The following is a 72089-nucleotide window of genomic DNA, read 5'->3' as shown; positions in this document are numbered from 1 at the left end:
ATGGTAATCTGTCTCCAATTATCTTGTATTATAAAGGGGACTAGCATAAGGAATAATTGAGGACCACAGTGCTATAAAAATAATTGCATACACTTATTCAACCTGTCTCTTACTCTTTCTCATATATGCCTATTCTATTAATGCCTGTCCTGGAGCGGGTAGATAGGGTGGAAACACTCCTAGATTGGTTGGCATGGAAACTAACCCCAGAGCATGCTGGGAGCAGGCAGGCAGTCCTTGGACCCAGCTGTGTGGCAGGTGTGACAACACCCCTCCCCCCCTGAAAAATCACTGTGGAACTAAGGAATGTCTAATTGGACTAGACGTAGAATAATAGAAATATAATTGAGTTGTAAGTATACTATTGTTCCTTCTCTTCAAAATAAAAAAAGCACTAAAATACCTTATGACAAGATGGACTTTAAATCAGTGTTTCTTGGCACCTCAAAATCTGCCTTATGAAATTATTCCTTTAAAGAAAGACTAACCAGGGCCTATGATCCACTGTAATAAATACTTTTAGGGATGTCTGCTCATCTTACACCAGTACCCTTTCCCTGGAAACTTCCTTTCCCCATAGAGTGTTGAATTTACAGGCAGCTTGTTTGGACTGCAAGATACCCGGACTGGATTAGAACTGAATGCCCGATTTAGACGGACAGTCAGATTCTTTGTCCATCTGGCACTGGGAATTGGAAGTGATGATTTTTTAAAAATTATTTACCAGATGTTAATGAACAGATTCTGAAGCATGCAGTTCTAGCACGGGAGAGAGATGAGGTGGAGCAGACATGAGTTTGCTATTGTTTTTGAATTGCTTGGAGTTCAAGTCTTGCGTCCCACATGGGCCAGCTGTGGGGTCTTGCACAAGCTGAAGTGCATCCCTGAGACTTTGTTTCCTTTAAACTAGGTTTTTGGTTTTCTTTTTTTTTGTCAGTCTTTCCCCCCCCCCCACCAGCCCAGTTTTTTTCAAATATAACTGACATATGTAGCATTGTGTAAGTTTAAGGTATACAACAGGTTGACTGGATACTTTTATATATTGCAAAAGCATTACCACCCTACCATTAGCTAACACCTCCATCCCATCATATAATCACCATTTCTTTTTTGTGGTGAGACCATTTAAGATCTACTCTTTAACAACATTCAAGTACACGATAAGATATTGCTAGCTGTAATCACCATGCTGTACATTAGATCCCCAGAAATTATTCATCATAAAACTGGAAGTTTGTACCCTTTGACCAATATGTCCCCATGGAAATGATTTTTATTCATTCTGGACTATTTGCTTAAACTGTGCCATGCTGAGGTATGCCAGAGATTAGTCTGATGGGTTTTACTGTTAATTATCCACAAGTTTATCTACCCCTGCCCTCAACTCATGAACTAGTTGGTAGCAAGAATTTAGTTTCCTTCCCCTGAATTCATCTGAACCCACTGGACTGTAATCTCTGACATAACTGAACTAACTAAATGTACTGTGAGAGCCATGAGCCATCCTGGGGGTTTGATCATCCCCCCCTGGAAAACGGAGTGCTCCAGATTTCACAGAAAAGTCACGAGAATTGTGAAGAAATGGTTTAAGCGAGGGTGGTGTTTACTGATTACGTAGTCAGGATCCTGGCAGGACTCAGTTGTCACACTTAATGCATAATTTGGGAACTTACTAAAGGGACTATTCACAAAGGGCGCAGTGTAGGGAAACCACGGGGATAGTGAGACACCCTGTAGGTAGTGGGTTGTTGTTACCACTCCCATGCTCAAGCAGGGAAGGGCAGGGAATGGTTCTGGGGACAAAGAGAACAAAGAAAGCCAGAGCTTTGGGGCAGAGAGGTAAAGTGTGAGAGCTCCTGCGGAGATGGGAACACTGAAGGAAAGCATGAAGCCAGCCCTGGGTAACTAACTCCATGGGCAGGGAACCTGACCTCACTCTCTGAAGTTCTCCTCCCCACTAATCTCCTTCTGTCGTTCCCCATTGGCCAAACCCAGCTGGAAGTCAGAGGACAAGAGAGCTGATCGATGCCGTCCGTGCAATTTGGACTTCTGGGCAGTGGAGCAGAGTAGAGAAGGTCACGGTGTGGATCAGGATCAGGGGGGAGCAAAGGGGGAGCTACAGCTCAGTGACCTCTCTTTCCACCCACTTTATGTCAGGCTCTCATCTCCTCCTAACTAGGCATTTGCTGTAACCTCTTATCAGGTTTGATCATGTGACTCTCCAGCTGTTTCTGTCCTGATCTGGGCCTGATTTTCCACCCCTCCGCACACACTTGCATCCTGAACCCCTAGACTGAACTACTTGTGGTTTTTCTTCATGCCTCTTTATATCTGTAGGTGCCCTATTCTCTGGCAAGAATGCCCTTTGCATTTCTTGACTCCCTGTCAAAATTCTGTTCAGTCTTTACAAATGAAAGTTCGCTTTTCTCTGAAATTTTCTGGTCCGATCCCAGGAGGGTTAGACACTTTCTTTTCTGCCCTCCCAGATGACCCTGGACCTTCCTGTGGTCACACGTGTTGCAGAATACTGCTAACACTGGTTCACGTCCCTTCCTCTGCTGTGGGTCCTTGAGGGCCCCTGTGTCTGTTGCACTGCATTTGGTATCCTTAGCACTCCCCGTAGCGGGTGGTGCAGACTTGACATTCAGTAACTGCTTCGTAAACGAACATGTTTTCTGCTTTCCGTAATGCCCATCTTCCATTATCCTTCCAGTATCCACACACCCTCCGGAGTTATTATTCAAAACACAAATTCATTGTGATCCTCTCCTTCCTAGACCTCTCCAGTGTTTCCTACAGAGCACAAGCTCTCTAACCTGTCTCCATTTCCGTCTCAACCACCACTCCTCCCTGGCTCCCTTCCCACACCCTCATCCCCATTCCAAGCCCCGTGGAACTGCTTAGAGCTCCCTAGCAAGCCATTTTGTCACATTTGCATTTGTTCCTCCTTCTGCCTGGCATGCCTTCTCTACTTTCCGACACTCTTCGACTCTTGTCTCCCCACCCCCACCCCAGCTTTTCTCCACCAGTATACTTGGCGAAGTCATATTTTTGAAAGACTTACCTTATATGGCATTTCCTCTGTGCAATTTTCATTGAAAGCTCTCCTTGCAATGCAACAGTTAGCTCCTTTTATTTTTTCCACCTCTCTGAAATTCCCTACACATTGTGCCAAAGTGATTTGTTTATTTCTGGGTCGCTATCATCTTTCTTCTCTCCAGAATCTGACACAGAGCCTGGCACATGCAGGATGACTGATCATTGTGTCTTGAGTGAACATACGACAAATGAATGAATCAATCAAACCTGAGTCTGGTGGTCCCCCGGAGTTGCAGTTGCAGGAATGGTTTCCTCTTCCTCTGGCTATTTTTAAATTTTTTTTTCAACGTTTATTTATTTTTGGGACAGAGAGAGACAGAGCATGAACAGGGGAGGGGCAGAGAGAGAGGGAGACACAGAATCGGAAACAGGCTCCAGGCTCTGAGCCATCAGCCCAGAGCCCGACGCGGGGCTCGAACTCACGGAGCGCGAGATCGTGACCTGGCTGAAGTCGGACGCTTAACCGACTGCGCCACCCAGGCGCCCCCTTCTGGCTATTTTTATACAACACGCGAGGTCCTGCTTGTCCTTGGCACATAGGGGCAGACCAAGTCACATCTGACACGGCCAACGGGGTGTAAGTGGAAGTGTATAACACTGGAGAACAATGTCCTTAAAGGGAACGGGAGCGTCCGTCTTCACTCCTCTCTCCTTTCTGTGGGCTCTTTTGTGACTGTATGGTCTGCCATCCCAATAGCCATCTTGGTGCACAGGTTGGAAGTTGCATCCTAAGAATGGTGGAAGGACAAACTGGGGGGCGGGGGGGAGCCTGGGTCTCTGATGGTTGTAAAGCTGCTATATCAGCCATAGATGATCTATGCAGACTTTTTTTTTTTTTTTTTTTCTTCAACATTTATTTATTTTTGGGACAGAGAGAGACAGAGCATGAACGGGGGAGGGGCAGAGAGAGAGGGAGACACAGAATCGGAAACAGGCTCCAGGCTCTGAGCCATCAGCCCAGAGCCTGACGCGGGGCTCGAACTCCCGGACCGCGAGATCGTGACCTGGCTGAAGTCGGACGCTCAACCAACTGCGCCACCCAGGCGCCCCTATGCAGACTTTTAAGTAAGGGAGAAATCAAATTCTGCGTTGTTCAAGCCCTTGTTACTTTAGGCTTTCTGCCATTCGCAACCGAACTAAATTGTAATTAACATTTTTCCTAAATCATTTCTGCTGGCTGAGCCAGAGTCATATGTCATGAAAAGAATTGGCACATCACATCGTCCTTCGCTGTACCTACTATTCTTGTTTCACTTTTCTTTTGTGACTTTTCTTTTTTTTTTTAATTTTTAGTATTAAAGAGAGAGAGCAAGCTTGCACGAGCAGGGGGGTAGGAGCACAGAGAGACGGAGAGAGAGACTCTTAAGCTCAGTGCAGAGTCCAATGTGGGGCTCGATCCCACAACCCTGGGATCATGACTTGAGCCAAATTCAAGTGTCAGACACTTAACCAACTGAGCCACCCAGTCACCTCTTTTGTGACCTTTCAAATCAGCTTTTGTGGAGGCATATTAAAGAGCCTAAATGTAGGTAAGCAAGGACATCACCCTTTTTTTTGTATATAGACGTATGCTTTATTGAATTTCAGAATTTCATCTTACTACGACAGCTGACTTTGAGTTGACAGAGTCTGTGTCTCAGCAGTACCAGAAATCCTCAACAGAGTCAAATCTGTACTGCCAAGGAATGTTTTATTTTGATTTTGGTGAAAAATGCTGCCTTCATTGTGAGAGACTAATTTACATTTGCCTCTTTATCTCAGTGATATTTACCACTGCTTTCAGTCAGTGCCCGTAGCTCTCTGCCCAGCACCTCCTGATCTGGCTTTTAGATCAAAAGCATCCAAGGCATTGTAGCCCCTTCTTGCTTTTCAGTATTACTTTAATTTTGTTTTTGGTTTTGTTTTTTTGTCTTGGTTCACTTCTCAACAGGCAAAGGGTGGACAGCAGTTTAGGAAAAGAGAATCATTATCCACCCCATCTGGCAAAGTTCAGTTTACTGTGTGAATTGGGATTTTTGTATTAGAAAAGCTGTGGAGATTTTTGATTAGATGGATTTTTCAGGGAGTTTTCCATGAGGAGTCAGCAGCCTGTGGTTATGTTCTGCACTTATTAAAAGATGGAGTTGTAAAATTGATGTGTATGTAATCTCTTCAGGTTTCCATGGCAACAGTGGTAGCAATTCAGTGAGTAGCTTTTCCATTCTTCCTTCAAGACCTTCAGGCTGTAAGATTGTTTCAGGGAAACAAACAAACAAACAAACCCTTTTCTTCCTTTAAACTATAATACATGCATTTAAACTCATTGAATGAGATACTTATGAAGCTGGGAATACACAGAAGATGTGAGTTCAAGAAGCAAGTAGTTTCGATATTAACAAGCTTTGTGACCTCGGGCAAGTCAATTACCCTTTGTAAGCCTTGATTTTTCTCATCTATAATATATGAAGAGAAATATGCCTACATTGCAGGATTGTGAGAGGACTAAATAAAAGGGTGTACCTGAATTGTTTAGCACAATTTTTGGCTTCTGGTAACTATTGGTCATCATCTTAATGAGTATTTAGCCAGTTGGGATATAATATTAGGTTGTAAGTCTTCAATATGAACATAACTGGCATGGTCCTTTTAATAGCAGCAGGAACACTGAAGATATCTCTTCTTTCATTCTTGATATTGAAAACGTATATTTCCTCAATTTTTTCTTACCAAGGATTTATCTGTGTCTTTATATTTAAAGTGCATCATTTGCAAACAGCATGTATTTGGGTTTTTCTAATCCCATAAGATAAGCAAGCTCTGTCTTGGACTGAAATGTTTAGTCTATTTACATTTAATATAATTTTTTTAAGTTTATTAGTTATTTATTTTGAGAGAAAGAGAGCACGAGCAGGGGAGGGGCAGAGAGAGGGAGAATCTGAAGTAGGCTTCATACCGTCAGCATGGAACCCTATGAGGGACTCAAACTCAGACCTTCAAGATCATGACCTGAACTGAAACCAAGAATCAGACAACTTAACTAACTAAGCCGCTCTGGCGCCCCATGATATGGTTGAGTGTAAATCTGTTTTCTGTTTGTCCCCTCTTCCTTTTTCCCTTTATTCCTTCTTTCCTGCCTTATTATGAGTTAATAAAATATTACTTATTATGGTATTCTATCTCTACTGGATTTTGAACTAAAACTTTTTGTATTCTTATTTGTTTTAGTGGTTGCTCTAGGGATTACCATATTCACCTTTATTCCATTACCTCCCATCTCATCTTTGTGATATTGGTGTTGTACATTTTAGTGTCTATATTTGTTACATTGTTACAAAGTCACATGGTTATTATTTTGCTTTACATAGTCAAGTATCTTTTAAAGAATTTAATTAAAAGTAGTCTTTATATTTAACCATATATTTAGTATCTTTGGTGTGTTATATTCCTTCCTATAAATCTGGTGTCATTTCTGTTCACCCTGGATAATTTCTTTGGTTCTTCTGGTTGTGAGTTTCCAAGGACTTTATTCTCTCAGCTTTCGTTTATCTGGATATGTCTTTATTTTGCCTTCATTTCTGAAGACTATTTCTATTACACATAGAATTCTATCCTGACCAATTTTTCTTTAAGCACTTGAAAGTTTTATTCTTTGGGTTTACATTGCTTTGAGTAAGTCAGTAGTCATTCTTAAAATGTATGTAATTTATCTTTTTTCCCCTCTGGCTGCTTTTATCTTTGGGCTTCAGCAGCTTGATTATGATGTGCCTTGTTTTGATTTTCTTTGCATTTACCTGTTTGAGGATCACTAAGTTGATTATGTCTGTTGATTGATGTTTTTAATTAAATATGGAACATTTTTGACCAATACTTATTCAAACATTTTTATCTACCCTATTCACTCTTTCCTCTCCTTCTGAAGCTCTAAGTACATTTGTTGCTTAGATAGCTGGATACTGGCCCTGAAGTCATTGAGCCCCTATTCATTTCTTAAAACTTTATGATCTTCGTGTTTTAGTTTGGATAAATTCTATTGATTTGCCTCCTAGTTTATTGACCCTTTCTTGTTGATGGTCCAATATGTTTTAATCCCATCAAATGATTATTTTAGTCGGCTTTAGAGAGATGTAGTTAACATACAATAAACTTCACCAATTTTAGAATTTACCAAGTCTATGGGTGGTGACAAATATATTTAGACACGTAATGAGGATATGGAACATTTCAACCACTCCAACATGTTCTCTCTTACCCCTTTGCAGTCAATTTTCTCTTACCACTCCTAGCTCCTGGTAACTACTGACCTGTTTATGTTACTATAATTTTGCCTTAAAAGAAAAAAAAAAAAACATGTAAATGGAACTAAGCAGAAAATAGTCTTTTGTGTTTGACATCTTTATTTATTTATTTTTATTTTTTTTTATTTTTATTTTTGTGTGTGTGTGTGTGTGTGTGTTTTGTGTTTGACATCTTTAACTCAGTATATGCTTTTGGTATTCATCTATGTTCTGGCATGTGTCAGTGGTTATAACTGAGTAATATGTGTATGAACCTGCCAGTTTTTCTCTTCACCAGTTGATGGGTATTTAGTTTCTAGTTTGGTCCCTATTATTTCCTCAGGTTAGAGTATAGATATCTCTGTCAGTTTTGTTTTGTTTTAAATTTGAGCCATTCTTGTGGGTATGGAGTAGTATTTCACTGTGATTTTAACTTGCATTTCTTTGGATTTTAATGTTTATTTATATTTGAGAGAGAGGGGGCGGGGGGAATGGCAGAGAGAGAGAGGGAGACAGAGAATCTGAAGCAGGCTCCAGGCTCTGAGCTGTCAGCACAGGGCCTGAAGTGGGGCTCGAACTCATGAACCATGAGATCATGACCTGAGCTGAAGTCGGATGCTTAACTGACTGAGCCACCCAGGCACCCGTATTTCAAGTTAATTTTTGCAAATCATGTGGAGTAAGCGTCAGGTTTATTTTTCTAATAGGGATATTAATTGTACCAGTCAGTTCTGAAGAAGACTGTCCTTACCCTATTGAATTATTTTGGCCCCTGGGTAAAAGTCAGAATGTCTCATTTTCCCTTTCACTCTTTTGTGTCTCCCTGCTTCTCTTTCTCTCAACCCTCATTTCTCTCCATCCGTCCATCCCCTCATCCATCCATCTATCTGACTGTCTCCTCTCTTGGTTAGAAGAACTTTAAGACTTTATATCACAATGCTCAACTCTCATAGGTAGAAAACCCTTGACTTTGTTATATTTCTGTAACCAGTAGAGGGAATGTAACTTGCAACTTCTAATTTCTATCATGTATTTTGAAAAGTCCAGAGAATTTTATCAGGTGGTATCTTAAGTCCCAAACCAATAGTTTCCCCCATAAAATTCATCAAGCAACATTTTTTTTAAAAATGACAATATCAGGCTGTGACTTAAAAGGCAAATAGAACGAAGCCAGGGCTATTTTTTAATTTAATGCAAAATAACGCCAGTTGAATTTCGAGTTATGGCATGATCTGAGATGGGAAAGTCCATACAAAAGCCATCCAGTTTTAGAGTTACTTTTTGAAAAAGTACTCCTGAAACAGTTTGAAAAATTGCTGTGAAAATCGTTTTGACAATTTGAAGAGCCATCATTGGGAGAAAAAAAAAAAGCATTGCTATATTTCACTCGCATTCAGTTTTTTTATGGTGCTTTACTGCCCTTAATTACAGTATTAGACACTTTCAACTTTAAATATCGAAAAGGGGAGGAGGAAAGGAGCCATCTGGAGTTTGTTTCTGTTAGAAGCAAAATTTCTAAAATTTTTTTTTTCAACGTTTATTTATTTTTGGGACAGAGAGAGACAGAGCATGAACGGGAGAGGGGCGGAGAGAGAGGGAGACACAGAATCGGAAACAGGCTCCAGGCTCCGAGCCATCAGCCCAGAGCCCGACGCGGGGCTCGAACTCACGGACCGCGAGATCGTGACCTGGCTGAAGTCGGACGCTTAACCGACTGCGCCACCCAGGCGCCCCAGAAGCAAAATTTCTAGTTGTGCTTTTGCTACATCTTTATTGCTCATTCAACGTTTTTCTGTTTCCTTTTATTTTCAGAGACACTTACAGTTTGACAAACACTTTCATACCCATAATCTCATTTGGTCCTCATTAATTTATTCACTTGACAAATATTTATTGAGTGTCCTTACTGTGTTGGGCACCAACAATGATGAAAGAGATTGGTTTTAAATTTTGTCTATTTGCTCATGTTGCCCAAATTTATATCTCCAGTCTTTATAGCTTCCTTTAAGCTAACTGATTCAACATTTCTACCTGGATTTCTTTTTTTTTTTTTTTTTTTTTTAACTTTTTTTTTTCAACGTTTTTATTTATTTTTGGGACAGAGAGAGACAGAGCATGAACGGGGGAGGGACAGAGAGAGAGGGAGACACAGAATCGGAAACAGGCTCCAGGCTCCGAGCCATCAGCCCAGAGCCCGACGCGGGGCTCGAACTCACGGACCGTGAGATCGTGACCTGGCTGAAGTCGGATGCTTAACCGACTGCGCCACCCAGGCGCCCCTCTACCTGGATTTCTAATATGTATCTCAAAATTAACTAATATGTCAAACCCAAACTTACCCTTGCCTCCACCCTTCTCATATAAATCCTCTCCTCCCCTAAGCTCTCTATCTCTGTGCCAGTTGTTCAAGTCAAAACCTTGGAAATGCTCTTGATTCTGCTCTCTCCCTACTCCCTGCTTGCCCCTATACATTGAGTCTGTCAGGAAATTGTGTAGCCTCTACCTCTAAAATGTGTCTGGAATTGAAGCCCATCCCGCGACTGCCGTTGCTGCCACCATTCAAAACACTTTTATTTCTGGGGCACCTGGGTGGCTCAGTTGGTTGAGTGTTGGACTCTTGATTTCAGCTCAGGTGGTGATCCCAAGGTCGTGGGATTGAGCCCCATATCAGGTTCTGCACTGAGTGTGGAGCCTGCTTGGGATTCTCTCTCCCTCTGCCCCTCCCCTGCTCTCTCTCTCTCTCTCTTTCAAACAACAACAACAACAACAACAACAACAAACACCTTTATTTCTTATCTGGATCATTGCTATAAATAACTTCCACAGTCACATTGCTTCCATTAAGCCCTTCTTAAATCTCTTCTCCACACAGCCATCACAGTGAGCCAAACAAAACAGAAGTTACTCCTTCACCCCAAACTAGCCCATCTTCCTATCGCGCTCAGTATAGAATCACAAGCCATGACCATAAATCACGTGCACCTCCAGGAGCTGGGCTCCTTTTCCACCTCCTCCCCTCAGGCCCCTCACTCACTCTTCTCCAGCCGCCCTGCCCTTGCTGTTTCTGGAAAAACCACATGAGGCCCTTGCCCTTCATGCTCCTACTTCCTGGAATACACGAGCTCCAAGTTTCTGCACATCTCGCCCTTCCCTTTCTTCAGGCCTCTCTTAAAATGTTATCTCCTCGGGGGAGACAGGCAACAAATACATTTGAAAGCAGAGTTGGAGGAACGGATTTGGGACTGGATGATGTGACAGGAAGTGGCCAGGTGGTTGGAAGAAGATACTTCGGATAGGATATCTCTCTGAGGAGGTGACGTTTAAACCAGGACCTGAATAACAGTAAGAAGCCAGCCTTGAAGCAGCATCATTATTTCTTCACTTTATGAATCAGGAAACCAAGGCTGAGAGACTGTGCGTTTTTGCCTCAGTTGAATACTGGAAGTAAATTTATAATCCCGAACTCTGACCACAATTTGTCGTCCTTCCTGTGAAATTTCAAAGCCTTTCCCAACTAAAGCGGCTAAAATGTAACACAAACGAAAAACAACAAGAACATGCAACCCATCTCTCTGCTAACTTGAGGGCGAGAATCCCCACCCAGGCCAGCCAGATTGGCAGCCGGCCACATGGAGACAGTTGGAAAACATATGTATTTATTTTTTTCTGTTTCCTTTTATATTCAATCTTTGCATTTCAGGCTAGGGAGCATGCAGCTCAGCCCTAAAAGAAAAAGAAAGTCCCTGATTGTTCTCACTCAGACAGCCACTTCTTAAAAGTCATTTCGCTCAATTCCACAAACCAGTCCCAGAGGAGTGATCTCCTTTGGCTGCACAGTACTGAGCTTGTCTTCATGTCTCTGGAATGCTCCAGGATTTCTTTTTTAAATGGTCACGTCATGCTGGTTGTTTTCAGGTCCTCAGAGCTCTCTCAGGCTTTTTCTCAAACACAGACACACGGTGCAAGGCCACGTCCTCCGGTTTTAGCCCTGCTTCCTGTAGCAGATGGTAATCCTGCGTCTGAGACACTGAGGCTCCCTTTTGCTTTGCTAATAGCCCATGAGCCTTTGGGAAAACTTGATTGATAACATCTTTGGAAAAAAGTAAAAGAAAAACCTACTGGGATGACCTGTTCTGGTAATGGCTTGAGACCTAGCTTGGAACGTACCCAGCAGCGAAAACTTTGAAGGGCAGAAGCAAAAATTCAAACATTTTCTGACCCCAGTGCTTAGTAATTTGCCACCTCACTGTCCTGTGTTTTCTTTCTCTAGTGTTCATTTTTTATATACGTGACTTGACTAATTTCTAGGCTCGTTTCCAATGACGTAATGTAGAAAAGGAGTGGGGAGAGAATAAAGCAAAGAAGGCACAATTCCTACAGTGAGAAATGAGTTTCACAATGAACTTAGGGAAAGGACATTCTTCTCTTTCCCTTTTTTATTCTGTATTTTGGGTGGGGGAGAGGTTCAAAGAAGAAGAAAGATTGTCGGTTGATGCTAATAAGATTAGCTTAAGGTATTATTTAAAAAGAAAAGGGATTATTGAGGGGTCTGCCTGTGAGGAACAGAGATGAACATGTTAGCATCAGAAGAATAGGAAATGGTTAAGGAGGAAGCCCAACTAAGGGCACCTCTATGCACAAAAGCAAGAGAGGAGTGGTGAGCAGACACTCAACATTTCGGGGTCTCTGGTGCTGGTGAGAAAGAAAATTGACAGGGGAGCTGAAGTCACACAGATTGAGCACATAGAAATTGGGGGTGGGGGGACGGACCACTACCTGAAACATCAGAGCAAGAATACGAAACTCCGATTGGCTTTTCTGATGGGGGTGGGAGGCTGCAGGTGGGCCTTTTGGCATGCTGGAAATAATGGCGCTCTGTACGCTTGATGGAAATAATTTAGCGAAAGCACATGATTGCTACACGCAATTAGAACTTGGAATAAAACATGATTGCTGTTTTCATGTTTGCATATGTAGGATTATATTATAATTAAATGGAATAGTAACAAGAGGTGTGTGTAAATTATCTTCCTGGCTTGTGTGAAAAGATAGAAAGAAGCACGAGTGGACCTAGAGCAGTGGGGAAAGCTCTGTCTATGGACTATTTGTTCCAGGAAATCCTACCACCTTGCTAGGAAGCTAAAGCTATTAGGGAGTTGGCCTCAAGTAAGACAACTGCCGGGATCCTGGCTTTGAATCATCAAAGGACCAGACTTTCACAGGTTAGGGAGAAGCATGAGCTCCTATGACTAGGTTGAGGGAATTTTTAGAAGGAGATTATCCTGTCTGTGTCAGACTGTGCCTTGTCTAAAGCAGCGTTCCCCATGAGAGGTCTGTTCCTATTGGCATATAGATTTGATCAAGGAGACACTTCTCACCTACATCCCTACCAGCTAATGATGTCCTACGACTGGCATTTCTTCTCTTGCTGTCTCTATCTCTTTGCTTAAAGCTAAAGATTAATTGGCTGACTCTTCTTCATTAAATGTTAGCTCTTCATTATTAACCTAAGTAATTTGGGTCTCAGGCTGTGAGAATGAGAATTCGACATCCAGAATAGATAGATTTGTAATTAACAATTGGTGCATGGTGATAGATCCCAGATAAGGGACCAAGGAGGAAGAACATGGTTTGGGGAGCTGACATGTTGAGTTAGAGGTACCAACAGAACATCCAACTTGCACTGTTCAGAAGATGGTTGTATGCACATTCCTAGAGCTCAAGATGTGAATGGATTAGGGATAGACATTTAGGTATCATCAGACATGTGGGTGATGAAACCAAGCCATAGGAGTGAATGAAATAACAACATAGGATGAATGGAGACAGTGAGAAGCTGGTCAAGGGTGGTTCATGGTGGAATACCAATTTTAAAGGTGAGTAGAGGCAGGCAGTCTCAGAAAGAGAAGAAGAAACCGGAGATGTAGTAGGAAAAGCAAGAGAGGCTGGTATCAGGAAAGCTATGAGAGAAGTTTTGACATATAGAGCGAGTGACGGTGTCAGTGCTACAAATATGTCAACATAGTAAGGCTGAAAACACTGAAATTCAAATGCATGAGATTTCAAAGCGGTAAGTGGGAACACAGTGCAGGTCCAATAGGTATGTGTCTAATCTTTTAAAATGACTCAACCCAGTATGATTCTTTCCAACAAAAAGAAATTGGGCCAGTCTGTTTATTTACTTTTCACCCACCATCTCCTGTGACTATCTGTTTGGCTAGAGCCTGCTGTTTTTCTGTTGGGATCCCTGGTCATGGATCCCAGCTCTCCCTGGGAGTACCAGTAACACCCTTTCCATGTAGTCTAGGAAGGACCTTTCTGGACCGTTCTGGTTTCCACCTCCTTGGACAGGGAGAAAATGGGATCGTCAACTGGCAGAGGGGTTGGGCAGCATGTTCAGTGGGGCTAGAGGAGCCTGTGGGGACTGACCAACGGTGTGGCAAGAGCAGGTTTCCAAGAGAATACAGGGTCACATCCTTCATCCTGAAAGGCAGAAGGACACATGTGGGATAGGAAGGGAGAAATGTGCCCAATGTGCCGCTACCATATGTTGTTGGCCTGGTCAGGGACACTCACCGATCTCCTTGTCCTCTTCCTAGAGTGGGTTCGGAGTGGAGGAGTAAATTCTGAGCAGCAGATCCAAAAACAGCAGATGGAATATGGCTATCAAATAACATATTAAAAATTGCTTCAGGGGCATCTGGGTGGCTCAGTCGGTTAAGTGTCTGACTCTTGATCTCAGCTCAGGTCTCGGTCTCATGGTTGTGAATTCAAGCCTCACTTGGGGCTCCATGCTGGGCGTGGGGCCTACTTAAAAAAAAAAAAAGAAAAGAAAAGAAAAGAAAAGAAAAGAAAAGAATTACACCAGAATTTATACATCTGCTTGAACATTATTCCCAGCTCTAGTCATCTCCTCCCCTTATAAGGGGGATGCTTGTTCCAGGGATGCAATTATTACTCTGAATGCCTTTGGGGCTCTTCATCTCTTTTAAAGGTCCCCTTTATCTCCTTCCATATTAATTTTCTTTTGCTGCAAAACATAATGCCATGAACTTGCTGGCTTAAAAGCAACACCCGTTGATTAGCTCACTATTTTGTAAGTCAGAAGTCCTTGTGAGGTTTGGCTGTGTGCTTATCTGGAGGCTTAGGGAAAGCATCAGCTCCCAAACTCATTCAGGCTGTTTAAGAATCCTGTTTAGGGTGGTGAGGTGGCTCCGTGGGTTGAGCCTCCAACTTGGGCTGTGGTCATGATTCCACGGTTCGTGGGTTCCAGCCCTGTGTCAGGCTCTGTGCTGACAGCTCAGAGCCTTAGAGCCTGCTTCAGATTCTGTGTCTCCCTCCCTCTGCCCCTTCCCCACTTTCTCTCTCTCCAAAAAAAAAAAAAAAAAAAAAAAAAAAAGAGTCGAGTTCAGTGCTGGCTGCCAGCTGGGGACCATTCTCAAATTCTAGAGGCCGTGCTCATTTCTCATCACGTGGTCCCTCCATCTTCATGAGCAGTAGGGTGTCCAGTCATTCTTAGGTGGGAATTTTAAGGGATCATGTAATTAGACCTCGCTCACCTAAGTGACCTCTCTTTTAAGGTCAAACCTTAATTATATCTTCAAGATCCCTTTTGCCATGCAATGTGACATTTGATGTCCCATCATATCCACAGAGAAGGGTCTTATACAAAAGTGAGAGTCTTTAGGGGTCATTCTTAGAATTCTGCTTACCACACTTTCACAGCCAATGTTCTTTTTATAGGCCGCCAGGAGTGAATCAACTCTTCTGGACGTGCACAAAAGTCATTTTATGATTTGAATACACAGAAATAGGTGCATTTCGTTTGCATGACCCATAAACAAGATCTAAAAGTAATTTCAACGTGGAAGTTTTCTTATTTCATGTTTGATTAGGCTACTGAAAAGGGAATGCTTTTTATGGGAACTGATGTGTTGGAAGAAAAAAAAAAAAAGAAAAATATTTGAACGGAAGCACAGTGCATAAGTACGTGAAGCCCAGAATTCCCTTCTCAGTTTTAGATAAACTGGTCTCCTGGGTCCCACATGTATTCACTAGCAATGGAATTTGTGTCTTAATTTCCCCTCCCCTCCCACCTGCAAGTGACACTGGGCCAGAGGAGTAAAATTCTTGTCTAGCTCAGCAGTTCTAAAGGGGAGCAAAGCCTCCTGGGCACTATTTGGAGAGATAGCAAGAGGCAGGCTTTTGCATTTCTGTGGAGTTTAGACAGACCGTGCATCTATTACAGGTGGGTGGTCTAAATGATCTGTAGCCAGTTTAACTCCTTGGGGTCTTGGGTCCTGGAATATGACTAATATTTTTAAATCAACTCAGTTCTGGATGGTTTTCTGGAGACAAAACATTTAGAATCAGAAGTGATTTTATTAAAACAAGGAGAAGCAGTTCCCCAAGGGGAACTTAGCTTCCTTACCTCGGACTTCCTTTTTCTGCCTTTCTTTAACCAAAAAATTAAATAAATAAACACATGAATACACAAATAAGCAAACAAACAAATAAATGCCTACTCGTTTTAACTAGTATGTAAGCAACGAAGCTCTCGAGCTTTGTAATGTGCTGTAGTGAGAGGCAGGGAAGGCTTCCACCTACCAAACCTACAGGATTAAGTAATGAAGACAAATTAGGAAAATAACCCTGGACTTCAGGATCAGTGTTACATAAACATGCCAAATTCTATGCTAAAAAAGAAGAAGCAGAATATATCTGTCAGAGATGAAAACCATCTCAAAGAATGAGGTGATACAACCCCACATTAATTTTTAAATTTGTAAGGCTAGGATTTGTAAGACATGTGTTAGGTGGCAGAAAGGAAGAAATAACACCGGATTAAAATGAATGCTCCTTCCCTTTTGGGATGAGCACTGGGTGTTGTATGGAAACCAATTTGACAATAAATTTCATATATTGAAAAAAAAAAAAGAAAAAAATTAAAAAAAAAATGAATGCTCCTTCAAGAGACTAGCTGGGTATAATAATGGGAATACTTTTATAAAATCTGTATATATAATATATATATATATATTATACACACACACACACACACATATTCATTTTTCAGATTGTTCATTATTTGTGTCTGCCTGACGTTCCCTCACTACCATCATGCACTTTATGTAACCTGGCATTTTCTTTTTTTAAATTTTTTTTTCAACGTTTTTTATTTATTTTTGGGACACAGAGAGACAGAGCATGAACGGGGGAGGGGCAGAGAGAGAGGGAGACACAGAATCGGAAACAGGCTCCAGGCTCCGAGCCTGACGCGGGGCTCGAACTCACGGACCGCGAGATCGTGACCTGAGCTGAAGTCGGACGCTTAACCAACTGCGCCACCCAGGCGCCCCAACCTGGCATTTTCTATTTTAATTTTATCAATGTGCTGGCCTTAAAATATTTTGTCCAAACCTATATGGAAACAAATGATTACATTAAATATTTGATGAAATTATTTAAATATTAAACTTACTAAACTCTTCCTCTTGCCATCTCTTTCCTTTCCTTTCCTTTTTTTTTTTTTTTTTTTTTTTTATGGTCCAGGATAAATATTTCCAAGTTTAAGATATCATCCTCTCAGTAACGGAACTTCAAGCAAAACCCGGTAGGTGGAGAATTTGATCTTTGATCATGTGTCTTTGAAACATGAGTGTTAGTTTATAATGTGTATTTAAAAATGACTCCAGAATCTTTTGTGACCTGAAGGTTTAGCTATCAACAAGAGTGAGGAGGGAAGATAGTATAATGTAAAGATTGAGAATATGGGCTTCTAAGTCAGCCAGACCCATTTACAAATTCTGGTCCTGCCTCTTCATATCCATGTGTCCTTGAACAAATTACTTAACCATTATGAGCCTGTTTCCTCAACTAAAAATTGGGTATAATAATAAATTCTAAATATGATACTATGTAAAACTAAAGCAAACACTCAAGTATTAGCTATTATTATTTTTCCCACTCTGAGGACTTCAAGCACAATTACTTTAAAGTTAGGCTTTTAAAACTTCGTGATTTACCAAAAAAAAATCCCAGAAGAACTGGATCATTATGATCTAGTAGATGAAGCCTCTTCTCTGTGAACCCCATTAACTTCAACCCTGAACTTGAACCTTTGCCTCAAGGGTCTAGAAAGAATTTCATCCTTTGTTGCTCTTCTAAATATTCCTTTCACCCACTCCCTTTTTTTCCCTTTAACCACCCACCAGTTCGTCAACATAACATTGACAGTCTTCTCTGTTTGTCTTGGCTGATTGATTTTCCTGAGTACCATTAGAGGCATTAGCCTTCACCTGTCTTTGCTGGGTTATTTGGTTTGTAATGGCCTGGAATGCTCTTACACTTACCCTTTTGGAAGAGGTTAAGTTAGAACTCAGGCCTTGCCCATAAATGATCCCGTTAGTTACAACGTCTTGCCTTGATATACAACCCTAGCAAATAGGAAGTGACAAAATGGCACTAAATTCCTTTCTGTATGGGCATAAAAATTCGTTGTCTCAATTCAGGAAGCTGAAAGAAGAAGGACAACATTTTGTGTTTTTATAGGTATAACATGTGTAGGTTATTATGTAGAAGGCTGGGAAAACAGAGCACAGATTTTTTGGTGGCATGTTTCTTTTTATATAAAAGTGCATTCTTGGATATCCTAGAACAGGGGTTGGCAAACCATGATCCATGGGCCAAAATGGCTCTCTTTGTGTTTTGATGTTAATTGAACACAGGCTGGTTCATTTACATACTATCTATGACTGCTTTTATGCTACAACAGCGAAAGTTAGTCGTTAAAACAGAGTCCGTGTGGACCACAAAGCTTGAGATATTTGTTCTCTGGCCCCTTATAGAAGAAGCGTGCCAACTCGTGTGTTTAAAGTAGAGCGAAGCTTCTGCAAAGTCTCTGTGGGCTTGCCAGGTGTGTTTTACCTAGCTGGTAAGGATACAGAAGCCATAGTACAATTTCCTGGGACAGTCCTGGCCAGGGTCATTTCTCTGTTGCCCTCATAATGTATACATGAGGGAATTTATACTGATTTGATAGTGTATTTTGTTCTTTGGTTTAACAAATATATCCCCCACGGGTATGGATGCCAGGGTTCTCTAGGAACACAGAAGAACAGACAGAGGCTACAGTTATCACTGTGTTGAATCAATATGACCATCATCAGTCCTGAGGACTTCTAGGTATTTTTAAAATACCCGCATCCTGCAGTTTAGCTCCTCATGTTGGAACATATATGAGAATTTTCATGTTTTTCGGCCACAGAGAAAGCAAGAGAATTTACATCAGTGACTAGTTCCCCAGCCTCCCTCTTTGCCGATGCCTAAGGCTGTAAAAACATGTTTACCAGAAGTATTCTTCACACAAACAAGATTCTTGACATGAATAGGACCTAAAACGTTATTATCTTATACAGGATAACCTGATAAGAGAGCACTTTGAGAGAGTATATTTATTCCCTAGCATTTTTTAGTGATTGTGGGATTTATGGTGACAGGTAAAGGAAAGTCTGTTAAACTAAACCAGACAGCCTAAGAAGAGAAGCAGAGATAATGGAAGAGTATTATGAAAGGAAAGATAATGTCTCCAAAAAAATTTTTATTTTCCATGGCTTCTCATTCATGAACACACAAACAATTTAAATATGGCATGGAATAGATGAGGCAGAAAAGAAATCTTGAGTCTGTGAAAGCAACCTGGAAATGTGTGAAGATGATGTATTGCCTGGAAATTAATCTTTGACTACACAGCTAAGTGCACAGTTATTTCAGGCATAAAATTCCTGCCTTACTAATTAATTAGTTTTCTTCTATTAAATGTCCCACCTACTCCAAAGAATTCCCCTGCTGCCATCAGGAGAACAAATTGGAACTATTTTATGAACTCGCAAGCTACAAGAGTAGAAAGTTCTACAACTTTGAAAAAAACAACAGCTTGATAAAGGGAGTTGGTTTGAGTATATAATTTTAGATTATGACTCTTATCCCATCTGGGAAAATGTGGGACTTAGGGAATCAGTGCAACCAGTTCTGAGGCAAGAATACAAGAATTTGTGTTTTATACACAAAGAGAACCAAAAGCCAGCAACATTATCCAGCTGGGTAAAGGGAGAAAGAATCCAGATAGAGGACCACTGCAGGGCAAAAGTGGAGACCAGCCATGAGCAGAAATGTAAAGCGACAGATGGGATTTGGTAGAGATGCGTTTGGGGCAGATGAAGGTTGGGAACTGTGCTATTGGCACTTCTATAAAGTATCTGTAGCCACAGCTGGGGTTAACTTGGAATTGTTCATATTATATCAGTCAAGGTCCAGTCAAGGGTCAGAAACCACAACCACTTATTTCAGGAGAAAAGAATTAATATGAAGAATTGACTAGATATTGAAGAACCTAAAAGGCAAAAAATGAACATCAATTCTCAGAAAGGTGGCAACTGACAAGAACAGCTACTACCCCCTGGGTCTGGAGGAGCAAAGGGAAGGATTGGAGAATGGGTCCCACGGACTGAAAACCAACCACTGAGGAGGGTGCCATGCTAGTTTGCTTGGGCTGCCATGAAAAAATAGCACAGACTGGGTGGCCTAAACAACAGGAATTTATTTTCTCAGTTCTGGACACTGGACATCCAGGATCGAGGTGCCAGCAGAGTCATTTTCTAATGAGGGTTGTCTTCCTGGCTGGCTGATGGCTACCTTCTTGCTGTGTGCTCACGTGGCCATTCCTGAGAGCATGCTAGTGGAGAGAGAGAGAGATTAGGATTCAGACCCCAACCTTATGACCTTGTTTAACCTTAATTATCTCCTAAAAGCCTAGTCTCTGAATGCAGTCACAATGGGGGTCAGGGCATCAACATATGTGCTTTGAGTGGACACAGTTCAGCCCATCGTAGGGGTGCCAGCTGGCCTGGCACTCGTGTATGTGAAGTGAGGAGTGAGGAGGCTGGTCTATGAGTGCTGAAAACCAGCAAACTGCTCCCGGAGAGAACTGCCAATGCCAGGGTGGAAGAAGCAGAGCTGTGTAACACAGAAAGGGACGGCATCCTTCCTCCTCAAGTCTTCTAGTCTCCCTCCAGAATCCCCTGGCAAAGCAGAATGGGGTGTGCAGAGCCCCCATCTCCATCAGCACAAAGCAGAGTATAAAAGGAGAAATTGCCACTGAGAGGCAAGAGCTAAATGAGAAGTTCAGTAGAACTGTGACAGAGATTGCTTGTTGCTTATTTTTAACCTCTCTTCTTCCTTTCATTTCTAGTTCTATTACTAGAACTAGAATTATTAGGAAGGCAAAACTCAGCTAAAGGATGTTTCTCAGCCTTCCTTGCAGCTAGATATGGTCATAGTCATGCGACCATATGTTAACTAATATATGAAAGTGAAAATTTTATGTGGGGGCTTCCAAGAAGTGTTTTGTTTTTATTTATTTTTTATTTTTTTGCTCCTTCTTCCATCCTGCTCAGAATGTAGATATGATGGCTGGTGCTCTATCAGCCATATTGGACATGAGGACAAGAAGCACTCTCAAGGGGGCACCTGGTAGGCTCAGTCAATTAAGCATCTCTTGATTTCAGCTCAAGTCATGATCTCCCAGATTCTGAGATCTAGCCTTGCATCAGGCTCCATGCTGACAGTGCAGAGCTTGCTTGGGATTCTCTTTGCCTCTCCCTCTGTGTGCGTGCATGTACTCTCTCTTGTTACCCCTCTCTCAAAATAAATAAATAAACATTTAACAAAACAAACAAGAACTACTCTCAAGGATGGCAGAGGAGCTGTGGACTCTGCAGAGTAACCATGCTCATCCTGGATTGCTAACTTCCAGATTCCTTTTATGTATATGAGAGAGATTAACTCCTATCTTGTTTAAGCTGTTACAGCTTTTCTCGTATATGCAGCCCAAACTAATCCTAAGGCAGATGACTCTAGGCTAGCTTGGACAGGTAGATCTATCTTGCTTAAAAGATGGTCATCCCTCTTCAAACTAAAGTTTGAAATTACCCTCATGGTACTTTAATTTGTTTGAATGTTTATTTTTGAGAGAGAGAGAGCACGAGCAAGGGAGGGACAGAGAGAGAGGGAAACGCAGAATCCGAAGCAAGGGCCAGGCTCTGAGCTGTCAGTACAGAGCCTGATGCAAGGCTCAAACTCACAAACTCTGAGATCATGACCTGAGCCAAAGTCAGATGCTTAACCCAACTGAGCGACCCAGGTGCCCCATCATCATGGTACTTTAAATTTTAGTTGGCTTTGTTATTAAAAGAATTACTAAAAAATCTCTTTATTTAGAATTTAGTTAGATCAGAAATACTTCTATGAGGATTAAGGGAGCATAACAGTCCATAGCTTACAATAGATTTGTTCAGTCAGATTATTTTTTCCAATGCTAAGCTAAGATCAATTGCTAAGATTTGAAGTATTTTATAGAAATTGTTTGGGTGCCTTATAAAAATGATACTAATCCTCACATCTGAAGATTTGCGTGACTTAGGAAAATTGCTACTAATTCTTACAACAAACCCAAGAAAAGATGTTCTTATCCCCATTTTACATATAAGGAAACTGAGGCCCAGGAAAGCTAAGTATATAGCTGAGGATCTGCTGTGAGTAATGGTGCTTGGGATTTGAAACACCCTTTCTCTATACAACTCTGGCACCGACTAGACTAGTTAGAATTCAATTATATTATGAATTACATAGACTTGGTGAATGAATATGGGATACTAACCACTATTTATATCATTTATATGGAAAGATAAATTTTAAACCACCAGTTGGGGAGTGCTCGTTATTATTAGTGGCAAAAACATCACCAAAATATTTTTAGTAGAATTTACAGAATATCTGGTTAGTTGTTGAGCAAGAGATGCAGGATGTACAACTAGAATTTTGAAATCTAAATCAAGCAGGGATCTTTCCATTGCAAGTGTAATGGAAAAATGCTTTAAATGTGTATCCCTAAGCTAAGGTATAACCAAATCTCCCTTTAGCTGAATTCACCTAACTCAGGCTGGTCTCCCACACAGGCAGTGTGCAGTCGACCCCTGTGGTTCCCACTGTCACCACTGCTCCTCTGAGCCTCAGCTCACGCTTCCATGTGGCTCGGGCTTTTGAGCTCTCCACCCTGAGACTTTTGGTTTGGGACTTTGCCCCTGGCCTTGGTGGCTCTTTGGCAGGCCTGGAGGCACTCAACTTGCAGCCACCTTCAACATCCAACATCTTGGGAGATGTGGAAATCTTTGAATCTCATCTGTGCTCCATGCTGGCTTGAAGAAATCAGAGGGGACCGTGGGAGGTATCCATTCACTGGCCTAGGCTCTCTCTGCTTAAATACACGGAGCCGTCTTGTCCACTTTGCTGTCACTCTCCTGAATTGGTGTGAGATGGACTTTGAGTTAGTCCCTTTAGCACCACAGATGGGAAGTGGGGAACAAAACCCTTTAGCTGGGAGATTTTCAAACTTGCCTGAGAGTCTTGGTCTGCCCCACCCCAGCAGGGCTTTCAAGGTTGGGGGAGTGGAAGGTAGAGAAGAGGTTGAAGAGCAGGCTGGGAAGTCTCCTCACCAGCATCTCAGAGCTGATTTCTCTCTCCAGCCTTTTTCCTGCCCAGGAAGTGATCTTGTCCCCCTCCTGGGGTAGGGGTGGGGCTGGGGGTGGGGACACAAGAAACTGCTGTCAATCCCTGTCCTACATTATTTCCTTCAGGACTTTATGTTCTACCCTAGGCTCTGGCTTACTCTTCCATCAAACCCTTTTAGAAATCCAAACAAAACCACTTCTTTCTCGTACTCTTAGCTCTCACAAATCAAAAATGCTTGGGTTTTAGACTATTAAGCCTCCATGACTTAAAAAAAAAAAAAATCACTGAGTCAGTGGAAGTCTTTGTCTGTGTTTGCCCTCCATCCATGCAGCCATAGCTGCTCTGGACCCAGCACATGGAGAGCCACAGGGCAACAGGGATAATTTTCAGAAAGGAAAACCTCTCCTTAAAATCTTTGTGTATTATCTAATTACATATATAACAGAAACCAGCTTAAGCTAGGTTAAAGAGAAAAGAAAGGAATTTATTGGCAGAAATCCCCGTTGATTCTTGTACCTTGTCAACTCTTGCTCGTTCTTCCTGTCTCCCTGGATATAATCATTAGGGAGCCCCAGAGCTTTTTCCATTCTCTGTCTGTGCTCCCTGGAGGATTTCTCTCAGACTCAGACATCTCAAGTCCCACTATACACATATGACTCCCAAATTCATGTCTGTAATTCAATGCTCTGATTTCAGCTCCATATTCATACAGCCAACTATCTACTGGATGTTATCCTTGTGGCCAACTAAAACCACTCTCAAATGTGGCATGTCCAAAACCAAAGTCCTGAGTTTCCTTAATCCTCTTCTTTCTCCATGCCCATTAATGACTGTCCCTTCAGTTATCAGACCAAAACCTTACAGCGTTCCCTTCCCCCTCATTAATTCACGACCATTACCAAACATTTGCAAATTCTGTGGTCACTCCTGTAGGAACACATCCAGAATCTGCTAGCTCCTCTGTTAATATGTTGGTCCACATCATCATCATATCCACCAAAGTATTGCAACTGCCTTCCAATTGGTCTCCCTTGTCCATCTAGAGTTTATTTACAGTCATCAGGGTGAGCATTCTAAAATGTGATTCCTTTCAGTTAATTACTGTGATTGAAGCTCTTTAATTGCCTCCCATCTTGCTCAGAGTAAAATCCAAAATTGTCATCATCACTTTCAAGCGTCCCATGACCTGAGCCCTGGTCACTGCTCTGACTTATCCCTGGCCCCTTTGTACTCCAGGAAATTCACCTCCTATTTCACAAACACAACAAACAGGCCTTTTGCACTTGCTGTTTCTTCTACCTGGTACGCTTTTTCTTCAGACATTTCTATGACTTACTCACTCACTCCCCTTGGGTATCTACTCAAATGTCATCTTATAAATATACCTTTCATCTGAATTCTTTGTTTTTTTTTTAAGTAGGCTCCACACACAAATGCAGAACTTGAACTCATGATCCTGAGGTCAAGTCCTGAGCTGAGATCAAGAGTCGGACACTTACCAACTGAGCCTCCCAGGCACCCCTCATCTGCATTCTTTATAAGATACCAATTTCTTCCCTTGACAGGACATTCCCTATTTTCCTAATCCTGTTTTATTAATTTTCCATTTGTTATATTTGTTCATTGTCGGTCTTCTCACCTCTCCCACGATGCCCACCAGAATGTCAGCTTTATGAGGGTGGGAACTTCGTTTTATAGTAATGTCATAGTAGTCTCATATTTTTAACATAAGAACTTATCTTGTATTTACTAGATGCTCAACAAATATTTCTTAAAATAAATAAGAGAAGAAACACACAAACAAATTAGGGTATATCAATTAGAAACATTGCTTCATGATAGATCACCCCAAACCCTGACTTACAATGATAAAAAAAAAATTACTTATACATCTATGAGTCAGATGGATGGGTCTACTGATCTGGGCAAGGTTTGGCTAAACTTGGCTGGGTTTGCTCATAAATTTGTGATTAGCCTAGTGGGTCAAATGAGGACTGGCAGGTCTAGGATATCTTCAATGCCTCATTCACATGTCCAGTGGTTGAGTGGCTCTTGGCTGGCACAAAGGCTGTGAGTGGGTAACATGTCTATTTGCCTTGAAGGCTACACTGAGCTTGTTCTCATAGGAAGCAGGAGAGAAGAAAGAGAGACAGACAGACAAACAGACTGAGGAAGTGTGGAGACTTCTATGTAATTTTTACCACACTCCACTGTTTAATGCAAGTCAGAAGGCCATCCCAGACTCAGGACGGGTTAACTTATTCCACCACTGAGAGGAGCTGAAATCCCAAGAGTGTGGCAAGAGTACCGGACAGGGGGAGGGGTGAGAATTGCTGCTATTTACACAAATCATTCTGCCACATAGAGTGTCTTGTGGAATCCAAGGAAGACTTTAACAACCAGACCTAGGAAGACTTAACATTCACCTATGGAACTTATGGAACTTCTGTCTACATTCTGACATTAAAGTAACTCTGTTTCCAATTCCCAGACTCTGAATCTTGCAGTTCAGATTTTAGATTCCCAGGAGAAATAATTGGCCTAACTTGGATCAGGAGTTCCTCTTGGCCCTTCCTTGTCCCAATTCAGACTGACTAGAAGGAAGGATTAAATTTAGACCCTGTAGATCAAGGGGCAATTCCCAAAGAGGTGGAAATTATCAGGGAAATTAAAGGAGAATCCAAAAAAGATGTATCACAACATCTAAATTCAAGTTTTGAAATCCTAAAATTTTAAAGTTATTGCCTTTAAAATATTCAGATATCCAAGAAATACATGGAAGAGATTTCGGGAACTGTAGCACATATGAATCTGTAAGAGGCACTGAAAATATTTAAATAAATTGAATTAACAAGTAACCAAGGATGGTTCTAGGCTAATATAGTGTAAAAATTATAGTATTATTCTATATTTCTCTTACTTTCATTTGGATCTATGTGATATCTTTCTCACACTTTGTTGAATTTTCCTTCAGTATTGAACTTGGCTGTTGGCCTCTCTGTGAATTTATGAGACAAAGAAATGAAGAAAACAATAATGAAAGATATTAAGTGTCTTAATTTTATATTGCTGGTGTAACAAATTTAAGTGCCTTAAAATATTTATTTTCTTACAGTCCTGGAGGTCAGAAGTCCAAAATGGGTTTCAGTGGGCTAAAGTCAAGATGTTGCCAGGATCATATTCCTTCTTGAGGCTCTAAGGGAGAATCCATTTCTTTGCCTTTTTCCAGCTTCTAGAAACCATCTGCATTCCTTGGCTGATGGCCCCTTATTCAAATCACTCCAACCTCCGCTTCTCTGGTCATCACACACATCTCCTTCTCTGACTCTAATTCTCTTATTCCATCATTCTTTCATTTATAAGGACACTTGTGATTACATTGGACTCACCAAGATAATCTCTCCATCTCAAGGTTTTCAACTTAATTACATTTGCAAAGCCCCTTTTGCCATATGAGGTAACATATTTACATGTCCTGGGGATTTGAACCTGGATATCTTTGGGGGGCCGTTAGTCTTCCTACCACATGAGGTAAATATAAAAACTAGACCAAACCATCTTTGGTCATGTAGATTCCACATTTTTCCAAATGTAGGAGGTTCTCACTCTTTATAGAACATTGGAATCTTCGACAAGTAGGGTTCTGCCTATACATATTTAACTGATTGATTTGCCTCCTCATACCCTCAGATAGAAGACTAAACTCGAATTTGTGAATTTGATATCATTATGCTATTGCAGAAATAATAACATTTCCAAGTATGTATTCATCATTCAGTAATGGTTGTTAAACCGCTCTGAACTGTGTGGTTCATAAATTATCCTACAGCATTGGCAGGCAGAACTGCCACTGTTGTCGAGTCTTTAAGACACTTTCATTTTTGGCAGGGTGGTTTTGCTCTAGCTTTCTTCATTCATCACTGAGAATCATAATTCTTCATAAAATCCTTAACCCTCCATCTGAATCCTCCCAAGAGATCAACTCTACACAAGCTCCTGGTCAGTGCCGCTGGGCCTCTGTTTCTAGGTCATTATGGCACTCTGTGGGCCCTCAATAATCTTGCAGACAGTTTGTCTGGCTTGAGAATATACATTGCAATTTAATTTATATTAAACTGGCCTCCAGGTACTAATGTGGTGCTTAGAGGAATCTTGCTAAACTAGTTGACTTTTCACAGAATACCTGCCTTATACAGAGTCATGCATTGCAGAGTATCTGGAGAAATTGTTTAGTCCTCCCCAGAGGACTTTGTCCTGCTTTTAAAAATCCATCAGTCCTTTAAAGGACAACTAGAGTCTCACTCTTGGAAACGTTTCTGTCAAATACACATTCACCTAATAGGAGTACTTGGCAAGGTTCAAGTTCTAATGATTCTGGTCTCCCAAATTCTAGTGTGTGTGTGTGTGTGTGTGTGTGTGTGTGTGTGTGTGTGTGTGCACGTGTGTGTGTGTGTGTGTGTGTGTGTGTGTGTGTGTGGTTTCCCCATACCACCAAGCAATTTTCAGACAGCAGCTAGGTGTCCTATATTCAACTCAATTCTGCCACTCTCTACCTGGAAAGTGCCAGATCCCTCAGGTTAAGGGCTCCATTCTAGAAGACTGACCCCCTCCCCTGACTTCATGCCAGTGCAAGTTATCACCTGTGCTTCTGACTTACTGGCTATAGATAGAAGGTTTCCATAACACCCTTCTTGGGTTCAATTAATTCCTAGGGCAGCTCACAGGACTCAGAGAAACATTTTACTTACTAGATCACCAATTTATTATAAAAAGAAATAACTTAGGAACAGCCAGATGGAAAAGAAGCATAGGGCAAATCATGGGGAAAGAGTACAGAGCTCCATGCCCTTTCCAAGTACACCACTCTCCCCAAATTTACTTGTGTTTACCATTCCAGATCGCTCTGAACCCCCATCCTTTTGAGTTTTTATGGAAGCCTCATCACACAGACACAACTGATTAAATCATTAGCCACCGGTGACTGAACTCAATCTCTAGCCCCTTTCTCCTCTCCCTGGAGTTGGGGAAGAGGCTTTGAGACTGAAAATTCCAACCCTCTGATCACACAGTTTGTGCTTTTGGTGACCAGACCTCTCCTTAGGGGATCTAGGAAGATTCCCAAAGTTACTCATTAACATAACAAAAGGCGCCTTCAAAGCTCTTGTCACTTAGGAAATTTCAAGGATTTTAGTAGCTCTATGCAAGAACTGGGATGAAAATCAAATATATATATTTCTAATTTATAAATCACAATATCACAAGTGTCCAAAGGGAGTGCTTCTCAATCACATTTGATGGTTATGGAGCCAAAAGGTGATATTACAGTTGGGTCCTGGGAAGATGCTGAGGGCAAGGCCAGGAGAGCAAGTCCAAAGGAAGTTCAATCATCAAGGGGGTTAAGCAAACCATGGACGATAAGATGGCCTGTGAAAAATCAGGGGATTAAGGACACAGGAAACTAGAAATGAGGAGAAGCTGGCAGGAATGGACAATGAGAGATGATGAATGGACTCTGGAGACAAAGTGCATATTCTTAGTTAGGTTCACTTTTAATAAGCCTATAAGGTTAAGCTATACTCTTTTAAAGAGACTCACATATGCACCACAGCATTGCTTATCATGACAAAAACAAACAAATAAAAAATGGCTGGTTAAATAAATTATAATCTCTGCGATGGACTCTTCCTCTTGGTAAAAGAATAAAGATTTGTATGTGTGGAGATGGAAAGGCCTCCAAGATATACTATTAAGTGGGAAAAAACAAGGTATAGAGTATGTAATGCAGATAAATGCCTTTTTTTTCCTATGAAAACTATGTAAAAAAATACTAGAGGTGGGCACTTCAGGGAGTGATTCTGGGGGTGGAGAAAGAGACTTTCTTGTGTCTTTCTATACTATTTGAACTTTGTGATCATGTATCTATATTTCTTTTGTTGTTTTTAAATATCAGCAATGGTGATCTAGGATAGGATTGTGGATCTTTTTTTTTTGTTTCTTGTTTGTACCTCTGTGCTATTTTTTTAACCCAATAAATATTTTTAGGAAGAAATTATATAAAGGAGCACAGTAAGACAGACATCTCTAAACAGAATTATTCTCCTCCTTTTCTCCACTTTCAAAGCATAATTACCTCTCCTTTGGGACTTACTTCCTATATTCCATTTTTTTTTTCACACAACTAGTAAATTCAGGTTCATGACTTGAATTTAGGACTTTCTGACTCTAAAATCTTGAATATATTTCATATCAATTCTAAGTGAAACCCAATGGAATGTTCAAGTTCAAGCCTAACTTGCCTTGTAAATTGCTACCTGGTCTTCTTACCCAGGGAAATTCATTCATGGAAGAGAATATTTGTACTCATAAAGTTATTTATTTGTTTTATGTTGTCTTTTCTTCATAACTAGATTCTAATCTGTGAACAGGATTATATCTTCCTTTTCTTTATAAAGTGAATAGCTCCTCATCTATAAATTTGCAGAGTAAACACTCAAACCTATGCTGAAAAAATGAAATGAGGTGCATGCACATGTAAACAGTAAGTGTCGTAAGGTACCAATTATATGATTACTCATAGTTTACATCTCTGAAGGGCTGCCTGGATCCCTGTTGAGAAGGGTAGGATCAATGAGCATTGTCTACTGTGGGACTGCCCTGGTTTACAAACCTGTTTGTCTTCATGTAATTTAGCCCTTCTTTTCATTCTCCAAGCATCCTGGTTCAGACAATAAATCAAATGATCATCCTAACTATGGGTGTAGGAAAGAGAAGTAGCAGTGTATGTGCAATGTATTTGTCATCCTGTGCTAACTCTTTTACTTCTATAAATATAAGAATTCAAGGGACAGGGTCAACTTCTAGGGAGAAGAGTCTATACACTAGTCATGAGCCATCTGGGCTCTAGTGATGCAGCAGAGATGATAGCAAAGTCTAGCTATACGAGTTGGAGTAGAATAGAAATCCATAGTATCCATCACAGATACAAAGATCTTGGGCAAAAAGCTGTTAAGATAAATGACCTTCCCTGAAGATGAGATTAGGAGTCACTCCAGAACTGGCCAGGATCTCAGCCTACAGATTCCAATCTCTGGGATTCCAGCTGAGAAGTTCTGGGAAGAAAAGTTGCAGAAATGGAGCATTTATTCTCTAGGGTTTGGGTAGCTGAAGAGATTCAGAACATAGAAGCTTCTAGAACATCAGCAGATATGCTATGACTCAGTCATTAGGACTAGAGAGGTAACAAGAGTTCACTGATCATTTGCACTCAGATATTCATGGAGAGAACCAACAAGCAACGATTCTGTTTACTATCTCTTCCATAAACCATGGGTAATGAGATCAGTGATTGTTTGCGATGCTGGCTAGCACTGAACATACAAACTGTCCATTGAGTTTCCCTTAGAGTTGATACGCAGGATAGTATAAAGGGGAAGAACTTTGGATCTGGGGGAGAGACAGACATAGGTCTGAGTCTCAAATCTGCCACTTCTTAGCTGTGAGATGCTAGACAAATAACCCAACCTCAAAGCCTCAACATCTTCATCTGGGAAATGGGGAAAATAACAATGGTGACCAAAAAGTGCTGTTGTGAAGTTTCAATAAGACAGCAGAGAGCCTGGCACATAGCAAGTGCCCAATAGATGCCAGTTATGTCACTTATATTAAAGACAATAGTTTCCTTCTGTATTCAGATTGACCAGTGTAGTGTCTTATCTCTACATGACTGGCCCAGACCTGCTGTCCCCCTCTACTGCATGTGATGTCCCCCTCTACTGCAAGCATGTGGTGTCCTTGGACGTAGCAGCTTCCTTTGTGATCTAAGGCTCTGGTCAGTGGAGAAGAGCTCAGCACTGCCACACAGCTGGGAAGTGTCCTGGGTATGCATCTAAAGCTGGGAACTGGCCTCAGGGAGAATTGTTTTGGAGATAAAGAAGTTGCTATTTTGGCTTACTCACAGCAAGGATTCACTGATGGCACAAAAAGAGTGTTTTTTGTCCACTCCTATCGAAGATACATTCCAGCTGTTTTCGGCTGAACTGCCCTTGTTCCCCACCCTTAGATAATCCAAATATTTCTCTTAGGTATATCCTTTCTTCTTAAAAAGGAGGAAAAAAATAAGAAAAGGAAAAGGTGTTTTCACTCTAGTAAAGAGGACGGGAGAGGTAACTCACCACTCATTTACATCAGTTTTTTCCTCTTTTTCTCTCCCTATACCTCAAAGCTCTGGAAGATATACATGATAAAAGCACCCTGTCAACCACGGACACATCCCACAGCCATTTCCCCCTTGTGACAGCTCATAAAATGCTGCATAATAGTTCCTGTGTGAGTATGAGAAAATACTGAAACAACGTCAAGAGAATCAAGCAAAAGGCAACTGGTCCCCTGGATCCGTCTTCATTGGGTCCCACTGGACAACTTTTTGCCGGATGAACTGTAGAGGCTGGTAATACCACAGGTGAGTGGTACCGAGTTAGCAGGTAGGCGCAGGGCAGAGTTTATTTGGTGGCTGCAGCCATTCAGAACTCCATCTCCCCCATTCCCCAGTAAGCTAGAGATTTTCTGTCAGGAATATTTTTTCTTTAGCTTTGAGAATTCAGAGAATGATCAAGAAAAATGCAAACTCGGCGTGCTCTCAGCTTCATTTCCCATCCTCTTCTCTGCTCTCCAAGGTAGTGAGGCTGAACCTGCCTGCAGGCTGATTCTTAGACTCTCATGTTAGTTGGCTTCTGGCTTTTGAGCATTGCAAGATACTGGCCAGAGGCTATAGTGTGGGGTTAGGAGTAGGGGTGCAGGAGGAAGGGTACACACAGGACAGCTCTCTGCTTTGAATGGCTTCTCCAGCAGTGACTGCTTCTTTCCTTTGGCTCGGTTCCCACTGGACAGGTCAGCTGTGGTACCAGCTACTGTCTGGTGACCTTGGCTCTGGGTTCTTGGGACCTCCATTTACATCCCTTTGTCTCTCTGCTGTTGTTTATCTCTGCTTGGCTTCACTATCTCTTGTTTGGCTTCCAGCTCTTCTATCACCCCTGTAACTATCTCCCAGCATGGATTTCTCTTTAAAAAAAAAAAATAGTGGTTTCCTTGTTGGACCCTGACTATTACAAGTAGATGGGTGGGAAGAAAGCAAGTATATTTAAATACTTTTCAACCAACAAATACAGGGAACATTTGTTACTACATTACCTTGGAAACAAGCTGACTTGCTTAACACAAACATTTGGAAGCCACTCATAATTAGACCTTTACCGTCTCAGCAATGTAAAATAGTTTTGAAATCTGAAAGTCAAGGAAAATGTATTAGATATGCAACAGAGAAAGATGGAAGGGCTCCCAGTATTCCCTTTCACCCCATCTTGCAGAGCTCATGTTCACTGCCTGTATTACTTCTTCCCCTTTGGCTCCCTGTGCAGAAAAAGAGCAGAGGCATGGGTAGATGTGAGCAAAGCATTCTCTGGAACTTCTTGGGTTCTTTTGTTCCTTTGCCTCAAGGGCTGAGTGAGTGAGACAGATTTATTTGTGCCAGGAAAACTGTATGTTGTGGTAAGCAACTGCCTCTTTTTTCTTGGCTCCATTAGGCCCTCATTCTATTGGAGTCTGAGGGTTGAGTAAAAATGCAAAAACATACTTTCTATTATGATCTGCAGTTTTTCAGAGGAGAACCCTCATAAATGTTCAATACAGCTTTTATATATGAGATGCATAAAGTGCGGTAAATATACACACAGTCATTTGTGTTTTTGCTGCTCTGAAAAGCATGCTTTAAAAACTAGAATTTCAAAGTAGCCTACTCGAGGACATTTAATTCCACCTGGGACGTGGGTGGCGCGAGACCCAGGGGCAGCTCAGGCACTGTATTGACTTTGTGCACCTTTAGCCACAAGGCAGGAATTCACAGCAAACCAGCTTCTTAGTATAGTTCCAATAAAATCAGAAGCATCCAGTCCAGTTATAAAACAAGGCTTTCATTTATAGAAGGAAAGTGTTATATAGAGTGATATTCAACTGCTGAAGAAGCCATCTTGATTCATTTGATAGCAACAGCCTGTTGGAATTTTCTGGGCGCTTTACAGGTCCCTAAACCTTCTAAATGAACAAAACTGACATGAGTTGTGTTACTTACCTATACTTAACAAAAATGAGCTTATCCCCAACTGTACTTTAAAAAAGGTAGAAAGATGTATTTCAAAGAGTCATTTATGGATTTAAAAAGATTATTTCCCATACCAGAGCCTAAGAGGCACAGAATACCATACAATTCAAACAAGGGCTTTTGTAGTAATTCCACTGCTTAGAATTCTTCAGCTAGCACGATGCTTATGTGACAAGATGATTTGTTGAGACATTATTTTTCAGATGTTCCTCTTTTCTCTAGTTTCGAGCAGCGAGGCAGTTTTCGGTGTTCTCTTGACCCAGGAGATGTCCCTGTCTCTTGTCAGCAGCCTTACCTCATTAAGGGGATTATGTTGGGAGTGTGCAAGGGGAAGAGTTGGATAAGTGTATGCTCCTTCTCACTGGTGTATCTACTACTAAGTAAAGCAGAGGAGGGACAATGCAATTCCCATGACATACTTTCCAGAACTGAAATGCACAATAGCAGCTTACTGAATGAAGAAAGTAAGGTCAAGAGAAGCTAAGTAGCTTCCTCACGGTCACACAGTTAGTAAGTGCTATAACAGAACTTGAAATCTTATAACAAATACAAAACAAATATGAAATAATAAGGGTTAACTGTGATTGTGAGCATCATTCTTAATTATATATTATATAATTACATTATTAATATTATATATTATTATATATTAATAATATATATATATATATATATTAACCCTGTGACCCCCAGTTCTATCCCTAAAACTCAATTTTCTTCATGTATTCTGTGAACATAACAACACTCCTTGGGATGTGGAGAGTTGATATCTGCAGATCAGAAAGTCATGATCATTGCTTAAAGTACACCACCAACCTTATTCCATTTTCTTTTCCTTATTTCCCATAAACAAATAATACAAGCTACCAAAACATTTTTCTAAGCTACCATTTAAACCTATCACTGTCCTCTCTCCTTTACCTATCCCCCCCTAGCTTGCCCCCAGTTCTCCACTCCTTTCCCCACCCCACCCCCAACACATAATTCCTGGTAGGTTGGCTGGAGGTTGAAACAGTCTCGTATTACATGGCTTCTGTCTTCAACAGTCCTGAACTCTTTTTTTTTTCTTTAAATCTATATTTATTTAAAAAAAAAATTTTTTTTTCAACGTTTATTTATTTTTGGGACAGAGAGAGACAGAGCATGAACAGGGGAGGGGCAGAGAGAGAGGGAGACACAGAATCGGAAACAGGCTCCAGGCTCTGAGCTGTCAGCCCAGAGCCCGACGCGGGGCTCGAACTCACGGACCGTGAGATCGTGACCTGGCTGAAGTCGGACGCTCAACTGACTGCGCCACCCAGGCGCCCCTAAATCTATATTTAAATGTTTATTTTGAGAGAGAGAGAGAGCGAGAGAGCGAGCAGGGGAGGTGCAGAGAGATAGAGGGAGAGAGAGAATCCCAAGCAGGCTTGCCCTGTCAGCAAGGAGTCTGAATCAGGCTCAATCTCACAAACTGTGAAATCATGACCTGAGCAGGGCACTTAACCAACTGATTCGGGCGCTTGACCAACTGAGCCAGCCAGGTGCCCCAACAATCCTGAATTCTTATTGTCATTTGGGAGTTTGTTTGTTCATTTATACGAACAATTGAGAATAATTCACATGCCATAAAGTCTATTCTTTTAAAGTGTATAATTCAGAGGTTTTTTAGTATATTTAGTGTTGTGTAATCATAACCACTAATTTTAGAATATTTTCATTACCACAAAAGAAACCCTGTACAATCCCATATTTTATAGATATTATGAAAAATATCTGAGAACTGATTATTGCAATTACACGTGGATATCAGGTAATCTACAGAACAAATACCTTTTTAAAACAAACTTTTTTTTTAAATACTTTGTAGAGCTGTTTGTTTACTTGGCAAAACAGCCTAGAATAGAAAGTTCACGTTCATGTCCTATGTCCCAACAATCCTATCTCTAGCTTTTTGTGAAATAGAAATGTAAGACTATGTGAACTAGAAGATAGGTATGAGAAAGTTCATAGCAGCATTATTTATAACAGCCTTAAACTAAAAACAGCCAAATGCCCATCAACAAATAGAGTGGATAAATTAATTATGGTGTATTCATAAAATTGAATGCCTTATCAGGGCACCTGGGTAGCTCAGTGGGTTAAGCATCTGACTTCAGCTCAGGTCAAGATCTCACAGTTCGTGAGTTCAAGCCCTGCATTGGGCTTTGTGCTGATAGCTTAGAGCCTGGAGCCTGCTTCAGATTCTGTGTCTCCCTCTCTCTCTGCCCCTCCCCTGCTCGTGCTCTGTCTCTCTGTCTCTCAAAAACAAGTGAATATTTAAAAAAAATTTTTTTTAAATTGAATGTCCTATAGCAATAAAAATTACAAACTATAACCATATGCAATAGCACATAAAAATTAAAAATTTCACAAAAACAGTATTGGACCAAATGGCTGCTGTATTATCCCTTTGATATGAAGTCCCTCCAAAAGGAAAAAAAGAAACTATAGTGTACTGACTTATATATAATACTATGTAGAGTACAAGTATAATGAAAAACAAGGGAGCGACTACTATATATGTTAGTACAGTGATTACCTTTGGGGTGGGATGAGGGGGTTGTGTTTGGCATGGGATGCTAGTAGGGTTCTATTTCTTCATCTGGTTAGTGCCTATAGAGGTATGTGCATCATGCTATTTTATTAGGCTTTTACATTTGTTTATAAAATGTTTACATTTTATGTACTTTTTAGTTTGCATATCAAATAATAATAATAAAGGCAGCATGGGGAATCTAGCTGGTTAACCTATACACCTGAGATGAGGAGAAGGTATTGAGCAACCTCATAGCCTCACAAAGCCAAAGCCACCAAGAAAGGAGTAAATCTCAGGCCTGTGGTTTTCAAGCTAGGCTCCAACCCCTGCAGAGCTCTGTGAGGATGCCTGAAGAGCTCTGTGGAGATGCCCCCAGGACTGCCTTGGTCAACAAATGGAGGCAACTTCTAGATTTCCATACTCGTTTATTTATTTATTTTTTTTAATTTTTTTTTTTCAACGTTTATTTATTTTTGGGACAGAGAGAGACAGAGCATGAACAGGGGAGGGGCAGAGAGAGAGGGAGACACAGAATCAGAAACAGGCTCCAGGCTCTGAGCCATCAGCCCAGAGCCCGATGCGGGGCTCGAACTCACGGGCCGCGAGATCGTGACCTGGCTGAAGTCGGACGCTTAACCGACTGCGCCACCCAGGCGCCCCTCCATCCTCGTTTAAAAAGCAACTTTACTTATATCTGTTTTATACCCTTTGGTATATAATTTCCATTGAAAGGGGAGTTCTAGTCTTGAACCCCACTGCTGCAGTGTCTATTAACATTTTAAATGTGCATACTCTTTTGAGGAATTCTATTTTGAGGAATCCATTATACGGAAATATTGTAAAATGTACAAAGATACACGTATGAGGGTGTTCTCCATGATATTTCAAAAAAATAAAAAAAAAAAACAACAGAAGTGTTAATTAATTAAATATATTATTGTGGGGCGCCTGGGTGGCGCAGTCGGTTAAGCGTCCGACTTCAGCCAGGTCACGATCTCGCGGTCCGTGAGTTCGAGCCCCGCGTCGGGCTCTGGGCTGATGGCTCGGAGCCTGGAGCCTGTTTCCGATTCTGTGTCTCCCTCTCTCTCTGCCCCTCCCCCGTTCATGCTCTGTCTCTCTCTGTCCCAAAATAAATAAATTAAAAAAAAAAAAACTTTGAAAAATAAATATATTATTGTATGTTCATATATGGTGGGCGATTAAACCATTACAGTAGAATGCAGCATATCCAGATGAGTGCTTCTTGATCTTCTATCAGCCAGTGACTCCTCTTTGTAATGAATATTTTGTAATTCCCCCTTTACTATTGCAAAACAAAATGCACAGATAATATACCCTTAGGTAATTAGTTTTTTAGAAACCAATATTGCATTTAACTAAAATATGAGGTAGAAATGAAGGAAAAGCAATTATATCTGAGATGTATTTATTCTATGTGTCCACTTGATTGGGGCACAGAGTGCCCAGATATTTATTTGGTCAGTCACTATTCTGTGTGTGTGTGTCTGTGAGGGTATTTTCAGATGAGATTAACATTGTTTAAATTTTTGTTAAGTTTATTTGTTTATTTTGAGAGAGAGACAGAGCACATGAGCAAGGGAGGGGCAGAGAGAGAGAGAGGGAGAGAGAGAGAATCCCAAGAAGGCTCCACACTGCCAGCACAGAGCCTGATGTGGGGCTCAGACCCACGAACTGTGAGATCGTGAACTGAGCCAAAGTCAAGAGCCAAGTCAAGACCGGATGTTTAACCTGCTGAGCCACCCTGGCGCCCCTGGAGAGGACTAACATTTAAATCAGCAGACTAAATAGAGCAAATTGTCCTTCCTGTGGTGGGTGAGCTTCACTCCATCAGTTGGAGGCCTGAATAGAATAAATAGGCTGATTCTTTTTTTTTTTTTAATTTTTTTTTTTAACATTTATTTATTTCTGAGACAGAGAGAGAGACAGAGCATGAACGGGGGAGGGGCAGAGAGAGAGGGAGACACAGAATCGGAAGCAGGCTCCAGGCTCCGAGCCATCAGCCCAGAGCCCGACGCGGGGCTCGAACTCACGGACCGCAAGATCGTGACCTGGCTGAAGTCGGATGCCCAACCGACTGCGCCACCCAGGCGCCCCATAAATAGGCTGATTCTCACTAGGTAAGAAGCAATTCCTCCTGCCTCACTGCCTTCAAACTGGGACATGTTGTTGTTGTTATTCTTGTTGCTCTTGTTGTTTTTCCCACCTTTGGACTTGAATTGAAATGTCAGCTCTTCCTAGGTCCCAGCCCTGCTGGCCTTCAGACAAGAACTACGCCATTTTGGCTTTTTTGGGTTGCCAAGTCACTCTTGGGACTTGTCAGCGTCTATAACCACGTGAGTCAATTCCTTACAATAAATCTCTTTACATTAATCAGGAGAACCCTGATGAATACAATATCTTATTTAATTATGTAAATGTTCAGGCACAATGAAATTACCAGGTAAAAGAGTGCTATCTGATGCTTTGAAGCAATAGCTACAAATGCAGACAAGTCGCATAGATATGATTCCAAACAAAAGAAATGCAAAGTTCTCTCCCTTTATAGTAATCTTATTTTTTTGAAAATTCAGAAAACATTATGTATATTAAAATGGTGGTTTGGGGGGCCTGGGTGGTGCAGTCGGTTAAGCGTCCGACTTCAGCCAGGTCACGATCTCGCGGTCCGTGAGTTCGAGCCCCGCGTCAGGCTCTGGGCTGATGGCTCAGAGCCTGGAGCCTGTTTCCGATTCTGTGTCTCCCTCTCTCTCTGCCCCTTCCCCGTTCATGCTCTGTCTCTCTCTGTCCCAAAAATAAATAAACGTTGATAAAATGGTGGTTTGTGTTCACTTGAATAACAACGTAAGGTCCTTGCCTCAAATAATTCTAAATTCACAAACTGTGTGTGAGATCATGACCTGAGCAGATGTCAGATACTTAACCGACTGAGCCACCCAGGTGCTCCCGTTTATTCTAGTTTAATAACTATAACCATTTAGGAAATCTCTCTGCCATAAGCAAGGGCCAAGCAGCTTGTAAGCAGACATACCGAGGTCTTTTTTTCTCGGCTAATGCCTACTCAGAGAACTATGTAATTAGAATTACGCTTTGGTGAAGAGCCATTGTTTTGTATTTTTATTTGTGTGTGTAGAAGGGAAAGAATCTCCGACTCACTGGGGAGGGCACATTGTCCCAACCGTGGGGAAGAAAATAAAACTCTGACTTTTTTTTTTTTTAATTTTTGAAAATTAATTCGCTCATTGTTGAGAGAGACAGAGCATGAGCAGGGGAGGGGCAGAGAGAGAGGGAGACACAGAATCTGAAGCAGGATCATGAAGGCTCTGAGCTGTCAGCACAGAGTACGATGCGGGGCCTGAACTTACAAACCACGAGATCATGACCAGAGCTGAAGTCGGAGGCTTAACTGACTGAGCCACCCAGACGCTTCAAAACTCTGGCTTTTAAAAGCTGGCCATAACTGAAGCAAAAGGCAGCTGGCATTGTCAACGGAAGAGCACCCGGCGTCCCTGTGGTGTAACCATAGCTGCCATCGCTGGGGCATCCTAGCAGGAAACACGTGTGAAAATGATCACCTTTCTTAGGAATTTGTAGGTATAAAAATCAACTCACCGTACTCGTAAACTAGTAGAAATGCAGGATAGGCTCATTCAAAATTGGGGCGATCGTGCAGCATCATTTGGAACAGAGAAACTTTTAAACTGGCAAAGGGACACACATGCAGTGCTGAGGCCACTGTTCTCTTTGAGTTTGGGAACTAATAGATTTTTCCTCCATGGTTCATTTCCTGCTTATCTGTATATTGCAGCACGTACCTCCCCCTATCAAAACGTGGCTTCAAAACCAACACCTGCAGGGGGCGTTTTGCAATCAAAGCTATAAGTACAAGGTGATGCTGAAAAGCAAATATATATTCTGGGGACCTTGATTTGCTTTCAATTTTCCATGCTTTGGTGCATGAATGACGTTGGGTTATTTAAAATCATTTCCAAGGAGTCTTTTAAAAATATTTAAGCTACGGAGTTCAAAGTGCATATACAATTTAATTCTGCTAAAATAAACCATAGCCATGTGAACTTGAAAAGATCTAGACTTTTATTTTGATGTTGATTATTTATTAAGAAGTCAAACAGTCATCTATTTAATCAAAGGGCATTTGCTTCAAATTGCTTCCATCCATTGTCCTTACCATGAAAGACTGATTGTGCTTTGAACTAGGCTCCTTTTTTTTATGGGAGAGATAAAGAAAAATTCTTATAAAAGAACATGCACATCAAAGAATCAGCTCCCTAAAACATTTTCCTTTTATACATGTTGGCTACATGCCTACATCTGTTCATAAATTGATATGCAATCTTTTTTTGTGTACATTTGCCATTACTGAATGTTACCTCCTTCAAAGATGAAAATACCAATAGATTGGAAAGTAAACTTAAGATGAGAAATAGCATAGAAAAGTCTGTGGCTTGTGGCTATTTGTTGTCTTGTGTCTTTGCATTAGGTCTATCATAACCTTCTGTTTAATCTGAGATTGAGTCTTTAATAATTTATTAGCAAATAAAAATATGATGAGAAGTGGCCAAAACCAAGATATGAGAATGTACCAGAAATCTGGCATTGACTATAATATTTACTAAAAACACCTAATTTTCTGGCTAGGCCCAATTAGATCCCAGATCCTCATCTTAGGTAGCAGTTGAGATAAAAGAAAAAAATTGTCCACAAACGACATGAAGGAATGCAAAACAGAGGAATCTTGATTATTTTTTCCCCTTCCAAACAACCCAGGGGAAGGAGAATTTTGCAAATGGAGACTGAAATAAGAAATGGAGGAGGGGGTGGGAAAGCCTTGACCGAGGTTCCTCGTAACAGACAAGGGTCAGTGAACTTTAGGCACGAGAGCATCTAAAATTAAAAATCAAGTGTTTCATTTCCCTCTCTTGGAATTTTCCCCATCACCACCAAATCTTTCATATGTCAGATGCTTACAACACTGTGATAGTGCCACTTTGGGGAATGAAGTGAGATCTTCAGATTGGGGCCATCGATGCCAAGAGAGAATTAAGGTTGCCAGAAGTGGTAAGATCACTAAAGGAAACAGATCACTTAAGCAGGAGTAGGAATTCAAAACAAAAGGAGACATTTGTGCAAACAGTCTGGTCTGGGGATCCTCAGAAACACCAGCAGAGGACACATATAGAGGATGGAATTATATTTCTCATATCATCATTCAGTAGGACTGCTGAGGGTCACAGTTGACTGACAGTTTCCAGCCGCCTCACCTAGAGCCACATGGCACTCACACCCAAGCCACGCTTCCCAGGCTGCTCCCGTCCAATGACTAAGCCAGTGACCAAGCAAGGTATCCTAACTAAGCCAATGACTTGAGCTGGGCCATGCCTCCCTCCTGCGGGACTCCTTAAAGGCAGTCTTCCCTGGGGCCCTCCACCAGCCCCTCTGAGGCTTTCTCTGAACTACACTGTCGTCTGAGCCTCTTCCCACCCAATCCTTCCCTACCTCTCTCCTTCTGCAGGAGTTACCTGCACTGCAATCTGAAGGTTCTCCATACCTACCCCTGCTCCCTTCCCTTCCTCCCTCCTCCCCCCAGGAAACCTCTTGCTTGGCTAACACAACTTAGTGTGTACTTCTTGAAGGACCTAGACTAACATAGGTGGTACCAAGTGTTGGGTCTGGGAAAACAGACATTAAGACAGGGCTTGGGGGGTGCCTGGGTGGCTCAGTTGGTTAAGCGTCCAACTTTGACTCAGGTCATGATCTCACAGTTCATGGGCTCGAGCCCCGCGTTGGGCTCAGTGCTGACATCTCAGAGCCTGGAGCCTTCTTCAGATTCTGTCTCCCTTGCTCTCTGCCCCTCCCCCACTCATGATCTGTCTCTCTATGTCTCAAAAATAAATAAAACATTAAAAAAAAAAAAGACGGGCTTGGGACTGGCACCCTCACTGGCTAGCTGGCACAAAGGACTCTATCCTGAATAGACTGTGGGGGCCGTGATAGAGTCTCTGGCATGAGGTGAGAGCCCAGTTGCTGAAGGTTTCCCCAATGGTGGTGACCTTAGAAAATGTCCCATTAGAGAGAAATGCAGTGATTCTGACATGTGAAAGATATCAGGGAGTAATGCCTACAAGGAGTGGAATTGCCTTATTTTTAACAAGCCATATTGATGTCCTTTGATGGGATAATGAGAAATTGAGGGCAGTTAACAAACCATTAAAGGCTAAGTGTGTGAGCCAGAGGGCCCTGACAGCTTAAGAAAAGATCTTTATCTTCTAAAATGGAAGAGTAAAAACAGCCCAGGAGCAGAAAGAAGCTATGACAGAGTCACAGAGCTCCAGCGATGTTTAAATGCTCAGACCAGACAGGTCTTTCGTGCTAAGGTCAGGGCCTTGGCTGGGAACCCCTGGGACCCTGAACACTCAGGGCTTTCAGAGGTGGCTACCCTTCCCTAGTAGGGAGCTATCCCCCCTCCTGCCTGTGATTGCTAGTGCAGAGACATTTCCCCTGCGAGGAAACAGGTGCTCCCGCTCAGGAGCTACTCCTGCCTCCTCTCCTGGCTACCAGAGTGATGAGCAGGGCTAAATAAATCTTCATGTGAACTGGACAGGGATGTACAGGGCCTGATAAGAGAAAGGAGGAAATTACACCCTAAAAGAATTATAAGAATTCACCAGCATGTACCATTAAGAATGAGTGGATTACCCCTTGAATTAGATCGAGAGGGTGCTTGATCAAGAGGGTTGGAACAAAAGAATGGTTAAGTGAGAATTCATTGATTTGGGGGGCTCTGGTGAGGCCGCAGAGGATCAGGTAAACTCACGGTTAGGGTGGCTCTTAGAAGACTAGAGATGGCTTATGCCGGGTCAAGTGGAGAGGCCAGAGTTATTCTGGCCAGCAGAAAAGGGGAGCAAAACAGGAGGAAGAAGCTGCTGGAAGGGAGCGTGCTGGCGTGGATGTGTCGTGGAAGGCCAAAAGGTTTTGAGTTTGAGCGCGGCATCTTCACATCTATCTAATCTATCTACTCACACCAAGACCACACTTCTCCGGGTCACTCCCGGGCTGGAACTCAGTGTGGGTACCTGAGCTGAACCCGCCCAGCATGAGGCTCCTCTACCACACAGAGCCCAGACTTTCTCAGAACTGCACTGCGATTTAGGGTCCCCTAGCCAATCCTTCCTTTTCTGCTCTCATTTCATAGATCCCAGACCTGCACTGTGGACTGAAGTCTCTCCCTACCATTTCTTTATTTTATTTTATTTATTTATTTTGAGGAACAGTGAGAGTGAGCACAGGGGAGGGGCAGAGAGAGAGAGAGAGAGAGAGAGAGAGAGAGAATAGGAAGGGGACTCCAGGCTGTCAGCACAGAGCCTGACTCGGGGCTGGGGCTGGAACTCATGAACCGTGAGATCATGACCTGAGCCAGAATCAAGAGTCAGACTCTTAACCAACTGAGCCACCCAGGTGCCTCTCTCCCTACCCATTTCTGCTGCCTTCTCCACGTTCACAAGCATTTCCACCACCAAATCTCTTGTGTGTCTAATCTCACTTCGGACTGCTTCTTAGAGGACGTGAACTGCCGAAGCGCACAACTCAGCTACATGTGACACGTTTTACTGGCGCCTTTATTTCCCGAGCATGCACCACACCTCCCTGTCTCCTTGTGTGTCCAGCAGTTTTTGTTGAAATCTGGACATTTCATATAATATATTAGTGCAACTCTGGATTCTCATTTTTCCGCTCATGAAGATTGTTGTTGTTACGGTTTTGCTTATTTCTTTGTTTCGTGCTTTCCCGGGCAAGATCTGTGAAATCGGTCTCCTCTCTGGTCTGTGAATGCTGATGTCTCCGCTTCATGGGTTTTTTGTTTGTTTGTTTTGTTTTTAAAAATCTTCTGGTTTTTATTTTTAACCTTGCTTCTGTGAAGTCACCCCTGTGTCTGCATTGCTTTGGTTAGACAGAGGGTGGATCGAGGTCGTACTCAACCACTTCAAGCCCGTAAGGCTTCTGTTCTCTGCCGATAAATGTATATGAGAGTACAGGGGGCGACATTCAAAGCTCATGCCATGTTCAAGTATGCCCAGGCTTCTGCCCTTTGCTGGGCCCTTTTATGTTCAGCTTCAGTGTGAGCGAGGCATTGTAACTGGTTTGGGTTTTCTCCATTAGAAGCGGCACGCGCGCGCACGCGCGCACACACACACACACACACACACACACACAACCACACAAGAAATATGCCTTCTCCCACAATGACTACAAACTCAGGATGGCAGAGCTGTGAGCCTTTCCTACTCAACTAGGGCTGTGTTGTCACTCTTACCAATAACACTGCTGGGTGCAGGCTTTTCCCACCACACCGCATTGAGGAAGCCCCTTCCCCCCGTCGGGGAGAAGCTGCTGGTCCTTAGGACCTGCCCTGCCCTGGAAAGCCTCCTTGTCCACCGAGCTGGAGGAGGGATGGGGGCGGCCAAGCCCAGAGAGCACCACAGATTCCCATGTTCCTACTTGGGAAGTTAAGCAGATTTTCAAATATAAATGCTCTCGGATTGTTGCGTGCTTTTGTTCATTTTCAGACTGTTAAAAGGTGATTTTTTTTGTTTGCTGTTTTTTCCAGCTTTATAGTTGCTTTTCAGGTAGTAGATTTGCCAGTCTCCTCACTTGGCTATAACTGGGAATTTCATCTCTAAAACAGTTTATATATATATATATATATATATATATATATATATATATATATATATATATATTTGAGAAAGAGAGAGAGTGTGAGTGGGGGAGGTGCAGAGAGAGAGAGAGAGAGAGAGGAGGACAGAGGATCTGATGATGCCGGCTCTGCATGGACAACACAGAGCCGGATGAAGGGCTCGATCTCACAAACTGCAAGATCATGACCTGAGCTGAAGTCAGATGCTCAACTGACTGAGCCACCCAGGCACCCCTACAGCTTTTTTTCTAAAGTTTTTATTTAAATTCCAGTTAGTTAACATACAATGGAATATTAGTTTCAAGGGTAGGATTTAGTGATTCATCATTTCCATACGACACCCGGTGCTCATCACAAGTGCACTCCTTAATCCCAACCACCTATTTAACCCATCCCTCCACCCCCTCTCTCCTCTGGTAACCATCAGTTTGTTCTCTACAGGTAAGAGTTGGTTTCTTGGCTTGCCTCTCTCTCTCTTTTTCCCCCTATGCTTGTTTTGTTTCTTAAATTCCACATATGAATGGAATCATATGGTATTTGCCTTTCTCTGACTTATTTCACTTAGCATGATACTCTTTAGCCCCATCCGTGTTGTTGCAAATGGCAATACTTCATTCTTTTTTATGGCTGAGTAATAATCCATTGTATATATATACCATATCTTCGTTATCCATTCATCAGTCGGTGGACATTTGGGCTCTCTCCATAATTTGACTACTGTATACAGCGCTGCTATAAACATTGAGGTGCATGTATCCCTTTGAATCAGTATTTTTACAAATTAGTAATTCTACAAATTTGAAGGGGCACATGCAGCCTGGTGTTTATAGCAGCATTATCAACGATAGTCAAGTTATGGAAAGAGCCCAACTATCTACAATAGCTTCTTTGTTCTCATTTCTGACTCTAGCCTTTCTCCCCTCCAACTCCACACTGAAGAGTATGTGATCATGCTAACATATAAATATGATTGTATCTCTCTCATAATTTAAATCCTTTCATGGCTTTCCATTTTCCTTGGATTAAGCTCCTTATAAGACGCATAATCTGGGTTCTGCTTGCTTTTCTAGCTTTCCTTTTACTACTTCTCCCAATAAGCCTTTGTTCTCATTGGACTAGACATTGCTCATGCCACACTTTTATCTACCCATGGGACTCAACATATGTCTTTCTCCCTGCAATACTCACAACCTACCTCAGACTCCTTCCTTCTCTGCCTCACCCCTCCCAGCCCCGGGTTTTACTTTCCTGACTCTCGTTCACTCTTCAGATTTCAGTTTAGGTATCATTTCCTTCCAGGATCACCCTTACTACATTCGCTCCTCTCAACTCCAGCTTGGTGCCTTTGATCTGGGCTCCCATCACCTGTTACATCTTTCCGTATTCTAGACCTGATCACACTGTTGATGTCATTGCTGTTTAATTGTCTCTTCCACTAGAATGTAAAGTCCACAGGGGCAGAGACTAGGGCTGTGTGTTCATGGCTGTGGTCCTAGCACTGAGGCCAATGCCACTTCTACTGCAAAATACTTGTTGAATGAGAACAAATGACTAAAGGCCTGCTTAAATCAGGAGTCAGCAACCTTTTTCTGTAAAGGGCCTGATAGGAAATATTTTAGGCTTCATGGACCAGAAAGTCTCTTTTGTGACCACTCACTCTGATTTCTTAGCAGCCATGGAAAATATAACAAATGGGCACGGATTGGTTCCAGTTCAACTTTATAGAACCTGGAGGCTGTCCCATGGGTTGTGCTTTACAAATCTCTGAATTAAGTGAATGAGTGATAGGTGGTTATGAAGTGAGTCAATGAATTAACTAAACTCTAATTTGTAGTTCTTTTGCAAATAATTAAAGCCCACCGTTTTCTCTACCTTTGGTCTAACCAAGAAAAATAAGGAATTAGCATTTCACACATAACAATTCCCCCTCAGGAACAAAATTTATGTCGTTTTATATTTTAATACAGAACTGTCTCAGGGAGTGTTGGTTTCTTCTTTGTCTCTCTTCCCTTAATCTTTATTTTCTTATTTCTTCTTATTTCACATAATCCAAGGCACAAGGTTAAGCAAAGAAATCAAGATGGTAATTAACATGGTTAAATGACAATTTACATAGTGTACTGAGCATAACTGTAGAGAACAGTGAAGAAATACGTAGGGGCACCTGGGTGTCTCAGCTGGTTGAGCATCTGATTTTGGCTCAGATTGTGATCCCAAGGTTGTGGGATCAAGCCCTGCATCAGACTCCATGCTGAGTGTGCAGCCTGTTTGAGTGTTCTCTCTCTCTCTCTCTCTCTCTCTCTCTCTCTCTCTCTCAAATTAAAAAAAATAAAGGGGGTGCCTGGTTGGCTGAGTCGGTTGAGGGACTGACCCTTGATTTCGGATGGAGCCCTGTGTCAGGCTTTTTGCTGGATGTGGAGCCTGCTTAAGATTCTGTCTCCTTCTCCCTCATCCCCTCCCCATCTTGTGTGCTCTCTGTCTCTCTCTCTCAAAAAAATGCAAATTAGGAATATCATTGAAAGATGACAATTTGATGTTTTGAAGTTTCATCTGTTTGGCATTATACCTTGCTTCCCTTTATCTACTTAATAATACCATGCTGGGGCGCCTGGGTGGCTCAGTCGGTTGAGCATCCGACTTTGCTCAGGTCACGATCTCACGGTCCGTGAGTTCGAGCCCCGCATCAGGCTCTGTGCTGACAGCTCAGAGCCTGGAGCCTGCTTCAGATTCTGGGTCTCCCTCTCTCTCTGGCCCTCCCCCCATTCATGCTCTGTCTCTCTCTGTCTCAAAAATAAATAAATGTTAAAAATTTTTTTTTTTAAAATAATACCATGCTTTACATTATACACTTACTTTTTTAGCAGTGTAGTCAATTAATTAAATAAGAATTGGTCCATTAATAGATTTTACTTGTTCTTTAAGAATCACTGTGTTCTGGGGGCACCTGGGTGGCTCAGTCAGTTAAGCATCTGACTCTTGGTCTCAGCTCAGGTTATGATCTCACAGTTTGTGGGTTTGTATGTTGAGTCAGGCTCTGCACTGGCAGTGTGGAGCCTGCTTGGGATTCTCTCTCCCTCTCTTTCTGCCTCTCCCATGCACAGGTGCACTCTCTCTCTCTCACACAATGAATACATAAACTTAAAAACAACAACAACAAAAAGAATCACTGTGTTCTGTTTTATGACTTTACATGTATAATTATGAAGAAAACCTACTTTAATTAGGAAATATTTTTAAAATTATTAGCAATTACATTATTATTACTAGCAATAATATTACATTATTACTATATATATACATATATATATATGAGAATAGAATACTAGAATTAATCAGTAACATCTGAATACACAATGGTTTGTGAACTTTAAAAATTAGCACTCTCTGAATTCACTTCCAGGAGGATGTGTCTTTATCACTTAAGAAATAAGACATCTCGGGGCGCCTGGGTGGCGCAGTCGGTTAAGCGTCCGACTTCAGCCAGGTCACGATCTCGCGGTCCGTGAGTTCAAGCCCCGCGTCGGGCTCTGGGCTGATGGCTCAGAGCCTGGAGCCTGTTTCCGATTCTGTGTCTCCCTCTCTCTCTGCCCCTCCCCCGTTCATGCTCTGTCTCTCTCTGTCCCAAAAATAAATAAAAAACGTTGAAAAAAAATTAAAAAAAAGAAATAAGACATCTCATTCAAGATTTTTATTAGAATTTTTTTATGAAAGAAAAATTGTTCTCAACTACTTCCTAAAATTTCTCAAAGTATTCACTCGTAGCCTTTTCCACTAACAAAGCATACAGTGAGAATTCATATAACAGAGATTTCTTTATTGATATAGAGAAAAACCTGATGTTATATTTCTGAAGTCACCTTCTACTCTTAGGGAATTTTGAGGAAAAAGATTCCAGGGACAAGCAGAAATGACCTGGATCATCTTGCCTCTAGCAATCATGGGAAAAAGCCAGCCATCTTACATATTTACATCAGGTAGTTCAAGATCAACAGATTCACAATAGGTGGCTGAATTGATAATTTGTTTTATCTTAGTGGTTCATTTAATTGTAATCATTAACGCTTAGTGAAAGACTGTTCTAAAAACTCAGCAATTAGTCCTGGGAAATTGCATAAACAAAAAGCTATTTATCTCAGCATGGAATTCAATAAATACCACATTAAGCATAAGAGTTTCCAGTTAAAAGAGGAACCACATGTCTATACCTTCACACAATGATCTCTGAGAACCAAGTGGAATTGCATCTGTGTAAACTCAGGAACATATAATGCATTGCAAGCAGACTCCTTCTTCTAAGTGAGTTTGCACACATTGAGATAATGTTCCTTATCTCACAATGGCATTTCTGAAATCTCTATTTTAGTAGATGTCACTAAAAAAAAGAGGTGGGGAGTCAATGGTCAAATGCATTGGGATATTTTGTATTAAACATTATACAGCAGTTGGCTTTATTTCCTACGGGACTTCTCTGATCTTTGAGTATGCTAAAATGTACATTCGACTGGGAGAGGTGCATGGTATATATTTTGCGAACTTATAACTGTGGAGCTCCATTTTCCTCTAAATATCTATTAGTGTGATGAGGAATCATTCCTTTTAAAAATGACGTTGGAAGTCCCTTTTATAACATGACTTTTTTTTTTTTAATTTTTTTTTTTCAACGTTTTTATTTATTTTTGGGACAGAGAGAGACAGAGCATGAACGGCGGAGGGGCAGAGAGAGAGGGAGACACAGAATCGGAAACAGGCTCCAGGCTCTGAGCCATCAGCCCAGAGCCCGACGCGGGGCTCGAACTCACGGATCGCGAGATCGTGACCTGGCTGAAGTCGGACGCTTAACCGACTGCGCCACCCAGGCGCCCCTATAACATGACTTTTTAAATGAACTAGTTATAACCACTTATATGTTCTATTTTCTTACTTTTTGTAGCACCTTTAAAAAGTAATTTCGAACTTAAAGTTGTAAAAATAGTACAAAGAAATTTTATTTGCCCTTTACCCAGATTTCTTAGTTTGCCACATTGTTTTTTTATTCTTTCTGTTTCTCTCTCTCTTCTTTTCTTCACCCTGATCTTCATCTATGTAGCTAACTACTTAACCTACCTACCCACTTATCAACTGTTTTCTCATGAAGCATTTGAGTGTAGTATTTTTTACCCCAGTGCCCAGCACAGTGTCTGAAACATCAGAGAGAATCATGAAATGATTGATGATTAGTGAATGATGCCTTTCAGAATTTTACCTAAACAAAGCTCAGTTATAAAAGGCCATCTTGGAATACCATTTAAATGTGAAGTCTTGGGGCACCTGGGTGGCTCAGTCGGTTAAGCATCTGACTTTGGCTTAGGTCACGATCTTGTGGTTTGTGAGTTTGAGCCCTGTGTCAGGCTCTGTGCTGACAGCTGAGAGCCTGGAGGCTGCTTCGGATTCTGTGTTTCCCTCTTTCTCTCTGCCCCTTCCCCACTCACACTTTGTCTCTCTCTCAAAAAATAATAGACATAAAAAAATTGAAATGTGAAGTCTTTATCTATTATGAAAAGCCAGTGAATCAATTTTAGAAGTCAGAAATATCACCTTACTATTTCTTTTTTTTTTAACGTTGATCTATTTTGAGAGAGAGCGTGTGCACACGCTCACACAGGGGTGGGGGAGGGGCAGAGAGAGAATCACAAGCAGACTCTGTGCTGTCAGCGCAGAACTGGACTTGGGGCTCAATCTTACAAACTGTGAGATCATGACCTGAACTGAGATCATGACCTGAGCCAAAATCAGGAGTTGGACGCTTAACTGACTGAGGCACCCAGGCGTCCATCATCTTACTATTTCTTCACAATTGCAGCATTTGAAAGTTTCCTAACCAAGAATAAGAACAAACGCCTGACTATGTTTTCTTTTTCTGAATTATGAATGAGCTCCTGTGATGAACGAAAGCCAGATACCTTGCCTTCTATTCCAGTCCAGGACGGATATGTCCAGCCCTGTGGTTTCAAGGCAGCTGGTACACTTACTTAATGACTAAATTAAACCTACACAATCCACTGAGAGACACTGACTTCTGTTAGCTGGGTCTTTTCTGTGATTCTTTCCTCTCTGTAGAACTCTCTCAACTTTCTCTTTCAGTTTTATTTCTCCATCCAGAATAAATTTTCTCTAGTATTAGTATATTTAAAGCTCAGAGAGACTTGCTTATTGGTACCAAGAAAAGCCCCCTGTAACATGGTTACAATTGGGACTTAAAACAAACCTCTTTGTAATCAGTCTGGAGAACAACAAGAATGGTGAGTGTGCAAAGTAGAGGTTAATAGAAAAATAAAATGTGATTTTTAAATTAAATTAAATTACATTTTCTTTTAGTTTTTTTTAGAGAGAGAGAGCACAAGCAGGGGAGAGGGGCAGAGAGAGAGAGAGAGAGAGAGAGAGAGAGAGAGAGAATCTTAAGCAGGCTCCACACTCCGAATAGAACCTGACCCAGGGCTTGATCCCACGACCCAGGGCTTAATCCCACGACCCTGGGATCATGACCTGAGCCAAAATCAAGAGTCACACACTCAACCAACTGAGCCCCCCAGGCGCCCCTAAAATGTGATTTATTTGATTTTAACAATGCTAAATGCTTCTATTTATATGAGGGGCCTAAAGTAGTCAAATTCATTGACACAAAAAATGTTGAGGGGAAGAGGAAATTAGGTGTAATTATTTAATGGGTAGAGTTTCTGTTTGGAAAGAAGAAAAAGTTCTGGAGATGGATAGTGGTAATGACTGCACATAAATGGGATTGTGCTTAATGCCAATGAACTGTACCCTTAAAATGGTTAAAATGGTAAAATTTTATGTAAATTTTAACACAAGTTTTTAAAAAGAAAACTAAATGAGGGGCGCCTGGGTGGCTCGGTTGGTTAAGCCCCGACCTTGGCTCAGGGCATGATCTCACAGTGTGTGAGTTCGAGCCCCATGTCGGGCTTTGTGCTAACAGCTCAGAGCCTGGAGTCTGCTTTAGATTCTGTGTTTCCCTCTCTCTCTGCCCTTCCCTCTCTCATGCTCTGTCTCTGTCTTTCTCTCTCTCAAAAATAAATAAACAATAGGGGCGCCTGGGTGGCGCAGTCGGTTAAGCGTCCGACTTCAGCCAGGTCACGATCTCACGGTCCGTGAGTTCGAGCCCCGCGTCAGGCTCTGGGCTGATGGCTCAGAGCCTGGGGCCTGTTTCCAATTCTGTGTCTCCCTCTCTCTCTGCCCCTCCCCCGTTCATGCTCTGTCTCTCTCTGTCCCAAAAATAAAATAAAATAAAAAAAAAACGTTGAAAAAAAATAATAAATAAATAAACAATAAACAATAAAAATAAATGCTACTGAAAATAATAATTTTTTGCCTATAGTTATATAAACATCCTTCTGGTTTTTGAATCCATGCAATTAATGTTATCTTTTGCTTACATAAAATCAAATTTTAGAACATTTATGTTTTTCTTTCATACAGTATATTTACTTGGTAATTTTTCTGCTTCCAAAAGAGATTTGATGGAGGCTGTGGGAGGTGAGCATCATTGGGACCTTTCAAGTGTGTGGTGACTGGCTCATACATGGGAAAAACAAACCAGCCTGGGAAGACTAGAAAGGCCGAGATTGGGAGGTGGATGAGACTCTCACCAAGAGCTAGACGAGGAACGTATTTCCCCTAGAGTAGGTATGAGAAAAGACCTGGAGTCACATAAAATGAGGGACTCCAACAGCAGCAGTTCCTGTGTGGAGTGAACATGATTTGTAATTGCTTTGAGATAATGAACTCTTTCCTCATTTAGATTTTCATTTTAAAAGCTTCTTTATGGGGCGCCTGGGTGGCTCAGTCAGTTAAGTGCCCGACTCTTGACGTTGGCTCAGGTCATGGCTCATGAGTCTGAGCCCCCTGTCGGGTTCTGTGCTGACCGTGCGGAGCCTGCTTGGGATTCTCTCTCTCCCTCTCTGTCTACCCCTCGCCGGCTCTCTCTCCCTCTCTTTCTCTCTCTCTCTCTCTCTCAAAATAAGTAAATATTTTTAAAAAATAAATCTTCTTTGTGATGTGAGTTTTTAATTTGTCTTTTGTTTATGTTCCTTTCCTCTTTTCCACTTAGATCTAATATCTGTGCACAGGTCCAGTATCAGTACTTGTCTGATGATTGCTCATCTTGGAGGAGTGCTAATTTCCTACTAGAGAATATTGTGGGGAAGAAGGAGGAGGCCCAAGATGGGCAGTCCAAAGCTCTTTTAGGTTTATCACAAATGCCATCTTATCTGTTTGTTTGTTTCTTTTGCCCTGGGAAATGTCTCTCTCAGTTTTTGGTGTTCAAGGGCAAAGACCTCTGGCCAAAGTTTTTTGTGTATGATCTGCCCATTGTCACCTTCCCTCTTTCTCTTACCCAATTTCACAACATCTAGCCCCATAGACTGAAAATTAGAATTTAGACACATGGAAATACAATATGAGTACATCTTCTTCAGCTGCAGCCACTTTCTCTGTTATTCTCACTCTGTGCAAAGGATCAAGATGTGTCTTTCAGCACTGTGACACTAGATTTTATGAAAACCCTCAAGATTTTAGGGAAATCTATTTTTAGTTTGAGGTATACAGAGGTCTGGGTCAGTTCTAGTCTCCTTTCTAGTCTTAGGTCAACTTTATTTTTTTTTAATTAATTAATTTATTTTGATGGGGCGGGGGGTATGGAGAGGAGCAGAGACAGATAGAGGGAGAGAGAGAATCCCAAGCAGGCTCTGAGCTGTCAGTGCGGAGCCCGATGCAGGGCTTGAACCCACGAACTGTGAGATCATGACCTGAGCTGAAATCAAGAGTTGGACACTTAACTAAGCTACCCAGGCACCTGAGGCCAACTTTCATAGCGTTCCACAGATAATGCAGTAGGCATGCATGTTGTGGCTACCTCCTTATTACATTGTCAACCAAGTTTTATCTCTTATCTTTTCATTTTTAGACAACATTCCAGGATAGCAAAAATTTAAGATGTTACCTGAAGGAATTTCTGGAGCCCTACTCTAAACCCAATACTGAAGATGTCACAGAAGGGAGAAAGAAAATGGTGGATCTAAGAAAATATTGGAAAAACTGAAAAGTCCCTGGAGAGACAGAAGTTGGCTCCGTTCTGAGTCCTAGCTGAAGTAAGAGCCTCGGAAGGGAAGAGGCGATGGAAGATAGCATGGGTATAGAAAGAGAGCATTGATTGGCTCTTGCCTTCTCCGTCTAAACTTGAGGCAGCAGATTAGAAGCCCAGATCAGTGAGATTAATGCAAGGGTGATCTTTGAGCTGAGGAGAGATGGGGAGGAATAAAATGAGTGCAAACAACTAAACAGGGCCTGGGCTTCCCCACCTTCCCTCCTTCTCTAGCACTGCACACTCCAAGGACAGCTGGTTACAACTGAGGGAGACAATTCTTGGAAAAGGGGTGGCAAATGGAGAGGCCAGATTGCAAAGTTATTCATCCTTCTTTTATTATGCATTCCCTTTAAGACTGGAGACAAGACTAGACTTTCTCTATCATTGACCCCGTTCAACACAGCATTAGAGTTTTAGGGAAATAGGGCAATGAAATAAATGAGTTTAAAGGTTAGAAGGGAAGAAAGGAAAGTCATTATTTGAAAATGAAAAGATCAATCTACATTTTAAAAAGTTGAATAAACTGGGAAGCTGATTGAATAAGAGAGTGTAGATAGTATCCTTAGCTCATACTATTTCTTTATACAGGCAACAACCAACTAGAAAATGCATTAGAAATCCAGGCATCATCCAGAAGAGTATTAAAAAATCTGTAAGTAGATATTTATACATCATAAGTTTTAAAATATTTTTCTTTGTCATTCCCTTTCTATTTTACAGTTGTCATATAATGTGGTTATAATGGTTAACAAAATAGGGTTCATAATTTCCTGTATATCAAACAGGATTATTATTGGACTAGAGGAGAAATGGACATCACCCAGAAATGAAAATAATCCAACAAAAATCCACAAAGCTTTTATGGAGAACTTTTAAAAATATTATTATAGGTCATAAAATAAAACCCAAATAGAAAACCATACGATGTTCACTGATGGACAAAATATTGTAATAATGTCAATTATCCCCAAATTGTTCTATAAATTCAATATGATTTTACTAAAAATCCAAGAGTATTTTTGATACTATCATCAAATCTATTCCAAAATGTATATGGAAAAATGAAAGTCCACAGATAAAATGCTGTAGTGACCTATATTATAATGGGAAGCAGACCCTCACTGCTTTCACACTTAACCTATCTGAATAACCTATCCTTGATTCCCATTTTATTCCTTGAGGGTTTGCAACCACTTATGGTACCGATTACTATATAAACCAGCCTTCTTAGTTGCCAACAAGAAAATGCCTTCTAACTATTTTAAGCAGCAAGGGGTTTATTAAATGGTATGTGCAGTTTACAGAATCATTGGGAGGACTGATGGAACAGTCTAAGCTGGGCATCCACATCTGTCTGGAGCACCTCCTTCGGCTCAACACTCATACAGACTCTCTTTCCCATTCTCAAACTTTGAAGCAACAGCAAGCCCGTACTTAATGTAACTATCCTCACACAAGCAAGATGAACTCAACCTCCCTGGAAAATCTCAGCATTGTTAAAACAGCAAGGTGCTACCTTATTCCCATTAAATTATCAAAAATTAGAAGGACATCAAATATTAATGAGAATGTGAGGAGGCAAACTGTGTACCGTCGGTGGAAGAGGAAACTGGCCTGGCTGTCCTGGAGAAGCAAGAGGGGTAGGGCTGAGGTACTTAGTAAAATTAGCTTGGCATATATAATTATGGAATCCTGCTCCTGGATCCATACTTTAAGTTTTTAATTTTTTTATGTTTACTGACTTTTGAGAGAGAGGAAGAGAGAGAGTGAGAGGTGGAGGAACAGAGAAAGAGGGAGACACAGAATCTGAAGCAGGCTCCAGGCTCTGAGCTGTCAGCACAGAGCCCGATGTGGGGCTTGAACTCACGAACCGCGAGACCATGACCTGAGCCGACGTCAGATGCTTAACCAGCTGAGCCACCCAGTTGCCCCACTGGATCCATACTTTCGCAAAATTCTCGGGGTACCTGGGTGGCTCAGTTAAGTGTCCGCCTTCAGCTCAGGTCATGATCTTGCAGTTGGTGAGTTTGAGCCTGCATTGGGTTCTGCACTGACAGGGCAGAGCCTGCTAGGGATTCTCTCTCTCTCTCCCTCTCTCTCTGCTCCTCCCCTACTTGCACACTCTCTCTCAAAATAAATAAACATACTTAAAAAATAGCAATAGTTAAAAAAAGAAAAAGAAAAACTCTCTTACAGATCCATGAAAGACTGTACAAGGATATTCATCAAGTGTTGCTTATTGTGGTGGAGATTGAGGCCATAGTGGAGAATGGTAAAGAGAAAATGATAAAGATAAAAGATAAAAGATAAAATGATAAAGAAATCAGTGACTGCACACCATGGACTACTACGCAGTGATAGAGACAAAGCATCTGATATGCATAGAGCCACAGAGGTAGATCTTAAAAGCAAAATGTTGTTTTTGTTGCAGAGTATCTATACCACAATACCATTATGTAAATTAACACACACAAAGTATATTTATAAGTGTCTATTCATCCATATGAACACATATCAAGCACATTGGAGAAGATGACCGCACTACAGAGAATGAAAGTGGAGAAAAATGATTTAAAAAGGATGGGCCTTGCATAGACGCGTAATGATGTGGGTTTAGGTTGATGCGATGAGGGTTTTTGTTTTTTTAATGGAGGAAATGTTCTGTGATGTATGACATCCCATTCTCCAGAGTTAATCATAATAATTAAAAATTCAAAAATTGCTCCAAAGGTGTGGACACACTTCCCTTTCAAACATCGCGCTGACTCGTTTACGTCTTCAGTCTTATTCATCCCCAAGCCCCTTATTTTCTTGATTCCATCTAAGTCTTGGCAAAGGAAGGGGTGAGGTTAGAACAATCTTTCAAAACTTTGAAAATGGTTCTAATTGCTCCACATTTAGGCAGAGTTACTGGTTGCTTAATAGCCATTTAGAACTCTTTTTTGGAAAGCAGACAGCCATTCCAGGCTATAAAGGTAGTTTCAACGAAATGTTCTTTTTGACAGAAGGAAGACATTGGAGAATTCGTATGCTATTTTAGCTGGCTCTGTGATTGCAATCACACAAATCACTCCATTCCAGAGAGATTTCACGAACAGGAGGTTTTTCCATTTCAGCCTTTCAAGGTAAAACATTATCTTTTCATTTTCTATATACTCCAGGGAATCAAGAAATTATGAAACGTAAGCCATAATTATAATAGCATTTCTAAGTCTTCCTTGATGGTCACAGTTAAGAAAAGGGAAGAGGAGAACTCTTTTGTTCCCAGTGACATTAAAATGCCCAGTCAGATAAAAATAATATTGAATTGGCTTTCCTTTGTTCAACTGTTGTAACCTGCAATCTCACTGCCTATTTCACCCCAAAATGAGTTAGTGTTGCAGAGCAAGATAATGACTCTCCCATAAGCTTATGAATTGCTATAGAACTAGAACCGTTCGGTGCAAAGAACTGAAATGAAATCAGAAGGTGAGTTGACTATAGATTTGTCATACATTTGCCAGCTGTTCAATCTGTCCTTCTGTTCCTATCTTTGGTACTTTTATTTATGCACATGTAACACCATGAGGAAGCAGAGAGTATAAACGGCAACTATCTCTTGGGTCATTCAATTTTGGCTTTATATTTTCTACTACGCTTATGACTGCTGGTCACATTTCTATTCCATTTGGGTGGTCTAATTTAAATGCGGAGTATCATATGAGGGATGGCAAGAATGCAGGCTTCCTGAGGACTGATCTTTGCTAGAGCTAAGACCTAACGTGCATGGCTTCCATTCACTGCTGAAGGAAGACAGTCCCTTAAGTGTAGAGCCATGTTTAGTAGTTGAAAATAGAATTCTTTTTAGAAATAAAGCTTGTAAGATATGAGCCATTGGATATTAAAAATATCACTCAGGTTTGCCTGGGTGGCTCAGTCGGGTGAGTGTCTGACTCTTGATTTTAGCTTAGGTCATGATCTCCCAGTTGGCGACATTGAGGCCCATGTCAGGCTCTGTGCTGACAGTGTGGAGCCTGCTTGGGATTCCCTCTCCTTCTCTCTCTCTCTCTCTCTCTCTCTGCCCCTCCTCTGCTCCTGCTTTCTCTCTCTTTGTCTCTAAATAAATAAATAAACATTAAAAAAATAAAAATAACCCTCCATGTGATTAAAAAAAAAAAGATAATCCAAAATGATTTCTTTTCCAGGATCATTTCTTCATTAATGTGTGAATACTGTAAGAGAACAGGTGCAGTAAGTTGAAATTCACAGTTGAACTGTAACCTATGAAACCTTTCTGAACATTCCCTCACTGAAAGCTCTTTTCCTCTTCATTGCTTTTCCTGCTTTCTATTTCTACATGGCCATGAGCAGCTGAAATCGCTGGCAGATCTGGACAGTATTTACTAAAAACATGTTGGTACCCAGATTCTACTGTTATTAACTAAACATGATGCTGGAAACAAATGGGAGATGCTGGAGATATGAGTTAAGTCCCAGTCTCACGGTAAATGGCACCAGACTCTTTCACCCATAGTCTGCTTGTTTCAGGAAGATAAAACCCAATATCAACACTGTGTGGGTGATAATCTTCTGCTTTTTCTCTTTCAGACAGCAAACAGCATTCGCTCTTCAAATCCCTAAATATTTTTGCGTTCACATTTTCCAAATACTTAAGGCTGCTATTCTGAGATAGTGGGAACCAGCCCAATCTGTCATCTTATCTCTCTTAAATAATGAAACCCAGATTGCCACAATCAGCTAAAACGGAATCCAGAGGTTGCCATCTGAGAATGTGGGATGTTGCTAATGGGTGAAGTACAACTTCCATAGCCAAGGCTTCAAAGTCACAGCAGATGTGTTAATGAACTTGGAAATCTGAGATAATTGTAAATATACAGGAATACACATAAGCCAAGAGGTTGAGGAGTCCTGTAACATTAGGGATACTCTATTTGAATTATCTTACTTTCCTGAAGTGAAAGAAAATAAAAAATAATTGAAGGGAGTCCTCTTTAGACTCATCACACTTTTCAAAGTCAAGTTGATTTTACTTGCATTGATTTAAAAAAAAATTTTTTTAACGTTTATTTATTTTTGAGACAGAGAGAGACAGAGCACAAATGGGGGAGGGTCAGAGAGAGAGGGAGACACAGAATCTGAAACAGGCTCTAGGCTCTGAGCCATCAGCACAGAGCCCGACGCGGGGCTGGAACTCACGGACCATGAGATCATGACCTGAGCCGAAGTCGGACGCTCAACCGACTGAGCCACCCAGGCGCCCCTTACTTGCATTGATTTTTAAGCATCCATCATTTCATTTCTAGTACTAATGTGAATGAGGTTAAAATGCAAGAAATTACAAGTCTTGTGTCCCTCAGCAATATTCCACCATTTGACAGAGATATACGTAGGTAGGCATAACAAATTTCTGGATGCCTATGTCCATATTGTCACTTTTGTATAATTTTAGTTTTGTATTAATTGTATTTTCTAACTTTCCTTCAATAAGCATGTATTTAGGTTTTATATTGTAGATTTTATAAATATAGTTTTATTTGTGTATTCATTCGTGTTGAATAATAAGAAAGTTTAAAACATATTTAAGAGGATCAAATGAAAAATAGGAAGCCAACCATTATCATTTAAGACTCAGTCTGTAAAATTCTAATGCAAGGACACCACACACACACACACACACACACACACACACACACACACACAGGCTGCATCTGAAGCCAAGAGAAACACATGATCTAATTTATTCCTGTGGGAGAGTATTATGATTAAGACAATGTTTAGGGAAACACATGATTTCTGTTCTTGTATGTATAGTGAAGGGGTGAAGGGTCAGGAGCGCCCCCAATGGCTTATGGTTCTAAAGGAAAGGAACATAGTCAGTGTGCCCTGCAAGCTTGTGACGGCAGGAAACATGTCAGCCATCTTCACTAATGTATTTCCAGAGCTTAGCACAATGCCTGTTTATTCGCTGGCAGTATGGAGTTAATCATACCTACCTTTCAGTTGTTAGGAGGATTAAATGAACACAGGATTGAGATAATATAGTATTTGACTGGTCTGGTTGTCTATTGTGTAACAAACAACCCAAGGTGTTGTGGCTGGAAATAACCACAATTATTATTTTGCCCTGTCGTTTAGGTGGGGCGCAGTGGAAATAGCTTGCTCCTGCTTCATTCGGGCTTCAGGTGGGGCGGTTTGAAAACAAGGCCTGTAATCACCTGCAGGCTCAAGGCTTGCTCACTCTTAGCTCTGGTGGTGATGCTGCCGTCAGTTGAGTCTGACTGGGGGGCCGTCAAGCGAGAGCACTTACATGTGACCTCCCCTTGTGGCCTGAGCTTCCTCACAATGTCATCCTTGGGTTGGAAGAGTGAATGTCCCAAGACTGAGAGCCAGAGAGAACTCCTGTGATCTTGCCTTGGAAGTTTGCAGTGTTACCTCTGCCGTGTTGTCTTTGTTTAGGCGACATTCACAGTGGTCACCTCAACTTCAAGGGGAAGGAAAGTAGATTCTACTGCTTGATGAAAAGTGGTGTGCAGGACCAGGAATATGGCTGTGGCCTTTTATTTGAAAATACTCTTAACATCCTGACGCACAATGGGATACTGAAAATTTGACATAATTTTTATGTTAAGATGAGATGTTGGCTAGGTGTGATTAATCACTCTATTTCTGGTTAGGCTAACTTTCCTCAAATATGTCACTTTTTAATGACGGTGTAGCCTTTTATTTATTTATTTCAACGTTTATTTATTTTTGAGAGAGAGAGAGCCAGCAGGGGAGGGAGACATACAGAATCTGAAGCAGGCTCAGCACAGAGCCCCATGCAGGGCTTGAACTCACGAACCACAAGATCCTGACCTGAGTCAAAGTTGGATGCTTAACTGACTGAGCCACCCGACAGTGCGGCTTTTTATAGCAAGAAATTAGATTTTTCTGGTGTGAGAAGGTCCTGGATTCCTGGTGAGTAATCTGAATTTCCAGTAGAGATTTGAGAGTTAGATCATAATCACGCCCTTTCATTCTGGAAAATTTATTTGAAATGAGAATGAACATGAGCAAAATTACGGATGCATTTTCAAGCAAGGGCAAAAATAAGATTACTTCAGTACATGGGTACATTGTGCTCAAGTGTGACAATGGGCAAGGGGTTGGGGCGTAGCTCTATGGAAGGAGAGAGTGAGAACAAGTGGTATGGTTACTGTAATTACACAAGTCTTCCTGGGAACAGATTTTTAAATCCTATTTTGTGTTCACATTGGACTTCTGGACTTCTGAGCAGAATAAAGTAAAATTCCCTCCAGTGTTGAGGTAAAGGAGAGGTCTCTGCCTCCACTATTTGGACAGCTGGAACCCCCTCTCTTTAACCTCCTGGAACAGACAGGGTGCCGGCTTCCAGGCCCTGGGAGTATTGCATTTCCTCCTGCTCCGCGACTGAGAAAGGTGTGAGGAAAGCCTTTGTTTTAGTCCTTTAGAAGCTAGAATGACCACAAGCAAAGAGTTGTTGGATTCAGAGACCACACAAATGAAATAACCTGGGCATTAAAAAAAATCATCTGTGTTTCTGAAGTGGGAAAAAAATGCTTCAGGTCTCTGTTTAATTGGTAAGTTCGGACGTGTTTCAAGACGTGCATTCATTTACTCATTCATTTAATAAGTATTTATTGAAAGCCAACTATATGCTGGGTACCAAGCTGGATGCTCAAAATAATAAGATAAGCAAAAGGAACAAGGTTCTTGCCCTCGCAGGTCTTATGGCTAGGAGAGACCAAATATGGGAATTCTGTTAGTTCTGAGGTTTAGAATAGCCACAGTATAGCGCAGGCTGGGATAGGAGCTGGGAAGAATTAAAGTCAATGGGTCAGTTATACTATGCCACCATGCATGATAGTTTCCCTGGGGACTCATAGCCTCAAAGGAGACCAGAAAACAGAGGTGAAGTTTCATGTCCATGGGGCCTGTGCCCAGAGACTGGCAGAGACTAGAATCTGAACCTGTAATAGAATCCCCATTTCAGGACCTAGAATGGGTAGATGTGACCGCTTTCCAGAAGGAGGCAGAACACTACAGCTACTTGTAGTTGGTGATTAAGATACAGGCAGATATTGGCCTACAGCAGAGGCAACATACTCTTTTTTTTTTTTTTAAGCCACAATTATTTATTCCTAGAAATGGACTCTGAGGAAATAATCCTAGGCGAGTGCAAAGATTTATTTACAAGGGTGCTTAATACAGATCTCTTTATAAGTAGGAAAAAGGAGGAAGAAGAAGAGGAAGAAGAGTTGAAGGAGAAGGAAGAAAAGGAAAAAAATGGGAAGATATTGAGCACCCCTATGAGGTAAATAAATGTGATACTTGTTATTGCACAATATTACACAATCCTAAAATAATTGTTACTAAAGACTATGAGAGGTCTTTTTTGTTGTTTAAATTATACCTATGAGGGATACACAACAAAATGTTAACAATAAGTTTAACTGGCTATTAAGATTCCAGGTTATTTTATTTTATTCTATTTTTTTTAATTCGGATTCAAGTTAGTTAACATATAATGTAGTATTGGTTTCAGGAGTAGAATTTAGTGATTCATCACTTACATGTAACACCCAGTGCTCATCCCAACAAGTGCCCTCCTTAATGCCCATCACTCATTTAGCCCATGCCCCCACCGCACACCCCTCCAGAAACCCTCAGTTTGTTCTCTATAATTAAGAGTCTCTTATGGTTTGCCTCCATCTCTGTTTAATTTAATGTTTATATTTTGAGAGAGACAGACAGAGTATGAGTGGGCAAGGGGCAGAGGGATAAAGGGACACAGAATCTGAAGCAAGCTCCAGGCTCTGAGCCGTCAGCACAGATACTGATGTGGGGCTCAAAATCATGAACGGTGGGATCATGACCTGAGCTGAAGTCAGATGCCTAACTGACTGAGCCTCCTAGGCACCCTGCTTCCCTCTCTGTTTTTACCTTATTTTATTTTTCCTTCCCTTCCCCTATGTTCACCTGTTTTGTTTCTTAAATTCCACATATGAATGAAATCATGTGATATCTGTCTTTCTCTGACTAATTTCGCTTAGCATAATACACGCTAGTTCCATCCATGTTGTTGCAAATGGCAAGGTTTCCTTCTTTTTGATTGCCGAGTCATACTCCATTGTATATATATACCACATCTTCTTTATCCATTCATCAGTCGATGGACATTTGGGCTCTCTCCATAATTTGGCTACTGTATATAGCGCTGCTATAAACAGTGCATGTGCACCTTCGAATCAACATTTTTGTATCCTTTCAATAAATACCTAGTAGTGCAATTGCTGGGTCATAGGGTAGCTATATTTTGAACTTTTTGAAGAACTTCCAGAGTGGCTGCACCAGTTTGCATTCCCACCAGCAGTGCAAAAGTGTTGCCCTTTCTCCACATCCTTGCCAGCATCTGTTGCTTCCTGAGTTGTTAATTTTAGCCATTCTGACATGGCCGCATCATGCTTCCTACCAGAGGAAGAGACGGAGAGAAAAAGAGAGTGGACCCCCTAGCCCAGTGTTGAGATCATCTCTCTCTGTGGCCCTTTCCTACCCAAAATCAAAGCTCCTTATGTTCCATTTTGTCTTCTGTCTTCTCTGTGGTGAAGAATGGGTTTCAGAGTGAATCACATGAAACAAATATGGCTTTCCCTGAGTCTCTAGAGAGACCGAGTTATCCCCCAAGCTTTATTCCAAAATTTATTATTTTTTATAGCATCACTAAATGAAAAGATCACCTGAGTGCCAGAAATGTACCCAAAATGCTTAAAAGGGCACCAAAAATGTATTGGTTTCATCAAGATACCTGACAAACTTTCTCATGGTACCCTTGTACATAAACTTGAGAAATTAGATACCTACGTGGCAAAAATATATCTCAACAATACTGATAAATTAACCAGTGCTAACCTGGACCTATGTTTCTCAGACTTGAGTAATATGTAGAGCCCTTGTAAAGGAAATCTAGTCTTAGACCTCTCAAATATTGATTTAGAATTTTATTTATTTATTTTTTTTTTAGATTACCTTGTTTATTTAATGTGAGTTTGTGCCTTTTTGTCTCAATCTTCCGAAACAGGTATATTGGGGGGAGAAAAGCAGTCTAATAAAATCCTAGACAGAGATTTCTGGAGTCCAGCTTATTGGTGATGTCCTTATGTCCATTTTACAACTTAGATATGCTCCAACTTCTGCTGATGTCCTCCATTTTACCAGGATTAGAAAAAAATACAAGATGTCTCCAAAATTTTTTGCAGGCCAATTTCTGTAAATTAAAACATCCCCTCGTCATTGTACTTACGCAGACATCATGTATTTGAAAGGAATTCTGCCACTTTATATTGGCAGTATTTCCCTTTTGCTTTGGTCTCTCCTCCTCTTCATATCTCCCTCTTTTTTACCATCCTACCCATCAAAACATTTATTTAAAAAAAAAAAAAAAAGTCCCAGGTCTGTCAACCTCATAACACTTGTTTGTGAAATTGTGCGTTCTTCTGGGGAGTCATGGTTCTCATCAGATCCTCAAAGGAATCCCATGCACCGTCCTCCCCACTGCCAAAAAAGATTAAGAACCAGTTATCTGAAGAAAATCTGTGTTAATCTTTGGCAAAATAATCATCTGATATTTATCAAATATAGGGAGTGGTTTTTCATTCTTTGGTGGCTAATTTTTTTTGTTTTTTAAGAGTCCAGGAACCTCCAGCGTCTAACGTGTAATACATAACCTAATGAGTTTGAAAAGCGAGAAGCACTTTAAAGTGGGAGTGGAGAGGAACGACGGAGGAGCTCAATGACCAACATGAGAGCGATTACCTCTAGATGAGGGGCAGAGAGACTGGTTTACAGGCAGGACAGTGGCTGGGCTGCCACCCCACCCTCAACCTTCGCCTTTTGGGTCTCTGGGCGTTGGGGAGATGGAGGGGCACAGCGCAGAGGTCAGAGACCCCATTTCCAACGATAGGGAGACGCGCCGGCTCGAGGTTGCTGGTGCGGGCCTCGCAGCAGCTTCCGCCGGAAGACCCGATTTAGAATTTTAATTGTGATATTACTCAAGCATAAAAACCTAAAACTAGAAATAAGTAATTTACGCTTACAGGCCTATTCAACAATAAATATTAATATCATAACACATAAAGCAAATAAAAACACAATATAAGTTAATAGCATTCATTTAACATGACAGATAAGGTTCACTGACACTAATGTTGAATTTAATTTTAAAATGATGAGGCTTCGTGTCAGGTTCTATAACTTGCAACATTCTGGCTTCACTTGTTTCCAGTGCAGAAAAGGCTTACTTGCATAAATGTGCTGTACAAACTGAAATTTAAAACTCCAAGGATTTGTTTGATAGTGCGAGTTAGTCAAATGTTGTAATTTGTCAAAATTCTGTAAGCAAGAAATTCTTACATGCCAATTTTTATTAATTGCTAAAGATTAGCATCAAGGTTAATATTTTTAGGGGATTGAAATCCACATTAAATAGGAATTTAATCCATTTAGTTCTGGAAGTGGGAACAGAATTTCTTTACACTTACTATAACATTTGCTGCTAAATTGGCATTCGGGAAGAAAAGTTAAATATTATTTTCAAAACTATTCAATCAACAACAAGGATTTTTTTGAGCACATTTCTCAAGCTACTCTGTGCTCCGTGAACACAGATCTGTCATTACATTTCTCCAGTTGGACCGCCAGAAACCTTTCTTTGTGTAGGATGCCATGAAATTATTTAGTTTCCACACAGCATGAGCACAGTGGCGGGGATAAGCGTGAGCTCAAACACTAAGATGAAGTAGCGACACTCAGTGTTAAGACAATCACCAGATGATGAAGAATATGTTCACATTATTTTTTAAAGATCATCATTCAGTGTGAATCCACATTTAAAATTCTGATTTCAAAATTATTGCTCCGAGTGGATTTTTTGAGCATTTCGTAGCTTAATGCTTGAAACTGCTCAACAAATGGTAACTGTTCTATTATTGTTGTTGCTATTTATTTATTTAAAACATTTGGTTGGCAACATAGCCAAAAGAAAAGGGGCCAGTACCAGAGCAAGGATTCAGTCTTTTTTTTTTTTTTTTTTTTTAATCTTGTATTGACTCACTAATTCAGCTTGGATATCAGCTTGGATATCTCTGTACCTAAGGTTTCCCATCCATGAATGAGACTGAAATCTTCTAGCATTGTTGGGAAAATCGTATGGGTTTAAGATTTGATTCAATAGATGTCTATTATGTAAAATCCCCAAGGTAAATCATACGGCATTTATGCCAGTGTCTGAAAATCAAACAATGCTGCACACATCTTAGGTATTCCTTTAATAGACACGAGCCAATTTGTAGAAAATAAATTTCTCAGCAATAATAACAACAACAATAAACCCACTCAGGAACAGAGCATCAAATCATTGCCCCCTGGACAACTTTTTTGTTATTCTACCAAACTATAGTGATTATTCTCCAATGAGACTTTCTGAAGCTGAGAAAATATTCAGTGAAGGAATTCTTTGAATTCATGAATAGGCTTCAGGGAATGTAAGTTTCTGAAATGTATCCAACATTTAGTGTGTGTGTGTGCGTGCGTGTGTGTGCGTGTGTGTGTACACATGCGTGCACGTATCTGAGGGAGAAAGGTTTCCATCTCATCAGATTCACAAATGTGTATAAGAACCAACATGAATACGGACCACTGTTTTGGAATGAAACTCCTAACCTAATACCACTTGAGAATTAATGCTTCACTTTAACCTGAAACTAGGCTGTTTTTATGGAATCATTTTTCTAGGAATGCTCTCTAGGGTGCTCCAGTATTAGCTCTCACCATAATTACGTGATGCAAAGCATTAATAAATTTAATAAGGGCTTGTAACATCCTTCTTTATCTTGATCAAATATAAATAAAGACTCGAGATTAAATACTGGTACATAACTGCAACCCCTGAGCTGATGCACTGGACTGTGTTACTTGATTTGGAATTATAGTATTAACTAGCCAAAAATTTGTGGTGCTCCATAAACATGAACTTGACCTTTATAGATGAAACCCATTGAAATGACAGAGCATCTTTTTAGTTAAGTGAACACGAATCAGCATTTATCTGGGACTTAATAGCTGCAGCCTGGCTCTAGCCTTGTTCTTTTATTGAGGCATATTGTGAGATCCTAAGTGTGCAGTTCAATTTTGAGAAATGCTTACACTTACACCCGGTCAAGGTACAGAGCACTACTATTACTTTGGAAAGTTCCCTTGTTCCCCTTCCCAAGCATTCTCCTTTCTAGAGACTGATTTGGTTTCTCTCATGATGCCTTCCTTTATTTTAGAGTTTATCCTAATTTTAGAAATTATCCTAATTTCTTATTTAGAAAACCACCCGACTGTAGCATAGACAATGTTTCCAACCTGTGTTTCCTAGAGTCTTAAAGATCCTTGAAGTTTGCGTGAGAGCCACTGTTGGAAGATGGGAGAGAGAGCTGAGGGAGAATCTCAGAGAGATCTAGACTCTTCCTCAACTCCTATTTCAACTGGAGCAGCTTCCTTTGAACTCTTTTATAAATTGGAATTCCATGTGGGATTGGTTGTAAAAGGGGCTCTGCTTCTTTTAAAATATTATCTGGCAAGGCTACTGTGCCAAAAATAACTGCAGTGTTTAAATCGAGCCATTATAGAATCGAACTCTTACAATGACAGTTTAAGGCTTCGTAAGACCCAAGTGAGTGAGCGGAAGTTAGCAGTTGTGCAGAATGAAGTCTGACAACACAAGGTGGTTGCACATGGAAGCGAATAGCATAGGAATTGGGAAGGCAATTCCCGATTGTGTTCTCCAGGTCATGTAGAGAAGTTTATTAATTCTGAGATGATGCTCTCGCCTTTTAGATCATATTTCCTCTAGTAAGACGATCACTTCTCCAGTACGATGATCAAATCAATCTTTTGCCTTAAAATCAACTAGACTCAGACTGGCCAGAGACTCTTGTGACAGTATCTAACTAGGCATTACCCTATTTTCTCCCTAAAATCCAATTTCATTGCTTTGTGAATTTCAACCTAAAGTCTACTCGTACTTAGAAGTTTTCCTTCAATGTAAGAGACCATCAGTTGTTCACACTACAAATATTCTTGCATTTATGGCAGAAAAATACAGGAAACTGTCTGGAATAAAATGTATTTGTATGAATTATCAGTTCCTAGTTGCTTAAGTTTTATAAAGAACCTATTAGAGGAGGATCTTTGTTGGTTGGCTGTTTTGATGTAGCTTTTCTTTTAATTTTATCTCCAAAATGATGGGGTGTAAACAATACTATTTGATATTTGTATCCCAATTTATAGTTTGCAAAAATACCACATATTTGTTATAACAGCCCTTAAAAGTGTATATTATTACCTCCATTTTAATTTTTTTTTAATGTTTACTTACTTTTAGAGAGAAAGACAGACAGTGAGCAGGGTAGGGGCAGAGAGCGGGGGAGACACAGAATCCGAAGCAGGCTCCAGGCTCTGAGCTGTCAGCACAGAGCCTGACATGGGGCTCAAACCCACAAACCTTGTGATCATGACCTGAGCCGAAGTCAGATGCCCACACGACTGAGCCACCCAGGCACCCCTTATTATCTCCACTTTATTTTTTTTTCAACTTTTTTTTTTTTTTTTTTTTTAATTTTTGGGACAGAGAGAGACAGAGCATGAACGGGGGAGGGGCAGAGAGAGAGGGAGACACAGAATCGGAAACAGGCTCCAGGCTCCGAGCCATCAGCCCAGAGCCTGACCCGGGGCTCGAACTCACGGACTGTGAGATCGTGACCTGGCTGAAGTCGGACGCTTAACCGACTGCGCCACCCAGGCGCCCCTATTATCTCCACTTTAAAGGTGAGTGAACTGAGGCACTGATAGCTTAAGTGACCTGCTCACAGAGGTAGAGAATACTAGAATTTAGTATCCATTTGAATTGCTAACTCACTAGTATTGTGTCATGTATCCAGTTTACCTGCATTTTTAGTACTGGTGTGTTTAGTTAAGAGACAATGAGTAGGCAACTGTCCTTATCCTGAGATCTCTGTGTCACCCCATTTATGAGCCCATTTTTTTTTTTAATTTTTTTTTTCAACGTTTATTTATTTTTGGGACAGAGAGAGACAGAGCATGAACAGGGGAGGGGCAGAGAGAGAGGAAGACACAGAATCGGAAACAGGCTCCAGGCTCTGAGCCATCAGCCCAGAGCCTGACGCAGGACTCGAACTCACGGACCGCGAGATCGTGACCTGGCTGAAGTCGGACGCTTAACCGACTGCGCCACCCAGGCGCCCTTATGAGCCCATTTTTAATGTTGTCTTTAGCTTTTAATGAAATTGGCATCTTCCCTCGTAAATATTTTTCAATTTTAATTTTAAAAAGCTGTTTCCATTGGGAGAGAAGAGGAAATCATTTCCAAAAACTTGAGAAAGTGCCAGGAAAAGCTAAATGATTAATTTCCCATAAACTGCATCAGGCATTTCATTTTGGCAAGTGACTCTGAATTAGAAACCTTCCTTAGACTGGAGATAAAAATCTTTGTGAGCTTCTCTGAACCAGGAAAAGGCATATTTAACTGGATGGTGGGAAAGACAAAAACATAGGAAAAGGGCTTCTGGGAAAAGACCCCCCCTAGAATAAGTAGCCCCAGAAATGCCTATTAAATGCTCAGTGAACAAGCCAAGCTTTGCTAAAAAATGTGTCCAGCCTGATAAGCTGGCCGATGAAGGACCAGATGATAAGCAAGGACTGAAAATATCATTTTGAAACAAATGATCACCTCACCGAATGCACCATTACTAACAATGTATACTCTCCATCAAAGAGGAAGCAAGCATTTAGTCACACGTGGGAGAATCGAGGCCGGAAAGGAGATAGGAGTCTAGCAGAGGATAACATTACAGTCTTGGGTCAAAATGGAGCCATGAATCTGGATGAGTCATTGAAGGACTGAATTCCTTCAGATACCATAGAGGAGAGTCAGTCAGGAGGAGGCTCACTGGCAGAGAAAGCCATTGACAAAGTGGGAGACGGGCAGAGGGACAAAAAAGGCTTTGCAGGTTGTTAGGATCCAGGACAGCCACAGGAGGGCAGCAAACGCAGCATAGATGGAAGTTCTTGAGTGTCCTTGAATGAAGCGTTGTCTCAAGATATAAACCCACCACAGAATCTACATTTAAAACTGCTGGGAGTCAATGAAATATTTTTTCATGAGTTTAATGCAATTTAATCCAAAATAACGTTTATATGTAGTTTAAAGATTCAAAGATTTATGTAGAAGTGGGTCTTGTGAAAGGATTTTCCAAGTAGGGAAAAACCAGAAGATGCTTTCTTCCTTTCCTTATTTTCTCTTTGTCTGCTATGATGGGTAGAGAATTCTAGGATTAGTAATTAAGAATTCAGGACAAAGCCTATGGCCTTTCTTCGATGTTGTGGAAAGCAGGCAGCTAAAGATATACTAACATTTTCAATCAAAACATAGGATGAATGAAAGTGTACCTGAGGAAATTGACAATTGGTTGATGAAACTACTTAATTGCCTAATTAAGTAGTTAGTTAAACTGCTTAATAAAATTATGCCTGGGGGCTGCAATAAGGCTCCTTCCAGAAAGGACTCTCTTACCTATTCCTTGTGCTCCTATGAGTTTTCAAAAGTTGTATGGAGGAAAAAGCCTAGATTTTTGTTTAAATCACTTTTCTCTTCAAAAAGCAAAATGAGAATCCTTAACTGAAAAAGAAAATATGATTCTAGTAGGTCATCTGAGTGGTCCCCAGAATAGACATGTTGATATGTTACTAGCTAATTTTGACCTGTGAACGGACCGAATTACTTCAATTTAAGGACAGGAAGACTTCTTCTTTAGGAAGACTTCAAATTTAGAGGAAGTGGGTGAATCTACTCTATAATGTTGGGAGAGTGACCAAAAGACCAACCAAAATGAAAAATACTAATTTTTTTTCATAGAATATATTCCTCTCACTATTGTCTCTTGAGGCCTGAATTCCCTGTTTTTTTTTTATTTTTATAAAACTCTGCTAAGGTATCAAACACAAATAGACATTAACCAGGAATTCCCATCCTAGGAAAGGATTCCCAGAAATGATCAGAGATGCAAAAAGTGACTTACGTTTAATGATGTCTTCAGAGATGAGTGTTTTACTTACATTTGAGAATGTGAAAATAACACAAAAATCCTATTTCAAGCCTTTGCATGATTTGTTTTTCACAACAAGCCTAGGAGAGAGCTGTTACTATTATATCCATTTTACATATGAGGAAACTAAGGCTCCAAGAGGTTAAGCAACTTGTCCATGACCACAGACCGAAAAAGTGGAGTTGGAAGGGCACCTGGGTGGCTCAGTTGGTTAAGCGTCCAACTCTGGCTCAGGTCATGATCTCATGAGTTTGAGCCCCACATCTGTGCTGACGGCACAGAGCCTACTTCTTCAGAGTCTCTGTCTCCCTGTCTCTCTGCCCCTCTCCTGCTTGTGTTCTCTCTCTGTCTCAAAAATAAATACACATTTAAAAAAAAAGAATTAAAGGAAATAATAGAACAACAAAAAGATCAAACACAGTGTACAACAAATTCAATTAAAGGCACATAGCTAAAATAAGATTTTTTGAAAAAGGAAGAAACAGCTCCAGAAAGCCTGGGGTTCATATGATTTTAGTTCACAGCTCTTCAGGCTGTAGAAGTTATACAAGTCCAGGAAAAGTCTTCTTAAATTTCTTATGAATTCTGTGAGGTAAAAAACAAAATAAAACAAAAACAAAACAAAACATCAACAACAACAACAGAGGTATCCCTATAGCCTCGTGATGAAGGTAGGTCTGTCTAGATTTTTTTTTTTTTAAACCTTCTATTAAAGAAACAGCCAACTCACTTTGGTCCAGCTCCAACTGCTCTTTCCTGGTCCCAGTGGAAATGCAAAGCCTCTGCCTTATTCCTGCTCAGGCAGACTGGCAAGTCCATATTTTGTTCTTGCTTTTTTCACGAAGGCATCATTTTTCACGAGAAAATGCGTAATTGATTGTACGTGTGCACATCACACCCACGCCTGGGGAACCCTAACTGGAGAGTCCACAAGAGGCAGTTGCCTAACTTGCAAGCACAGCCTCAAAAAGTAAAACAAGAATAACCATACTCATCAAGTTCCCCAATGATTGGGGCTATCTATACCTTGCATGCCTTCTAGGATCCAGCTCAGAAACTCTGCTTGGGTTTTACCTTTTATTTGTTCAGTCTCCCCTTCTCAGCGCCTTGAAATGGTAGAAGTCTACCATTTCTACCCAGTAGAAGTCAGTGGTCCTGCTGAGTGAACCAACCCTGTTTGAGTCCTGAGCAGAAAACGATGAATCGTAGTTATTCTCAACATTAGGTGTTTTCTAAACTCTTAGCCTTGAAATGTATTGAGACTTTGAATCCTCTAAATAAACATTAAATGAGAGTGGTATTTTGGTTACGTGATATATGTTAATGTTTAAAGTTAGGAAAAGTAGATAAGTCTGAAGAAAAGTAAAAACCACGTAAATGCTATTAGTTTAAGATAAATTCTGTTAA

The 72089-nt window shown here is 41.1% G+C and overlaps 1 long non-coding RNA gene across 1 annotated transcript; it reads left to right on the top strand.

Annotated features, from left to right (window-relative positions):
- The first annotated feature begins 16901 nt into the window (after positions 1-16901).
- LOC147579933 (uncharacterized) lies at positions 16902-68134 on the top strand. The gene is made up of 6 exons (XR_015252339.1): positions 16902-16965; positions 31141-31377; positions 53320-53503; positions 54088-54151; positions 56505-61831; positions 67943-68134. It is a non-coding gene; the product is annotated as an uncharacterized LOC147579933 (long non-coding RNA).
- The last annotated feature ends 3955 nt before the right edge of the window (positions 68135-72089 follow it).

The sequence above is a fragment of the Puma concolor genome, chromosome B3 (genome assembly GCF_028749965.1).
Source record: "Puma concolor isolate L17-30 chromosome B3, mPumCon1.1.hap2, whole genome shotgun sequence".
NCBI lineage: Eukaryota > Metazoa > Chordata > Mammalia > Carnivora > Felidae > Puma > Puma concolor.
This window is presented reverse-complemented; position numbering and strand designations above follow the sequence as displayed.